We start from the raw sequence: 72089 nt of genomic DNA, 5'->3' as shown, positions 1-72089 counted from the left end.
AGAACTAACATGGCCAGCTAAGATGACCCAATTAAAAAACACCCAAACTTTAAGCCTTAGAAATCTTGGTTAGAAATCTGTATTTATTTAAAAGAAAAATATTTATACATAGTATATTATGTTACAAATAAATTAAACAAAATATACGAAAAAACGAAATCACCAAATTGAGATATTGATTCGAGGTATGTGTTAACACATTTTCCTTAAAACAGTTTTATCGTCTCCGTTTGTGTTTGAGGTTATTGCAGATGACTGTTTTCTAGAATATAGAATATAACGAATCAAATAATGATTATGTACCATAATCACTACGCATAATCACTACGCATTGAACTTGACAATTTATCCTAAAATATTATTGGGTTAAAAAGAAGGTGAAGAGAGAAAAATCTCTTAGAATTCTTAGACAGAGAATGGTATAAATGATATGCTTAGGAGAGATGAATAAAAAATAAGTATATATTATTGAAAATTAAACCTTCAAATAAAATCAATTAGCAATAAATATTGTTCATTAATTTGTTAATTAGTCCATAACTAAAAGCATCTCCAACGCATGACCTGTGCCCGCATCGGACAGCGTGGAAAAGGGCAGGTCATTGGTTTTTTTCATTTTTTGCATTGCAGATAAAAGGAAAAAGAGGGCAGTGCCCTCTATGCCGGTCATGCCCTCTTCTGACTTTTTCATGATTAGATAATATAATATATTATATAATATAGGAATATTTTTTTTCTACTATTTTTAAGTAACATTATAATAACATTAAATAAATATATATTTTAAAGTTTACTATAAAATAGGAATATTAATTATATATTAAATTATAATAATATTAATTATATATTAAATTATAATAATATTATAATATATTTTAAATTATAAAAATATTTTTATTTTATTATAATATAAAAATATTAGTTATATATTCTCAAATTTTTCTATAATATAGTAATATTAGTTATATTTTATTTATGTATGTCATTTTCAGTTTTTATGTAGGTCATTTTTAGTTTTTAATATTATAATATATTTTAAATTATAAAAATATTTTAAATTAAATTACTTATATATTTAATTAATAAATATATATTTTAAATAAATTAATATTTTTTTTATTAATTATATTAACACGTTTTAAAGTTTAAATTCTTAAATTTTCCTATAATATAGGAATATTAGTTATAATAGTATAAATTAGTTATTTATTTAAAACACCTTTAAATTATTTAGATAAGAGGGCGGGCAGAAGCATTGGAGTGTTTTGCCCAAGTTTAATATATGCCCGCTTTATGCTGAGGTGGAACATTAATTTGACAAAATAAGAGGGTAGAGGTCATTTGCGCTGCTGATGCTCAAATAAGAGGGTAGAGGTCATTTGCGCTGCTGAGGTGGAACATCGTTGCATTAATTTGATGAATGCTATGTTAGACATTCAATTCAATGCTAGTTAATTGAAAAGTATATACGTTAGTCAATTAATAGCTCAATTAAAGTTGAATATTTATCCAAACATTATATTTTAATTTTCTAATTAGACATTAAATATTAATTAAAAATTTAATATTTAATTATAACTTAGATTAAATTCACCATTAACTCACATTTGAATTCAAATTTTATTTGATTTTATTTACTCACAATCTTATTTCCATTCATTAATGGATTAACTTAATTCTAACAATCCCTATATTAACGAAAATTAACAAATTAAATTCTACATAGGATAAGTATGTGTAACCCTTTGAACCTCCCTTATGAAAGTATATAATTTTACTATTTGATTAGTAGATTTGATGTACCTGAACTATTCTGCTTTTTGTGTAAATGATTACACACTTTCATAAAATAAATTTCTGATAAATGTCAAGCTCTCAATGTTGTGTCCATTTTGGCATGAAACACGCACTTGGTTATGTGAGAGGGTATAGAATTGAGGCATGCAATTCCTTCAAAGCGGCCCCACTTCTCCCTCATATAGGTGATCTCTTTGCTCACAAAGAATCATTCTAAGTGAAATGTTTATCCTTGTTAAATATATATATATATATATTATTTATTAAATGATTAATCCTCAACAATAATTTTCCAAGTTAGTACAATTAGGTTGTCCCGTTGAACCCTTAAGGTTTTAAAATAAAAATAAATTCGCAATATGGTGTACCTGAAATCTGAAAGGAATTCTTCAATTGGAACCGCGTCCATCGGATGAGCATTGGATGGTCATCCAACGCTCCACACGCGTCTGTGTAGTCTATTGCAACAGAGAGAACACGCACTTGTTCCGCACTCAACCAACTAATTGAACGTTATCGTCGTCCATCAAAACACAATAACGCTTGATAGAACGCTGATAGAATGCCCAAACGAGCCTGCAACGACGTCGTTCCATGCGCCACCTTCGTCTTTCTCGCGATCGCCGGAGGGATAAATATAAAAAATCTTCTTTAATTTTGCAAAGATAAACTTTCTCCAAAAAGAAGGATATTGTTATTTTATTTTTTTAATATAAAAAATTAGTATTACATCACATCTGTCCGGATCTCCTTACATATATTATTATTATTATTATTATTATTATTATGTTTTCCAACAAACTCATTATTCAATTTTCAAAAATCATTTATAAGAGACTAAAGGATGTGCGATAATTTTAGAGATAATGAATTTTAGTTAGTGGAACGCAACAAACATAATTTGAGTTCTTTTCTAAATTTTATGAACCAAACTAGTTTTTATTAAATACCCTTAATTTAACAAAGCAAAGTTTGTTGTTATCCAAGATTTCAGATCAATTCTTGGTTCAATTGGTTGATGCCTCGTGTACATAGTTAATGAAATGTTATAATCGATGGTCTTCAATGGATTAAAACTTAAAGTCATCGATGTTCTATCTCCTATTCTTTAATATTCAAAATTCTCATTCTTACTTATATAACTAGCAACTGACTAAAAATATTAATGTTGAATTTTCCTATAATTTGAATTGAATTTATAATGTTTCAAATTTAATTGACAATCCTATTTAACTTAATTCTTAAAATAGTGCAATAAAAGATGAGTGAGACAAAATATATTCAAGATGTATATTATTATAATAACATTTGTGTTTTCATTCACAGAAGTTTACTAATTGAGAAAATAATATTGAGAAAATAATGTTAGCAATATCTTCAAAGTTCTTGTTAGCTTGTTCAAGCTTAGGAGGAATGACCGGTGGACCGTCGTATACATCGTCACATGACTCAGCTCCATCTATAACAGATGTTATATCACTAATAATTTCTCTATTACCAGACTTTAGAGCTGCATTCGCCTTATTGAGATTGTTCATTGCACTCTTGTAAGATATAACACACAAATGCAGTTGATCTTTAGTCTCGGTGTTGTTTGCGTTTTTGTAAAGAGACGCGATCACAGTTAATGCAAAATTCCCCTTAGCATATGTCTTATCGATGAGTATTTGGACAAGGCCTTTCAGATCGGCGTGTGCACTTCGAGGATCAGAATTCAATATATCATTACAAAGGTTAAGGTTATGAGTTTTAGAGCATACATTTTGGATCAAAGTTGTTGATGACTTGACTCTTGGATCTCCTATTGGGGAAGAAGTGGCGATGAGAACGTAATAGGCTGCGAAGAGAAAGACTAGCAATTGGCTACAAGAGGACATATTTTATATATATATTTATGTTCTTTGATCTATTAGGTGATTATGGAGAGAAAACTATCTTACATTTATATATCATGAATTTGCAGTGAATTTGCAGTTGGCATGTTAATTCTTTCTTTTTAATATTTAAAGATGTTACTTTTTTTAATATGCTAGATTATGGTGTAAACGAGTAAAGTTGCTTGTGAGTAGCTCAATTATAAAATTTTATATTTGTTGTTCGAGTAGTTCGTTATATATATAATATATATATATATTATTTATTTATTTTGAAATTAAAGAAGAACTAGCATGACACCCCACCATCATGGCTCCTCGTTTAAACTCAAAACGCTTTCGGATTAAATTGAACCCGTGACATTTTGGTCATTATATTATATTATATTATATTATATTATATTATATATTATATTTTATTATATTTTTTACATTTTATATATTTTATATTTTATATATATTATATTATATTATATTTTATATATTTTATATATTTTATATATTTTATATTTTATATTTTATATATATTACATTATATTATATTATATTATATTATATATTATATATATATATTATTATATATAATATATATTATATTATATTATATAAATATATATATATATATATATTATAATAAAAAATCCACTACTTACATTCTCAAAATCCTCAATTTCTTCCTCTTTCACTCACAAAGCCAAACTCATCTCTATCTTTTCCTTTCATTCCCGTTTCTCCTTCTTTCACTCACAAACAGTCAAACTCATCTTTTTTTCTCTTCTCCTTCCATTTTCAAATGGTCAAACTTCTCTCTCTTCTCCTTCCATTTTCAAACAATCAATCCCTCTCTTGAACTATCTATTTTTTAGATTATACTATTAACGAAGTAACTTGTTCATTTTTTTCATTATTTCGTATTTTGAATCTTATAAAATTTATAAATCATTATATGATCAGTGATTCATATTGTCAAACTTGTAATATTTGTGATGAATATATTTTAAATATTTAATTACGCTTGTAATTTCTAAATAATATTTATCTGATGATATTTATATTTCTTATTCTTAAATAATATTTTGATTATTATGTTTATGATATTATTTAGTATTAAAATATAATTTTAATTAATAAATTTAATTTTCGAGTTGTCAAGCTCGAGTAGCTTGAATTGTAATCGAGCCGAGTTCGAGTATTTATAATGCAATTTGAGTTAAGTTCGAGTAGCATGGCAGTCGACTCGACGTTTACACCCGATATAAGCTAATGACTAGTTAATTATTGTGATTGAATTATGAAAAATGAACCCATTTAATGTAAAGAAATCTCTTGCATTGATATATAAAGTTTAGATTTTTTTATTTATTTTTTTAATAAAGGAGAACTTGTTGGGAAAATTCTGACAGAAACACAAAAGAAGAAAACAACCGAAATAACACACTAACAGAATTTGATAACGGAGTTCGGCCAAAATGTTGTCTACGTCTTCGAGCACTAAGGGTATCAATTAATAAGGAAGAAGATATACAAATATTGGGTGCAATAAACTTAAGAGGGGAGAGTTTCTTTTATACAATAAGAAACTTCCTCAACTCCCATCATCTTCCGATGTGAGATTTATTCTAATTATGAATATAGTTTCTTTTATATATTAAGAAACTTCTTTCACTCCCATCATCATCCGATGTGAGATTTTAATTGTGAAAAAAACAACAAATCTCCACTTTGGCACAATATCCAAATACTAATCTTCAATATTAAAAATAGCTCTTCAGTGCTTCCAATTGACGCTCTTCAGCACCGACTCAAACGCGGAATATATTTACCAAATCTAAACAAGGTTCAGATTTGGTTTTTCCAATGTCTTTTATCTCCAACTCCTTACCCAATTGAGCCTTCAATTTGTCAATTTCATATTGGCTCTTTCATGCTATCAACATATCATTAACGTACAAGAGTAAATAGATATAAGACTCATCTTGCAGTTTGTGCAAATACACACATGAACTGAATCTGTTTCTTGTGTACTTGTGCTCAATCATAAATTTGTCAAGTCGTTTGTATCATTGTCTAGACGATTGCTTCAACTTGTACAATGATCTGTTCAACTTGTAAACTCAATTTTCTTTATCAGCAACTTTGAATCCATCTGGTTGATAAATGTAGATTTCCTTGTTCAAACGACCGTGTATGTCTGCGGTCTTCACATCTAGTTGAGCTAGCTCCAAATTCATTTGCGCTACCAAGGCCAACAAAATTCTAATGGAAGAGTGTTTAACAACAGGAGAAAGTGCCTCATTATAATCAACTTTTTCCTTCTGAGCGTAATCTTTAGATACCAATTTTGCCTTGTAGCGAACATCAAATTTTTCAGGAAATCTTTCTTTCTTAGCTATGATCCATTTACAACCAATAGCCTTCTTCCCTTTTCGTAGATGTGTCAACTTAATTGCATGTCTCATTCTTCTGAATAGATTGCATCTCATTTTCTATAACACCTCTCATTTTTCCATTTTCAGTATTTCGACTGACATCTGAAAAAGTGGATGTAACATCATCTACGACTAGAAGTGCATAGGTCGCCATGTCAATAAATCGACCTGGTTTTTGAATAATTCGTCTTGGTCTGTTCAAATCAATTGATTCACGTTGTTCTGAAGTCACTTATAGTTGGGTTTATCTTTATCTGCTCAAACTCTGCCTGTTGCGGAGTACAATTAATCTTGTCTGGTGTTACCTTATTCAACATTGAATAATTATCAAAAGTAACATTTCTATTGATAATGGTTTTCTTTACATCCAAACACCAGAGGCGATATTCTTTAACGCCAGTAGTAAATCCCATAAAAAGAGCATTCTTTCATCGTGGATCCAAATTTGCCCATAAAAAGAGCATTCTTTCATCGTGGATCCAAATTTGATTCAACTTCATGATAATATATTATAGAACCAAAAATATGCAAAGAATCATAATCAGTTACAGGTTTTTCAGACCATACCTCTAATAGAGTCTTTCCACCAAGTGCATATGATGGTAGGCGATTTACTAAATATTGAGCGTATGACACAGCTTCATCCCAAAATTTCATGTCTAACCCAGCATTAGACAACATACATTGAACTCAGGGCCGGCCCTGAAAAGCCTGAGATTTTGAGGGCCCTATGCAAATTTAAATTTTGGGGCCCCTAAAATAGTAAAAAAAATAATAATTTTAATTAATAAAATAAAATATAAATAATTAATGTATTATAATACAAGACTAAAAAGAAGATAAAAAAGTTATTTTTATAATATATATTTAATATTAAAGGAGAAAAAAGAGGAAAAAATAATATTAATAATATAATATTATTAAATATAAAAAAAATGGAGGCCTTATAAAAATGGGGGGCCCTATGCAAGTGCATTGGTTGCCTTACCCCAGGGCCGGTCCTGATTGAACTTTCTCCACCAATGTCATGTTCATACGTTCCGATACTCCATTCTGTTGTGGTGTTTTTCTGACTGTGAAGTGTCGAACTATGCCACACTCTTGGCATAACTTCTGGAATTGATCAATCTTGTATTCTCCACTATTATCAGTCCGGAGAACTTTGGTTTTTCTTCCTGTCTCATCTTCAACTTGAGTTTTCCATTTAAGAAAAATCTCAAACACTTCACTTTTTATTCTTCATAGTAAACACTCATACTCTTCTGGAAAAATCATCAATAAAAGTAACAAAATAATGTCTACCTCCAAGAGAAGGAGTCTTGGCTGGTCCCTAGATATCTGAGTGCACATAGTCCAAAACACCCTTGGTGTTATGGATAACAGTGCCAAGTTTTACTCATCTTTGTTTTCCCAAAATACAATGTTCACAAAAATCTAACTTACAAACTTTTGTACCTTTCAACAATCCTTTCTTGACAAGAGTTTGCATAGATTTCTCACCAGAATGCCCAATCGCATATGCCATAGCTTTGTTGCCTCTAATTCGTTAATGCTCTCGGAAGTTGATACAACTGTTGTCCCATTAACTGTACTACCTTGATAGTAATACAAATTATTATTTTTCCTTATAGCTTTCAACGTCACTAGCGCTCTAGATATTACCTTAAGAATTCCATTTTCCAATTTCACATGTAGACTTTTGACTCCAAGGCCCCCAAAGAAATGAGATTTTTTTCATATTCGATATTACCGAACATCTCTGATAATTATGATAGATTCGTCATCATTTCTCAGCTTGATTGAACCTATCCATTTTATTTTACATGTACTAGCATCTCCCATGTAAACAACTCTATCATCTAGCTCCTTAAAGTCAAAGAACCACTTTCAAACTGATGTCATATGATAAGTGCAGGCTGAGTCCAATATCCACGCATCAAAATGAAATGTTGTGTGACATCGATAAAGAGTATTCTGAATCTGCATCACATTTGTTTTCTGCAATATTTGCATCTTCAGAATCTTTCTCTTTCTTCTTCAACTTTGGGCAGTTAATCTTCTAATGTCCTTTCTCACGACAGAAAGCACATTCATCTTTGACAACTCTACTTTCATATCTTCTTCCTTTCCCTTTTGATTTGCTTTGTTGATGGCCCCTGACCATCAATGCTTCAACTGATGTACCTATTTTGTTTTTCCTTTTTTCATGATTTCTCAATTCATGACTATATAAAGCAGAACTTCCAGCATCCAAAGAAACATTTCCCTTCTCATGAAGTAACATTGTTTCTAAGTGTTCAAATTCATCAGGAATGGACGATAGCAACATCAAAGCAAGATCTTCATCCTCAAACTTAACATCAAGGTTTAACAGATATGCTACTAATTCATTAAACTTATTAATATGTTCATTCATAGTAGTACATGATTGGTAATCAAATCGGAACAACTGCTTCTTCATAAGAAGCTTATTCTGACCACTCTTCTTCAGAAATTTGTCCTCCAATGTTTGACATAGTTTCTGTGCAGAAGTTTCGTTCTTCACAGCATACTTTTGCTCTCTAGACAGGCATGATTAAATTGTTCTACACGCCAACCGATTCATGATACTCCACTCTTTTTCTTCTATACCATCTGGTTTTCCGACCTCAATAGCAACGTCTAGACCCTGCTAAAAAAGACAATTTAGAACATCACTTTGCCACATGTCAAAATGTCCAGTTCCATCAAAAATTTCCACCGCAAAAACTTCAAATTCGACATCGGTGTCCTCGTCTAGGATGACGAAGGATTTGACGCCCCTTTTGAAGACTCCACCATGCCAAGGACGAACCTTCGGCTCTGATACCACTTGCTGGGAAAAACCCTGACATAAACACACACACAAAAAAAGAAAACAACCGAAAGAACACACTAACAGAATTTGATAACGGAGTTCGACCAAAATGCTGCCTACGTCTCCGAGCACTAAGGGTATCAATTAATAAGGAAGAAGAGATACAAATATATGGTGCAATAAACCTAAGAGGGGAGAGTTTTTTTTATACACTAAGAAAATTCTCCAACTCCCATCATCTTCCGATGTGGGATTTATTCTAATTGTGAATATAGTTTCTTTTATATACTAAGAAACTTCTTTCACTCCCATCATCTTCCGATTTGGGATTCTAATTGTGCCAAAAACAACAGAACTAATATAATATCCCATCGTCGTGACCCCCCATTTCAACTCAAAACGTTTCTAGTTGAATCGAATCTGTGATCTTTTGGTATCTTAAATTGACTCTTATCACTAAGCTACTTTGGTAGGTTATAAACTCTTGACTAATTATTAAAACTAATTAAGAGTAACTAGTAATTATAAAAATCTTCATTTTCAATTGGGTTTTTTTATTTAAAAAGTTAATACGATACTTAAACGTTCTTAGAACTCAAGTGACAAATTACGTGTTAACTTCTTAACCAAAATTAATATTTTTCAATGGAATGCAGAACATTACCATTAATATTTGTTTGGAGAAGAATATTTGGAACTATTAATTGTATAATAGTCTATAGATGATGAAATTATAAAGAATTAACTTAAAAAGGATAGTCATTTTGGAGGCAAGGACTCACTCAAATCTTGGCCTTAAGGCCCTTAACAAAACCAATATTCATTCATATGCTCTATAAAAAAAATAAAAAATTCAAGCATCCGCTTTGATTGATAGATTTGCTTACACTAGCGCAATATATAATATGTAAATGATAACTTGCTTTTAACAATTTTTACAATTATCAGCATGTTTCTCATTGTTTAGACAATTATAAATTGTTTGTTTTTATTGTATTTTACATCGATCTTGTTTTGAATATTTTTTTATTTGTCTTCTTTATTTTTCAAACTAAACAATTAATTTGTGTGTATTTGTCATTTGAAATTTACCAAATACAAAGTTACATTGTCATATTTTTTTTTTTTTGTTAATTATTATTATTCTATTCTGCTAGCCAAATAACTCTTTTTTTTTTCTTGCCAATTACTACTTTTAAAAAAATATATATAATATAATCAACTTGTAAAGGGATGATTTTTTTAGACAAAAATATGTTGATTGCAATGAAAGTAGCAAGTATTGTTCCTTGACTTGTCCCGGTATTAAGTATTGTTAGGGATATTGAGGAGAATATGGTAGAGTGCAAAAACTCGTGTTTTCAAGTTTATGTGTTCGAGACTTCACAATCTAGTCCATTTAAAAAAAAAAAAAAATTATTATTATATACATTATCAAGGAGATTATGCAATTTTTTTAAAAAATAATAATTTTTAAATTATTATAGAATTGATTGTTTTTTTATAAGTTTAATTCTATAAGTGAAAAGATTTAAACTTTAAAAGAAATGTTTGTTTTTTAATTGATTTAGAATGGCCATGGGTCAATGCATAAGTTTGCATTATTCTAGGACCGAACATATATCAAGGTATATGTTACATTATCTTATGACCAACCATAATTGTTCATACTGAATTCATGAATTAATTTTTAAAAATTAAAACACAACAAATTTAAGATTACATTTTTTTTTTGAAATTTTTTATTAATTAAAAAAGTTAACACTATCCTCCCCTTCAAATTGATGTTCTAATTGAGAATTAAACTCATATCTAATTTATCAAAACAAAACTTCTTGTTATCTGAGATTTCAAAACAATTATTAGCTCAATTAGTTGATACCTTTTGTGCAATTGATTGAAACTTAAAATAATGGATGGTCTATCTTCTTCTTCTTTAATATTTGAATTTCTCATTCTTGCTATTATAATTACGATTGACTACAAATCTTATTGTTGGATGTGTCCTATAATTTGAGTTGAATCAATAATGTTTCAAATGTAATTGAGTTAAACTTAGTAAGATGGATGCAATAAATATGTGAATCGAAATTTATTAGGATGTATAGTATTATTATAACATTTGTGTCTATGCATTTTACAAAAGTTTACTAATTGTGAAAATAAGGAAAGAAATGTCATCAAAGTTCTTGTTAGCTTCTTCAAGCTTAGGAGGAATGACTGGTGGACCATCGTATACATCGTCACATGACTCGCTCCATCTATAACAAATATTAAATCACTGTATATTTCCATATTACGCGACTTTAGAGCTGTATTTGCCTTATTGAGATGGTTCATTGCACTCTTATAAGACATTACACATGAATGTAGTTGATATTTGGCCTCGTTGTTGTTTGCGTTTTTGTAAAGAGACGCAATCACAGCTAATGCACGATTCCCCTAGCATATGTCTTATCAAATAGTATTTGGACTGGCCCTTTAGATCGGCGTGTACACTTCGAGAATCAGAATTCAAATTTGATTGCAAAAAGGGTAGGGTTATGAGTTTTGGAGCAAACATTTTGGATCAAAGTTGTTCTTGGCTTGACATTTGGACTTCTTATTGCGGAAGATGTGGCGATGAGAATGTAACAAACTGCGAAGATAATGATTGACAACTTGGAGCTACAAGAGAAGACCATAGTCATAGTTGATATATATTATTGTTCTTCGATCTATTGAGGGAATTTGAAGATAAAGTTATCTTAGATTTATATATCATTATTCGACGGTTAGAACACTATAATATAATATATATATATTAATTCTAGAAGAAGTTACATTTTTTAATAGGCTAGTTAATGATTAATTAACTATGGTAGTTGAATTATGAGAAAATAACTCATTCAATGTAAAGAAAAATCTTGCATTGTATAAATTTTTCATTAATTGTTAAAAATAATTAAGAGTAATAAATAAATTTTTTTACGAGCTAGATAACTTATTTAGTATCGATTTTTATTATTATTTTTTCTTTTTATGTCATGCTTTGTCGTTGTGGTTAAACTTTTTTTTATTTTTAATGTAGATATATAGATTAGTTAGTTAAAAACACGTTCATCAAATTTGGTGTTAAATTTAAAATATAAAGTCTTATTAGGCTAGTTGATTAAAGGGTTGTATTTGTTTTGTTAGGTTGTAAGTTCGAAACATATATATATATAGCATTTTTAATTGTTTTAGGTTTATGGGCAGGTCAACCCACAATCCGACTCAAATATCCATTTATTCTCACATATATATTCAAATTAACCACAACTCTCGACCCCGACAATTCAAACACTTTGAAATTAAGTAATTCATTTAGACGTGTGTACTTTTACAACTAGTTCAGTTAAACGTATAAACTAATAATAGTTCATTTAAACGTATTATTAAAAATTGGCTCATTTAGCCTCCCTTAGTAACTATGATTAATTGTTTTTTAAAAACTTTATATTTATTAATTAAATATTATTTTTTTCTCTCTTTTATATTTTTTATTAATTAATTTATTTATTTATTTACTATTTCTTATTTTCTTTTGTTTATTTTTTTTTAATAATTAATTCATTCATTTATCTCTTTTTATTATTTTTGTTTTTGTTATTTGATTATTTTTTTATATTTTTCTTTTTATATCAACCTAGATTATTTTAAAAATAGTTGGTTTATTTTAGGGACTAGTACTTAAATATTGTAATGTATAAAGTAGTTTAATGTTTTAATATTCTAATATTTTTATATTTTGCTCAAGTATTTTTATTAAATAATTACTTGTATAATCTTCTTTCAAGAAATTTTATTTTTTTTTGAAAACTGTTCATCCACAAGTTAAACACAGATTATGTACTCGTTGTATTTATGCTGAATATATTATTCTATAAACTAGTTAACTAAATATTATAGTAAATATTGAACTATTTTATACGATACAATATTCAAGTATTAGTCCAAGACCAAATAATTTTAAAATAATCTATGTTGATATAGTAAGAAAAAATAGTAAAAAACAATAAAAATAAAAATAAAAAAATCAAATAACAAAAGAAAAAATAGTAAAAGGAGATAAATAAATTAATTAATAAAATAAATAGACAAAAGAAAAAATAGTAAAAGAAGATAAATTAATTAATAAAAAAGAAAATAAATAAATATTAAATTAATAAACTTTAAATATTTTTAAAAAAATAATCATTTTTGTTAACAGAGGCTAGATGAACTCATTTTTAATAGAATTTACGTTTAAATGGACTTTTCTAACTGAATTAATTGTACAAATACTTTTAGATATCTTTTTTTCCTTTTATATATATATTATAGTTAGTTAAAAAGTTGAACTTATATTTTCGTGTTGAATTTAAAATATAAAGTCTTACCTGGTTGATTAAAAGGTTTATACTTGTTTTTGTTACGTTACAAGTTCAAAACATACTTATAACATTTTTTTTTAACCGTTTTAAGTTTATGAGCGAGTCAACTCACAACTCTACCAAAATATTCATTTACTCTCATATATATATATCCAAATTAATCACACAACTTTCATCCCAACATTTCGGATACTTTAAAATTAAATATTATTATTATGGATAAAATAATTCGCATTCATATGATATTAGTTTAAATATTTTGATGAATCTTTTTATAATTTAATTTGTATTGATTTTCTTACTTCAAAATTATTATTATTTTTTTTTAATAAGTAAGATATTGTAAAAGAAACTCAATTTTCAAAAAATAATAATAATAATAATAATAATTCAACTAGGGTTCAAGTTAAACAACACAAAATAAAATAAATTATAGGTGTATGATTTTGAGCATAACTCGTACATAACATTTTATTTAAGGGCATAAATATATATAATAAAGCAGAGCTATATGGCCGTTTCATTCTCAATCGTAGCCCTTGGATATGTAGTCGATGTGAATAGTAGCCGTCGATCTGAATCATGTCGACAATAAATACGGAAGAACGCGATCTCTCTCTCTCTTTCCTTACGTTACTTTCATTCCCACCGATCGCAAAAGGTTAGGGCAAAGAATCCGGCGATTGCTGCGATCAGTCTTCATGTAAGCAAATTAACAATTATCTCTCGTTTCTGAATCGGATTATGATCTTCAATCTATTCTCTTATTAATTTGGTAAAACGTTGATGATATACTTTCTCCATGTTGTTACTCTTCTTTGATTCGCACAAATTTTCAATAAATGAGAATTGAACTGTTTATATGTGCATGTGATGGTGCTTTGAAGATGCGTATGATAATTTATGTTTCAGATCTCCGTCCTCGTTACTTCTTCTTCTCGATTTAGAATCCGTTATTCTGAAATTTAACATCTACTGGTAGATGGAGATACAGTTTTTATGTTTTTCGGTTTAATTGAGAAATCTGAGTGTTTCTGAGCTGTAAGTTTGAAGAATTGGTGTTGATCATTACTTTGAAGATATACTTTCTTGATGTCGTTAATCTTCTTTGATTCACATAAATTTGCAATAGATTAGAAGCGAAACGGTTTATCTGTGCATGTGATGGTGCTTTGACGATGCGTGTGATAATGCCTGTTTCAGATCTGCGTCCTCGTTACTTCATCTTCTCGATATAGAATCCGTTATTATGAAAATTAACATCTACTGGTAGATGGAGATACAGTTTTTGTGTTTTCCGGTTTAATTGAGAAATATGAGTGTTTCTGAGCTGTAAGTTTGAAGAATTGGTGTTGATCATTACTTTGAAGATATACTTTCTTGATGTCGTTAATCTTCTTTGATTCGCATAAATTTGCAATAGATGAGAATTGAAACGGTTTATCTGTGCATGTGATGGTGCTTTGACGATGCGTATGATAATTTATGTTTCAGATCTGCGTCCTCGTTATTTCTTCTTCTCGATTTAGAATCCGTTATTATGAAAATTAACATCTACTGGTAGATGGAGATACAGTTTTTGTGTTTTCCGATTTAGTTAAGAAATCTGAGTGTTTCTTGGCTGTAAGTTTGAAGAATTGGGGTTGAACGACCTTGTTGTTGTTAATGTGATATTTGTCATAAAATCAAATCCGATTCCAATCTTATGATATTAATGTTCTGCAATTTAGTCTATTGCAGTTTAAAATGCCTCGTCACGACGATAGATACAGCAATACTCGCCTCTATGTTGGCCGCTTGTCATCAAGAACACGTTCCCGTGATCTGGAGGGAGTTTTCAGCAGATACGGAAGGTAAGCAGATGTAACAATCTATTTTTAGAATGTAGAGTTAGATGAGAAGAGAATATCATTGATATTAATTAGCTTTTTGTTCATTTTAGTGTGAATGAAATATTTACCTGATCCTTGATTGAGCTATTTATTGTTGAACATGTGACATGAACTTAACTTGATCCTTAGTTGGCTTCGAGAAATAGATGTCGAACTACACGAGGATGATTATGGGGGGTATTTTGGTGTATAAGAGAGATTTTGTGGTCTGCTAAGAAAGCAGCAGGCTATTTTGTTTTAACTTGAATAATGTTGTTGAAGGTTATTATTGGGCCTTGGCCTAACCTGGAGATGTCATTGATGAGGGGAGGGTGGTGATGGTGGCCTTGGTGGAATATCATCATGCCCAGTGTGTAGGAAGGGCGATTCTTTCTGTAATGTTATTGCATGTGTTTGTCCAAATTGCCAACAATCACAAACTGGTGTTTAAGTTCGTCTTGACGGGCGAAGTATCGTTCAAACTTCACACAAAAGTGTTACTTAAAAGTAATGATGGCCTTACCTGTTTGTGGCAACCATTTCCGCAGAGTACGAGATGTGGATATGAAGTACGACTATGCCTTTGTTGTATGTATTTCTCACTCAACTTTAGTAAATCCTTTTTTTTTCTTTCAGTTTTGTATGTTTTGGCATATTAACTGTTGTCTACAGGAATTTAGCGACGCCAGGGATGCTGATGACGCTCAGTATAGCTTGAATGGTAGAGATGTTGATGGAAGTCGTATTATTGTTGAATTTGCAAAGGGGGTAAGTATATATTGACTCATTTCATGGCTTCATTTTAAAACATTATTGTTCTTTATCTGAATAGTGATCTAGATGAGATTATGTTTAGAAACTGAACTTAGTTGAACCGAGATAAATTTATTGGCAGTTTCTCGTTCGTGTATTTGATATCTAGCTTGTTTAGAAGTTGCTTTTATATGAACTTTTAGTGGTAATACAAAGCCATTATTTGTTAACACAACTTATCACTTTGTCCAAGGATTTGAATGTATAAAATTTGGCCAAAATGTCATAATTTTTGGTAATCTAGTAAGAGGGGCCAACATACAACTTTATTTTCAACTTTTTTATGAAATAAATGATTGCTTTTTCAGGTACCACGTTCAAGTGGTGGTAGTAGTTCACGAGAATATCTGGGAAGAGGGCCTCCGCCTGGAACGGGGAGGTGCTTCAATTGTGGCATTGATGGTCACTGGGCCCGAGATTGCAAGGCAGGAGATTGGAAGAACAAATGTTATCGGTGTGGCGATCGTGGTCATATCGAAAGGAATTGCCAAAACAGCCCAAAGAAGCTCAAGTATGCATAACATTTAAATAATATGTTCTTGAATTCATCAATCTATTCGTCTAGACATGTCAGCTTATTTATATATTATTCGTTATTGAATGTAGGAAAGAGAAGAATTACTCTCGTTCTCCTCGTCGTGGTAGAAGCCGAAGCCCCAGCCATGAACGTGGTCGTAGCTACAGGTTAGTTATATAGCTTGATTGTTTTGAATATGAGAATTGAATTATCTAGGTTAAATGTCTAAAGTATTCTTTTGACACCACCTCTATACGACACAGCCGGTCTAGGTCTCCTCCGAAGAGGGAGCGTGTAGTGGAGAAGCGGTCAAGGAGGAGCTACAGCCGAAGCCCCACACCGAAAGAAGACTTATCTCCACTTCCTCCTTCCAAATCTAGGAAGGTGGTGCATAGCCCAACTCCCGATGAAAGCCCTAGATATGAAATCAGCCCTTCTCATAATGGAGAAGAGAGCCCTAGAGTAAAGAGCCCGGAAAGGGATGATGATGTAAGCCCTAGTCCTAAGGACAATAAGAGGAGCCGGAGCCCTATCGATGACGATGACGATGATGATGCCAATCTCGGTTCTCCCAAGGGAAGCGAGTCGACTTAGGGGGTCTTGAGGAACCCTAGTTTCTAAAACTTTTACTGATTGTGGTTGTTATTGTAGTAATTTTATTGGTTAGACTTGGAATTGTGTTTGTTTCTGAATTATTGTGACTTCTGATTTTAGTGTTTCAATAAATTGGTTTTGTGTAGTGTTGGAAAATTATATAAAGTAAAGTTTCAAAATTAAGTAATGTATGGTAATTAAATAATATTTATAAATAATAAGTGTTATAATTTTTATAGAATTAGATTAACATATAAATTTATTTATATTTTCTGAAAAAATTTCAGTATCTTTAAAAATATATTTATTCTTTCTCTTTAATAGATTTTATTTTATCTTTAAAACAGATTTGATGTTAGTTTAATTATAAAATTCTAGTTTTTTAAAATTAAAATAAATAAAATTTTAATATATAATAATGGGACCCTTAATAATGATACTGTAACAATTATTTATTTTTTTATAAAGAATATATATATGGAACAAACAATAAAATAATAAAAATATATATATTTAAAAGGTTAAATATTAATTAAAAGCATAAATAAACAAATGTATGCTACAATAATACTTGAAGTTATATATCTTAGAAAAAAAAAAATCCTTAATCCCACAATATTCAACCCTTCCTCTTGTGAAGATAGGGTCGAGACGTGAAATGACGCAAAATTGTTTGATTCGGGTCGTGTTTTCGTGTTTCCTATTATACCTACCTAATAGGTCAGTTTTCGCACACATTTAATTCAAGTGAAACCTTCAAGAGGTCCAAGACCTAATTCTTTATCAAACTCATCATCCTCTTCAAAAAGTCTCATAAATCTAGCTTTCTCTTGTTCCCTTTTTCTCTTCTGCCAATACTTCATTCCTGCTACCAATCCAACAATGAAAACAACAATCGAAACCGAAACAAATATCCCTATCACCATAACTAATTGCGTTCCCTTCAATCCTCCATCACCTCTTTTCCCATGATCCATAGGACCTACAAAAACACCCCCAAACAAAATCTAAACCAAAAAACATGCTCAATTAGACATATTTGAATTCATCAACAAAATGTTTACCAATTTCAGTAGATGGCATACATTCTGCACACAAGAAAGTAGCATTAAGCTGTTTCTCCTTAAAATGAACATATTTTGCATTTGGTTCATTAAAATCTGAAGGACAAAATTCCCATTCATCCAATACATCATCTGATACTAAACCCGATTCATAAAACCCACATCTTTTGCACTTAGTATCTGTAAATTCCACCAAAGGCTGGAAAACATCAACATCAACATCATTATCATCAAACTCTTACTTTTATCAAAAATCAAAAGCAGCAAGAAATGTTTCATTGTTTCATTAGCAAACCTGCCATGATTCTTCACCATTGAATGTGTAAGACACATTGAACTTTTCTACATCTGGGAAGATGGTTTTGTTTCCTCCACTACACTGAAAGTAAACTTTAGGTTTTGATGACAGCCATTTGTGGGTTTTCAGAATTTCAATTGAATCAAGTGTAGCAGATGCTGAAGTAACAGATGCTGCATAAACAACAAAGAATGAATTCATCATCATATCATACCAACTTGGTGATTTTGATCAGATTCAATGAAGAAACGAAGAAAATTCCATCAATTGCTAAAAACCCAGGTTGCTAAATCAATTAACATGTAGATTTAAGATGTTCTATCTACGTTTTAGAACAAACACAAACCTGGAAATAAGAAGAGAAGAAATGAAGATGAGAAGATATAGGCAATACAAAATCTAGAATTGAACGACATTGATGATTTCACGATTATATGGAAACAAAATGCTGATCTTTTAGGAAATTGATTATAGATTATGAACAAGGATCGGAGGAAATGCGCGAAATGAACCGACGGTTTCAATGGATGGCGTCCTTCTTCGGCCGATCAGTCCGTCGACGGGTTGTCGGAGATCCATTTCATACGGGCAAGAATGCGGTGTCGTTCTGGTTTAAGGTAAACCTATATTTAGTAAATTCAATTTCTTACTATTCTTTTTTTCGATTCAATTATGGTTTATTTATTTGAATTATTAAAATTTTGTTTAAATACACCAATAAAGGAAAAAACAGTACTAAATAAATTATCGAGTGTAAATATTTGAGAATAACGATTAACTATCGGATAGATTCTATCGATTTTGTTAAACTAATTTCATAAAGCATCATAATAATAGTATTATAAATGATATGCATCGAACGACTACGATTATTAAAAGTTCGATAATTTATTTCAATTCAGATAATTAAAAAAAATTGATGGTAACTCTATTATATAATAAATTATACGTAATTATTTAATTATATGTAATAAAATATATAATTAAAATAAATAATAAAAAATATATTCGATTTTCGATTTGATTTTCGAGTTAAAACTCCAAACTCGAAATCTAACACGAAAATATAGGTGAAAACGGTATATAAATTCGAATGGATTTAAAATTAGATTTGAAAACCAAAAATTAATATATCCGTTCATAGCATAACAAGTATTGATATATAGCCATACTAGTTAGTTTATTGTTTTATTTCTTTATTGAAGATATTATTCAAACTTATCTACTTATATAATAAATTAATAAAAATATAATACTATAATCAAATCTAGTTATTATTTTAAACATAATATATTAATACATTATTATTATATCTAACCAATCCATTAAATACAACATAATTTAACTTAAATAATCTCACTTAGTCCCTTTAGCTTATCCATCTCATGGTCTCATAATGATCTTTTCAAAAGTAAATGAATTATACAATTTTAGAGCATTACAAACACATGAGATTAAAAAGTCATAAAATTTTTTTTATCAGTTTTCAACTACCAAAAATTATAATTTGATTAGGAAATGAGACAAAGATGGTTCATTGGAGAAAAAAATCTAATTGGGAAAATTTAATCGCAAAACATCAATTCACTATTTGGTTGATGTTTTATAATAGTTATTTAGAAATAACAAATATGAAAATTCATGAACCTATATAATGAGACACTGAAAATACTAGAATACTTATTTTGTATTCTTATAATATTTAAAAAAGTGGTTATAGTTGAATATATACAAATATGTTTTGATATAATGATCAACCAAATTTGTAAGAAAATATATTAAGTAAGAAACATCTAATAATTATGTTTCATTTAATATATATATATATATATATATATATATATATATATATCTTAATAAACTACTTTGTTCCATAATAAAATAATTGAAATTGGGTAGGTTTTACATGTTTTTGAGAATTATATAAATAAATAATGAATTAAATTCAATATATTTTAAAAAATTAAGAATTATTTCATATTTTTAACCGTAATTTTGTTTTTAATTTTAATTTTTCTATATTGTTACTTGATCTTCCTTAATGTATTTGTTTTTTTTTAGAAAATTCTCTATTATTATATTAATATCATTTGAATTAATGAATCATGATCAAAATATTTTACTTTTAAAAAATATAAATTTTAAATATAAAATAATATTTTAATCATTTATCTAAAAGCACAAAATTAAATGATATATATTATTTTTAAAAAAAAAATCAGTATTGATTGCACCAATGTAACTATGTGAAAAAAGAAGTGAAATCACTTTTTCAATGCATACGTTATAAATAAATAAATAAATAAATAATGAATTAAATTCAATATATTTTAGAAAATTAAGAATTATTTCACAATTTAAGCGTAATTTAATTTTTAATTTAAATTTGTCTATATTGTTACTTGATCTTCCTTAATGTATTTGTTTTTTTTAGAAAACTCTCTATTATTATATTAATATCATTTGAATCAACAAATCATTAATTTATTTTAAAAGCACAAAATTAAATGATATATATTATTAAAAAAAAAATAGTATTGATTGCACAAATGTAACTGTGTGAAAGAAAAAGTGACGTCACTTTTTCAATGCATACGATTATAAATAAATAAATAAATTACAAACACATTAAGATTAAAAATTAGTAATTGATGATCAATTTTTAACTTACAAAATTTATAATTTGATTGGAAAAAAGTCCACAATTAATTGGAGCAAAAATATTTAATTCATAAAAAATAGTGGAAAATATCTATTCATCATTTGGTTGACATTTATAATATTTGTTTTTAAATAACAACTAAAATTCATGAAAATATATATAATGTAGAAGAAGCATTGAAAACACTAAAACACTGCATATTAATAATATATTTTTTTTTAAAAATTACAGTGAAAAGCAACCCTCTAATTACTTTAATTACTTTAATCGCTCACTTTTTAGCCTTTAAATTATTTTTTAAAACAGATAGCGTTTTCAAATTTTAAAAATGATATATATTATTTATTTTTATTTATATATATATTTATAAAAAAAATAAAAATAATTTATATATATTAATTTTAATTATTAATTTATATATAAAAAATTATATAAATTTATATAATATATTTTAAAAAATAATTTAAAGACTAAAAAGTAAAGATTACATTACTTAATTACTTTTAACCCTTAAATTTTTTTTATAAAAATAAATAATATATATATTTTATCTATATATTATATAAAAGATTTAATAATTATATAAATATAAAAATTAATAATAAAATATATATATATATATATAATCGATTTAATAAATATATATATATATATATAATAATGACTAAATATAATATATAAAAAAATAATATTTTAAGCCTAAACCGTTATCTTTAACCGAGAAGTTGACGGAAAGGTCATTGGTGACATTTTTAAAAGTTGAAGGGACAATTTGTTTTGAAAAATAATTTGAGGGCTAAAAGTGAGCTATCAGAGTAATTAAAAGGCCACCCAAATAATTTACTCTATATTTTTTTAAGGGAAGAATGCCAATTTTAAACACCAAGTTGTAAGAAGGTGTCAAATTTACTCATTAAGTATCAAAATTCTATTTATATATACTAACTTGTCAAAAAATGTCAAATTTATTTAAAATAACAAAAAAGTTAAACGGAGTTAAAAGTTTTGCCACATTTAATATCCACCTATTTTTTATTTATTTTTAATTTATATTAATTACTTTAATATTTTTTTCATTCAAACAAAACATCTAAATTTTTCCTTATCCATTTTTTTTCTCTGTCTATATCCCCAACTCTTCATTTCTTTTAATTGTTCATCTTCTATCCCCACCATTAATCATATCTGATGAAGAACCGCCGAAATATTTGGAATAAACTCCGTTTGAAATCCTAGATCAGGATTTCATTTTCCTATTTTTCCGATAGTCGTCGCCGATCGATACACTACGGAGGACCCCACCTTTTGTCCAGTACCTTTTACATATCTTGCAGAAATACCTCGGCTACGCGAGACTGTAGTTGTTGTAGTAACATAATTTCGTGTTTAGAGAATTGCATCTCGAACACTTCATCGGCTGTTCCGCCACCTTCACCGTCGTCACAGTTTTTTGGCCACCTGATTATTCTTCCATCACAATATTATTATTTGACATCGACATAGTTAGTTCATTAATAGAGATTTCAGAAAAAATAGATTACTTATATTAGAGATGAAGAGGAACAGTGAGAAGAAAATGAAGAATTGGGTTAAGAGAGAGAAAAAATGGATATGGAAAAATTTAAATGTTTTGTTTAAATGAAAAAAGAATTAAAGTAATGTAAATTAAAAACAAATAAAAAATATGTGTATATTACATGTGGCAAAAATTTTAACTCCGTTAAATTTTTCTGTTAGTTTAAATAAATTTGACACTTTTTGACAAGTTAGTATATATAAATAGAATTTTGATACTTAATAAGTAAATTTGACACCTTCTTACCACTTAATGTGTAAAATTGACATTCTTCCCATTTTTTTAAATAATCAACCAAATTTACAAAATTAAAAATATTATGTAAAACATCTGATAACGATGTTTATACAAAATATGTATTTAGATTGGATTAATTAGTTTTATCTTGGTTTTATTTTTTATTTTTGGTTTTTTAATTAGAACAAATTATCAAACCTTGTGTAACTGAATCTAATAAGTGACATTTATTCTCTTAAAAAACAATATTGTCATAATTACGATTCCAAGAATTAAAATTGTTATAAATTATAATTTTATTTGAAAAAATTATAAATAAGACTAATAGAACAACATAGGTTTTTGCCTATATTACATTTAAAAAAAATATATATATATTAATAATTTTTTAAAACTAGATTTTAGCTCACTTTTTTAGCTTTTTAATATTATATTAATACCTTTAATTAAAATATAACAATACTCTTATTTATTATTATTAAATTTAAATTTTAAATATAAAATAATATTTTAATCACTCATCTTTAAAAGCACAAAATTAAATATATTATTTTAAATTACCTTAATGTATTTGTTTTTTTTTTAAACTCTCTATTATATTAATATCATTTGAATTATTAAATCATCAATTAAAATATTTTATTTTTATTAAATATAAATTTTAAATATAAAATAATATTTTAATCATTTATCTTAAAAGAAAAAAATTAAATGATATATATTATTTTAAATTATTTTTTTTTTCAGTATTGATTGCAATGTAACTGTGTGAAAGAAAAAGTGACATCACTTTTTCAATGCATACGTTATAAATAAATAAATTACAAACACATAAATTAAAAAAATAGTAATTGGTGATCAATTTTTAACATAAAAAATTTATAATTTGATTGGAAAACAAGTCCACAATTAATTAAAGCAAAAATATCTAATTCACAAAAATAGTGGAAGACATTTATTCATCGTTTGGTTGACATTTTATAATACTTGTTTGTAAATAACAACTATGAAAATTCATGAAAATATATAATATGTAGAAGAAGACATTAAAAATACTAAAACACTACATATTAATAATATATTTAAAAAAAAAGATTATAATTGAAAATGTACAAATATATTTTTTGAGATAATGATCAACCAAATTTATAATATTGAAGATATTATATAAAACATTTAATAATGATGTTTGTACAAAAATATGCATTTAGATTGGATTGAATTAGTTTTATCTTGGTTTTATTTTTTATTTTTGGTTTTTTAATTAGAACAAGTTATCAGATCATTAAAAACGAATTGAATAAGTGACATTTGTTCTCTTAAAAATCACTATTGTCATAATTATAATTTTTAAAATTGTGATGAATTTAGAATTTTGTTTGAAAAAATTATGAATAAAACAGTTATAACACTGTCACATTTAAAAAAAATATTAATAAAATTTTAAATTAGATTTTAGCCCACTTTTTTAGCTTTTTAATATAATATTAGTAACTTTAATTAAAATATAAAAATGCTCTTATTTATTATTATTAAATTTAAATTTTAAATATAAAATAATATTTTAATCACTTATCTTTAATAGCACAAAATTAAATATATTATTTTAAATTAACTTTGTTTTTTTCAATATTGGTTGCACCAATGTTTGTGTGTAATGTGTGTGAAAGAAAAAGTGACATCACTATTTCAATATGCATATGCACCTACACATAAATAAATTAAATTAATAAATAATTACTAAATAACAACTACTTCCAAATCGTCACTGAAATCGAAAAAAAGATAGAGAGAGAAAATGTCAGAATTTATATTTAATTATTTGAAAATAATAATAATAATTTCTTTTAAAATTAAACAAATAAATATTCCAGTCTTGCCCTTTCTTCTTTTCTCTCTCTATCGTCCTTTCTCTCTCTTGTATCATCTGTGTTTAGAGGTCTGTAATCAAGATCACCGTCGTCATCTTCAGATCTCGTCGTCATCCGACGGCAAGCAATCGGAGATCTCTCCTGCCTCAATAAACGCCAAAACCCTTTTTTTAATTTCCTTATCCCTTTACCATCTTAGCTTGTTTTCGATTCCCCTTTCTGATCTAAGAACAAACTCTGTCAAAAATCAGAGCTTTATTGCTTCAACAGCTAATCTTGTTGCTTCTAACCCTAACAAAGATGGAAGGACCAAACATATTAACCAGGTTCAAGGTACCCCTTCTCCATATTCTCTGAATTCCTTATTTTTATTATTATTATTTGTTTATAGACTAGATGAGAACAACAGCAACAACAACAACAACCCTCTTTCTTTTTTGCTAATTTGCCCATTCCTTCTGGTCTCCTTTTGTAGTATTCATCGTATTAATGGTGTTCGACCCTTGTTTTGCTGGTGGGTGTCTTTTTTCCAGTAATCAAACCCTAAAACTGGACCACGACTTGAGATTTGGAATTGGAATGAAGATGGATATATTATCTCCTGGTTCATTCGGATAATGATAATAAAGTATGTAAAAAACCCATCAAAACTAAACAAGCAAAAACTAAATTAGGAAACAACAATTTGTTAGCCTTCTCCTCCTGTTCTTGTTCCTCCTACTCCTGTTCCTTCTTCTTCTTCAGTTCTTCACAGGATGAAAATGATCAAACCGTGTTGGAGACCTTTTGTTGAAGAAGATGGTGATGATTCGAATGGTCAAGCTGATGGGTTGTTATGGTATAAGAATTTAGGACCATGTTTGAGTGGTGAGTTTTCTATGGCGGTTGTACAAGCTAATGCCTTGTTGGAAGATCAAAGCCAAGTTGAATCTGGTTTATTGAGTTTAAACCCAAATGGTCCATGTGGGACTTTTGTTGGTGTTTATGATGGCCATGGAGGACCTGAGACATCTCGATTTGTCAACAACAATCTCTTCCTCAATCTTAAGAGTATGTGTTTTCTCAATTTATCTGTCTTTGTACTTCTTCATTCATCATTTGTTTTGGATTAACACTTCATGCATTTTGGAACAAGTGTGCTACTTTGATCTGGTCTCTACTTTGAACCTACATGTATATACATACTAACCTTGTTTTTTGACTGATATAAGTTGAATTGATGAATGTATTGGAAAACAGAGTATACAAGTGATCAAAAGGAAATATCTTCAGACGTTATAAGAAAGGCATTTCTAGCAACAGAAGAGGATTTCCTCTCGATAGTGAAGCGACAATGGCTCGATAAACCTCTTATTGCGTCTGTGGGTACGTGTTGCTTAGTTGGTGTGATATCAAACGGGCTTCTATACATTGCAAATGCAGGCGATTCTCGTGCTGTTCTAGGAAAAGGTGATAAGAACATTGGAGGGGTTATGGCTATTCAGTTATCGACTGAACACAACGTGAGTATTGAGTCAGTTAGAGATGAGCTCCGTTTATTGAATCCCGATGATCCTCAGATCGTTGTTCAAAAACACAAGGTTTGGCGTGTTAAGGGTATAATACAGGTATGTGACAAACAAATTTGAGCTATTTGGAAACACCTGAAGTTAGGTTTGGATGAGAAAACATCGATAACTTTATTTGAAAACACTTTTTTGCAATTTAGATGAGATATAATGTTATAACTTTATTTGAAAACACTTTTTTGCAATTTAGATGAGATATAATGTTAGGGTGTTCATATATTTGTTCAAACTTTGTTCGAGCTTCAGGTGTTTCATATATAATTGTCTTTCCTTGAAAGAAATGAAGTGTTGTTTAATAATGTAATGTTGGATTTTGGCAGATATCTAGATCAATTGGGGATGCTTATTTGAAGAAGGCCGAATTCAATAGAGAACCTTTGTTGGCTAAGTTTAGGGTTCCGAAATCCTTCTCGAAACCGATTCTAAGTGCAGATCCTTCGATATTGGTTCACAAACTGAACACTTCGGACCAGTTTGTCATATTTGCTTCTGATGGGTTGTGGGAACATCTTAGCAATCAGGAGGCTGTGGATGTTGTGACGAATTCTCCGCGAAATGTAATAAATAGTTCTTTTAAGGTCTCTCTATTTTTCATCGGTTTGCTTATTGTATTTTTGTTTGAAAACAGGGGATTGCAAAGAGATTGGTGAAGACAGCGATGAGAATAGCAGCAAAGAAGAGAGAAATGAGATATTCGGATTTAAAGAAGATTGAACGAGGTGTGAGGAGGCATTTTCACGATGATATAACAGTTGTGGTGATTTATTTCGATGAGGTGGCGGTTATGAAGACCGCTGCTAGGAGGAGGAGGGGCGGTTGTGAAGATGGTGGCAGTTATTCTGTTCGAGGTTGGGGTGGAGTTTCGTCGGCTAAATAAAATTAAAACCGATTAATGAACTTGACTTGAGCAAATATATATGTATGAACAAGGGAAGAAGATAAAAGTAACTTCCTTTTATGTAGATATTTTTTTGTTTGTTTTGAGTTATTTCTTTTTATTATGATTCCCACTTTTTTTTTTACTTCAATGATGAAGGAATTTGCACTTTATATGATTTACCAAATGCTTATATCTTCTTAAATTTTGTCCTCATCATTGAGATTCTTGATTGTATATTTAATCATTTGTTAAGAAATCATGTATACATTCATATTGCATAGAGGAAGGAATTACAAACATTTGTTTTGCAGATGATATATTCTTAGCGGCTCATGTTGATGTGGACTCGAGAATTTAGTCTCAGGCTACACTTCGAAGAGACTCACTTATGCAGGTCGAATTGAGCTCGCAAAAATCATTATCATGGGTATATAATGTTATTGGTGTCAACACTTCATTCTCTCGCGATCAAGGCATTAAAGACCTAGACACGATTACAAATCTTTGTTTGGAGGGATTGTCATATAGGCTGCAATGTGTAAGCCAAAGAAATAAGGAGTATTGGAATTAGAAGTCTTCAAGAATGGACAAAAGCACTTATCATCAAGCAAGTTTGGGCCATTTCAAAGAAATAAACACTCATTACAGATTTATGAGAGGCGAATTCAGGATTTGGACAAGTTTAATTAAAGACGAGATGTGATGGTCTCAAAAGATGATTGAGTTCAAGGTCTACATGGAAGGGACACTCGATACTTGGTTCGAGAACAAGCCAATCATCTCTAGACCAGAGTTTTAGAACACAAGAACTAGTTATAGATACAAACAATGCGCGGCAAATGCATTCGAGCAAGGGGATTCTTGAGAAAGTTAATGCATTGATCATCAATCAAACATAGAAGACAAATGGAGTTGGAAAGTTGTTTGGTCCACAAGTAACTCTTACTTTAATATTCTAAATTGCTAATTTGTATGGAATTTGGAAATAATGGAGCAATTCACTATTCTAGAATGAGAAGAAATTAAGAAAAATCTCAGTTGACATCAAAATATGATAATTGCACTAATTCACTATTGGAGAATAGTCTCCAATTTCAACAATTGAATTTTTCTTTTGTTAATAATAAAAGTCACAAAAATTAACTTAGTCCTGAGGCGAGATAGTCTTTTAGAATAGTTTATTCATTTAGTTTTCTAGTGATAAGAAATTGTGTGTAGTTAATAATTTGAGTTGTCACCTTTTTTTCATTATCGTAAAATATTTAGTTTGTTTTGTTTTTTTACCGTTTCTTTACCCTTGTTTGTAATTTATTTATAAGCAAGTCACTTCTTTTTTTAAAAGATAAATAATTTAATAAAATTAGTCAAACAATGTATATATATATTTGTTTAAAATAACAAATTTTAAGTAGTTTTCAATTTTGGTTCCTTTGATTACTTACACTTTTTTTAATATCTTTTTTAATTATTTCATGTTTTCTAGTTTGGTAATATATATATATATATATATATTCAAATTTAGTAAATACAAGGTTCAAATGAACATTTCTAAAAAAAAATTAAACAATTGTTAAACAAAACCAGTTTATTTCACTAATAAGTCTCAAATTGTGGAAAGAATAAGACGTTTTAAATTATGATCGAACTAAAACATACATTTAGATAATATTAAACTTAATACACAAAATTAGTCCAATGAAAATTGTATAGTTAAGAAAAATTGTTTCCCTTTGTAATCCTAATTATCCATTATGTAATAATGTTTTTTTTAACAGCAAATCAATCATTAAAAACACTATCTTTTAAAATTTAACAAAATTATGTGTTTAATGTCTACTAAATTATAGTACCAAATTAGTTATATAAAAATAAAGATTATATAACAAATTTGAATTCAAAATACTTACATAATTGTTTAATTAAAATATAAAGTTAATGTGGTGATAGTACTCAAATGTTAAAATTATATTTTTATCTCATATTATATTATCAAATATTTTTAATAAATAAATAATTCAAAATAATAAACTTTAAATTAAAAATAATCATTAAGTGATAAATATATTATTCAAAAACACACTCAATAAGCACAAATTGCACATTGAAACTATATCATTGACATAAATATAACACAATAATAATAAAAATCCATTTTCCTAATAAAATTTGTTTGACCTAGATCCAAAGAACTTTTCATCTTCAACACAATAGACTTCACATATAATATGTTAACTATTGCCAAAAAAATTAATAAAAATCAACTTAAATTTATTATAATTATAAGAAAAAGAGGCAATAATTATAATAAAAATATATAAAAAGAAGTAGCCCAAGTCACTAAAACATTATAATAAATGCTTAAAAGTATTACATATTGTAGCTAATACTACTACACCCCCAAGAAACATGTGTACAAATCAAACAGCTTTTATAGTCATCAAAATATTACATTTCCCAGACTGTAAAAAACTAAAATAGTTACCCCATCAATTCAAAGAGCAATTCACCCAAAAGAGGCCCAAGTAAATCAACAAATAGCTCCATTATATATATTAATTATATCCCATTTTTATTAAATTAAAGGCCATCATAGATATAATATTCATTGTCCAAATCCCCTCCACTATGCAAAATATTAATTAATACTCATTTGAAAATTTTATCATTTTAAACATGAGTTGCAAAAGAGGATAACACAAGAAAGCAGCCCATCTGATTGATTCACATGATAATACCACCTATCTTAGTTAGCAAGATAAACCCTAATTTAGCATTTAAGATGGCAAACTTACAGTCTCAATGTAATGCATGAAATCTTAGATCTATCGTAAAATGATTGATTATGCAACAAGATCAAGATCAAGACAGACAAGTAAATGTGTAGGGGACAAAAACAGTGAACATTATCATGGCCGTAGTTTCAATTTTTGGTTTGTAGAATGATTTAATGAAAACCATTAGAAGATTTATCACAACTATGGAGCTAATGTTTATCTTAGGCCTCATGGGTGAAAGCCAATACCTGAAACCCTTATCATGATGTAGTAAGCTATCCAAGAATATCTACTGCTTGATATCAAGTACTTAAGTAGCCGGGGGAGGATGCTAAAATATGAAAAAAGCTGCTGGAGGCGACGACGATAAGAACAAAAGCATTAAACTCTTTTTTTTGGTTGGGCTAAAAGAAAAAACGATCAAAACCTGCACAGTATTGAGAGAAAGAATAAGGGCATATAATTATAAACAAGAAAATAAGCAAGAAAAAATAAATAATATGTAAGACCCGTGTACGAAACCTTGAAAAAAGTGAATCCTACTGCAGAAGACATGAAGCATGATGTTTAGGTTCCATTGCCAACATTTCCAGCGATGGCTGTCTTCTGAATTATGAATTCACAATGATGTCAATTACAAGATATTAAACAACATTAGTTATAAATAAAGGATAATAATGAAGTTTAGAAAGACTTACCACCTTATCTCCTTCACCATTTACTTGGGATATGGAAGCAGTAGGTTGAGAGAATCTGGAAAAATGAAAAAGATATGCAAAGATTAAATAAACCCTTGTAAATTTATTGAAGTTACTTTATATGTTCTCCAATTTGGTCTACTTATGATACCTGATTGCTCTAGCTTTTCTTTTCTCATCTTCCACTGTAGTAGTAGTAGTGGTGGTAGTAGTAGTATTTGGAGCAGCAGCAAACCTCTCAAGCCTAGCTTTCTTTTTCGCTTCATCGGCAGCAGTTGCAGTAGCAGGCACAGAAGTCCCAAACCTAAGAGTACAAACTATTATCATCAAATCTCAACAAGAAAATGTAATGCAAAAAAGGGATAACAAAAACAAACGCTGTAAAACCTTTCTGCTCTCGTCTTCCTCTTCTGATCCTCCGAGTTCTTCACTGATTCTGATGTGGTTGAAGCAGTACCAAACCTGAAATAAGACACACCCATAGTTGACAAATCGAAAAATGATTAGTTTGAAAGGACCACCAAAGTAACCAGAAACTAAACAGATAATGATATTAACTGGTTTTATATGATCAAATAGATGGTTTAATATGAATTTTCAGTCAAGAGTACCAATATGCATTATACATTGAATAAGATCTATTTTGCATTACAGAATGAACATGATTATTCAAGGATTTTTTTCTGCTAAATAGTTTGTTCTAGGGTTTATTCTTCTATTTGGTATCTATGAGTGAGCATTCTATATAAACAAGACATTCTCCAACAAAACCCTAAAAACATTTCAAGTGAAAAGCACATCCTCAACCATATCACAGACACCGTTCATAGGTTGATTCGTCTAAAGAAAAGCAAACAACTACGAAGACATCAACATATATCTACACCATTAACGAAAGTAAAAGACAATAAACAATGAAACCCTACCTTTCAGCCCTAGTATTACGTTTCTCTTGTTCAGAAAGCTGTACAGGCACACCAAACCTCTCTGCGCGACGGATCTTCTTCTCGACATCAGTAGTAGCAGGAATTTCTCCCTTGTCTGACGATACAACCGAATCGGTCTTAACTGTAGCCATCGATTCGGTTCCTTCTGAGACTGTTTCAGCTGCTAGGGTTGGCGGTGAAGAAACAATAGATTCGCCGATTGGAGTATCGCCGGTGATGTTCATAGAGATTTGATCTAAAGTAGAATCGTGCTTCGGCTGCTCAAGAGTAATTTTAGGGTTCTTCGATTCAGCCGCTGTGGTCATTGCAATTTTGCTTACAGAAGAGAGAAGAGTCGGCGAGAAGAGTGAAAACTAAATGTGCCCCCGCTTTATAATAAATGTCATTTTTACAATGAAATAATAAAATAAATTATTATTTTTTATGGCCTACAATAATTTATTTTTTAAAACAAATGTTTACGCCACAAAATTAATATTGTAAGGTTTTAATAATTCATATAAAATAAATTTTTGTTTAATGTCATGGTCTGTTACATGTTTAGGAGAAAAAGAAATATTGAAAAAAATTTATTAAAGATTTTTGTTCCGAACATGGTCTTGTTCAGAAGAGAAAAAAATTCAAAATAATGGGCATGTTCATGTAGGAAAAAAAATCGAAAAAATAGTATGTTTGTGTTTTGTCCAAACATATGACATTTTGTGAGATTTTTTTCCCGAACATTATCATGTGCAGAAAATAGAGAAAAAAATATTTTTTTTTTGGTAGAAATGGCCATGTTCGGGAGATTTTTGTTCTGAACATAGCAATGTTCGATTCTTTATTTATTTATTTCTCTCTTCTGCCAAATTGACAAATCACGTCAGATTCGTGGTCTTACTTTAATTTTCAACTTCGTTATTCTATCACGGCTCTAAAAATATTATTGAATTCGGTAAAACTAAATAGAATATGTGTTTTTTAAAAAAAAAAAATTAAACCATACTCTTTTTCTTTTAAATATGACTTATTTATAATTTTTGAAAAATTAAGAGAAAATCATATAAATTTAATTTCTCTTTTAAATAACAAGGATGCCAAAGTAATAAATGTGGCTAATATTTTATTTATTTTAATTGTATATAAAAATAATAATAAATCCATTTATAAAAAATATTATTAGATAGAGTATGTTTGATACAATTACAGTTTTTTTTTTTTTTTATTTCAAACGAAAAATGAATTTTAACAAGAGAGATAAACTCAAGTAGATAAATATAATAAATAAAATTTAATAGAGATTTTGTAAATATTAAATTTTAAGACTATCCACGACATAGTGTCAAATAAGGTATCAAATGGTTGTTAAAATAATATCAAATGGTGCAGCAGAGTATCAAAATTAAGTGTTAAAATATGGGTATAAAATTTGATACGGGACCAAATTTGATGTGGCTCAATCACAGCGTGCCAAGTGGCGGCGACGGTGGTTACTTTTTTCTTTTTTTTTAAATACACTTTTGCATAATAATTAATCAATATATATATATATATCATTATTTTTATTTTTCGAGATCTATAAATAGAGACTTGGTTTGTGTCATTTGGACACCAAAAATATTCTGAAATTTTCCACCATATTATGGTCCTTGTTTGTATCACCTTTCTTTTGAAATCTTCAAACTCTTTTATGAAACCTTCACAAAACTACAACTTCTTTCCAAATTACTTTTCAAATCAAGCTCAAAACTCAAATATACAACCTTCGAACCAAAAATGATGAATTACCCATGGTTAAAAAAAATGAAATTATGTATAAATGATGTGGAAGTGAGAGAAAGTGAAAAAGTAATTTTGATATCTTGAATAACACTCTGCTGTAGGATATGCTAAAAAATGGGTGTTAAAATAGGTGTTAAGCTGGCGTGACATGATATTAAATGAAAAAATTTGATATCCTGTTGTGGATAGTCTAATAATATACTATTTGAAATAATTGAAACTTTTTTAAGTCTTAATTTTTTTTTTAATTATAACTTAATTATCATAATAATGTTTAATCACTTAATTTATCAATTAAAATATTAAAATAATAATTAACTTTTTATTTATTTTAATTATAAAAATAAAATAAAATAAGAATCAAAACTATTCTTAAATAGATTATGATTTATTTCATGGCATTCTTTTTTCTTTACAAATCAGGTTAAAAATTAAGTTTATGAGAATATATATATTTTTTAAATAAATTAATTTTCATTAATTCAAACAACGAGTTACCTATCGGGTTATCTATCGAAAATTAAATTGCAGAATAATGTGTCTTAAATAATAAGACATATTTATAATAATTAAAATCGAATAATAAAGATCGAACAATCTTGTAAATTTTTTAGAACGACTATAAAAATATGTACCGATGAGTGATAAAGGAAAAGTTGAACAAACTAATCAAACAGTGTTAGAAGAATTTCTACAAAATATTTTTAGCGGCATTGAATTTTGTCATTTACCAAGGTTTCGTAAGCAGCGCTAAAAAGGGTCATGTCAAGTGATAACTGGTCATTTACCTATAGTCAAAAAAGTGATAAATCCATAAAATAATGGGAAGATAACCATAATAGGGTCTCCGATTGAAATATTTTATTCGATTACTCTTTATTGAAAAAGTGAAAAACAACTCTAAATCCGGTAACTTAATCTATTTTGTTGATAAAAAAAACAATTACGGACTAAGAAAGCATCACCAACATAATCGAAAAATATAAATAACAAACCATTCACTTAATATATATTGTGAGATTATTCAGATAAAAAAAAATTATGAACAAAACTCAAATATGAGAGTGAAAACATTAAAAGAAAAAAAAAAAATTTGAAAAGAGAAAAATATAACAATATTTTTTTTTATATTGAATTATATAAATAAGTTATATATATATATATATAACCGACATGAAAACTGCACTGAATATAAAATTCTATATAATTGAGATTTTTTATTTTGTTAGAAAATCCAGAAAGCTCCTTTATTTAAAGTATTTTAAATAATCTATCACATCACATTGGTAATAATCAAATTAATTAATATATTAATTAAAATTATTTTATTTTATTTTTATTAAATTTTGAATATAACCAAATATTTTAATAATTCATCTTAAAAAAAATCTCAAATAAGTTAACATTTTATTAAATAAGTTTTTTTTTTAAACCAACAAAAACCAAGATCAAACAAAGTCAGGGCTATGGCTAACATGGCATAACAAATTAAGGGGTTCTTTTTACTGTTTGGAAGATCTCTTTGCTTGAAGAGCTTTGTACATACTATAAAAATTAAGTTTAAGGATTCATGGATGATTATGTTTTTCTATTATATTAAGTATACCACAAAATTGTATTTTTTTTAGATTTAAAAAAAAATAGGAAGACCTACACAATAATATTCTTCATTTCATCCTAGTATGTTTTAATGAAATTAACCTTTTCCCTTTAAAAAGTATTAATATATCATAAATTTTTGTAAAATGGTAATGTATCTTAAAAACAACGACAAAATATGACATTATAAAATAAAAAATAAAAAGTCACACAACATGAAAAAAGAAGAAAATAATACTAGCCATTATCCAACGTAATCAAATTCGTAATCAAATTCGTAAATTTTTAAGAAAAACGAATATCTTTTAAACCAACTCTTATGATTTTATATATATTATGATTTAATATATGTTAAGCTTATATACTCGCTAAAAGTCTATATATGTTAGGACTATGCTTTTTGTTGTTACTTATTTAGATGTGTAACTAGACATTTTAGAAAGCTGATTTTTTTGTCTTAAGAGCATCGTTTTTAGTCCAATTATGTATCTGTTAGGGTTTCAAGGGACTAAGTATTTTATAAACTCGTGTCAAAACCTTAGACTATCATGATATAATCTTTGTTTTAATCTCTTCAATAATATTATCTTTTATGTTGAATAGATTTGAATATTTGAGATTTCTTAATGGCATGACACAATTATCTATTTATTATGGTTTCTATATTAGGGTTTTAGTGTACCGAGTATTATATAAACTCGTTTTATAACCCTAGTTTGTTATGTCATTATTTTTGTAATAATATTTTCAATAAAAATCTCTCTTCTAGGTGGACGTAATTGTTAGATATCACCGAGCTTAACACATTTTCCTTAAAACAGTTACACCGTCTCTCCTTGTACTGGAGCTTATCACATATGACTGTCTCCCAGGGCACAACAAATCTTCAACACCGGAATCACTATACGCAGCGAACTTGACAAAGTACCTGAATCAATCACCGAGTTTCAACGGAAATACAACGAGTCAAGAACTCAAAAAACACTCAGATGAGTGAAGAACTCGAAAAAAATGAAGAACATTCAAGAAAACAAAGGAAAAACTTTTCGAATTCTAAAGAGATAATGAAATGAGTGAAAAAGAGATATGAAATATTTTTCAGAGTTCCAACATTAAGGGGATATTAATAGCTGGAAATTAAACCATCACAATAAACAACGGCTGATAATTTATCCAACAACTGCCATTTCAAGACTCTTGGTATTCGATCTCATGGATCCACTGACATTAAATTTCACCAAAAATTCACATTTGAATTTGATATGAATTTATATTTATTTGGATTAAATTACATTAAATTTATTTATCCAAATTCACATTTCCATTTAATTAATGAAATTAGTTTAAAATTCTCTCTTCTAGGTAGACGTAATGAAGTTTTATCTTAATGAATCACGTTAAAATTTTTATTTTTCTTTATTTTTTACGTACTCCCGTTATAACATTTTTTATGTAGACGTAGTCATGTTTTATCTTAGTGAATCACGTTAAAATCTGTATCATTTATTTCTTACGTAATCTCGTTATAACATCTTCTATGTGGACGTAATCATTTTTTATCTTGTTGAACAATGTTAAACTTGTGTTCTTTTTATTATTATTTTCGTCATATTCAAAATTTGATCTAAAATATATTAATATTTAATAAAAAAAAATATGCTTTCCACCTGAGAATGTATTTTTATTTTTTGTTATAAATGAGTTTTATACGAACTCGTAAGTGCAACTATACATACAAGTAAGTTCGAATATGAATATATACTAACGAGTTCGACTCGACTTGCTTACAATTCTAGGAAAGATTGAAATATTAAACTATTTAATACAATATTTGCATAGAAAACTTGTCTAGATTGTAAAATTCAGGTAATATATATATATATATATATATATATATATATATATATATATATATATATATATTATAATTTTTTTTAAAGTGTTTGTCAATCTATTTAATGATAATGGGTTTAGGCATAGTGACATTTGGCATGATTTTTTATTAACTATATAAAGTGTTTTCATGGAGTAAAAAGATCGAAGGAAATTAAGAGAGAAAGGGAAAGACTGATAATGATGTATAAAACATTAAACTATTAAATAAAATATTATATATATATATATATATATATATATATTATTAATACTAGCATGTATCTCGTGCATTTGCACGAGTAATAATATAAAAAATCGTGAAAAAATATTACCATAAAATTTTTATGGGCGGGTCAACCCACAATTCGACCCAAGTATCAATTACTCTCACATATATCCAAATTAACCACAGCTCTCGACCCGACAATCCGGACACTTTAAAAATTAAGCATCATTATATATATATAGATTAGTTAGTTAAAAAGTTGAACTTATATTGTTAAAATGTCACGCGTTTATCAAATTTTGGGTTGAATTTAAAATTTAAAATATAAAGTGTTATTAGTTTAGTTGGTTAAAAGGTTGTATTTGTTTTCGTTAGGTTGCAAGTTCGAACCATACTTATAACATTTTTAATTTTATTTGTAACCGTTTTAAGTTTATGGACGGATCAACCCACAATCCGACCCAAATATCCATTTACTCTCACATATATCCAAATTAACCACAACTCTCGACCCGGCAATCCGGACACTTTAAAAATTAAACATCATTATATATATTATTACTGTATTTAATGATAATGAGTTTAGGGTGACACTTGGCATGATTTTTGATTGATTATATAAAGTAGGCAAATAATAATTATTTTTATTTTTATTTGTAATTCTTCTTTTATAACATTTTAAAATAAAAAAAGATTTATCAAAAAAAAAAATTCTTATTAACATATTTTTGTTCTCAGAATTATTGATATTTCTTTTTTTAACTGAATAAAATAGCTACTCTTTTTTATTAATTTTCTAAAAGTTAAATTCTTCTCAATCATCATTATATCTAAAGGATATAGTTATTTGTTTTGGATTTACTAATCTAAACAAGAGACAATATGACTTGATATTTACTATCGTTATTTGGTTCAAATAAAATTCCATCTTAATTGAAAAAGTAAATATCTTTTCAGGAACAAATTTATTTCTGTTTTTATATTTTTTTTATTCTTATATTTTTCGGAGTAAAGGCATGTGAAGGAAATTAAGAGAGAAAGGAAAAGAGGAAAAATGATGAGTATAACTTGAGTTAGAGTTTGACTTTGAGTTAGGGCAAAGAATAGCACAAATGAGACATGAAAATCTCATTATTTTTCTTAATCTTAAATAAGCGATATTATTTGATGTCTCAGAATTTATTAATTCTGAGATAATGATAAGTTGTTAAAGTGAATTAAGAATGCATGAAGTATTAGTAGAAGTGCCTAATGATGATATATGGTTGTAGGAGAAATATTGATGGATAAATGATATATATGGTTAAAAGATATGAAATGTAAAAATGAATGAAATGAATAACGAAATTATGAAGTTTAAAATAGTTTAAAATAAATAGTGAGAATATATGATTTATATGAAATAGGAATGTTTGGAGTATTCGTAGACTTTGTGAATATTTGATTATATGACTTATATGAAATATGAATATTAGAATATTTAAAGATATTGAAGATACTAGGAAGATCCCCGTGCAATACACAACGGTTAAAAATATATTGTTACAACGTTTTGCGTTCATCAAATTTAGTGTTAAATTTAAAATATAAAGTGTTATTAGCCTAGTTGGTTAAAGAGTTGTATTTGTTTTAAAACAAATACAACTGTTTAACCAACTAGGCGAATAACACTTTATACTCTATACAAAATTTTGTTAGATTGCGAGTTCAAAACATACATATAACATTTTTAATTTTATTTTTAACCGTTTTTAAGTTTATGGATGGTTGAACCCAGAATCCGATCCAAGTATCAATTTACTCTCACATATATATCCAAATTAACCACAACTCTCAACCCGACAATCCAGACACTTTCAAAATTAAGCATCATTATATATATAGATTTGATTGTATAACTATATATAAGGAAATCATTCATTATGTTATATATGTGGTTGTGCTGAAATTATTTGAACTCTAAAGTTCTTGCAGTATTATGCTAACATTTACCTCAAGTCTTGATTATGCTAATACGTGAATCTTAAGAGTTTTATGTCATTATGTTAATATTTGAATTATAAGGGCTATGTCATTATGATAACTTCTGAAACGCGTTGTCCATTATGTTAACTTATTAGTCGTTAAGTGTTTTTTACTGCTACCATAACAATTGAATAAATATTAATTTTATGTTGTTAAACCACTCCTAAATATGAGAACAATTATGTTAATTTCGTACCATTACTTTGTATCCAATTTCATTAGTAATTATGTTATGTTTATGGTATGGGGGCGTGACACTTGTCTAGATGATGGTAAAGTTTGACTGAAAATATTTGTTAAGAATTAATTATATGAACTTAGCCGAATACAGGGGTAGGTTCTGAGTTTTCAACATGCAGAACCAAAATCAATCTTGATCAGTTTGATCTTCTTCGTCCTTTTCTTCATTCGAATTTCCTCTTTTCTGCTGTTTACGTAATCGCTGACGATTTCTTCACCAATTGGTCCAATCGTATACACCAACCTCACTTATAAAAGATACCTTACATTCTTCACCAATCACTCAACACTCTCAATACAGCCATGGCTACCGAGTAAGTCTCCAGATCTTCTTCATCTCATGCAAATGATGTAATTCTCTTTTATTTCACATATTTATCTTTACTCAATTTGTTCAGAAACGTGAACGATGTTCTTCCCCCAATTTTGGATTCCTCGTCTGAACCGCCTTCAATATTTGATGGAACTACTAGGTATTCACTCTCTCGATCTATTTTCCGCTCTTATTATCGATTATAATCTTTCAATTTCATTGTTTGTCCTTTTTCAAGGCTTTACCTCAATTACCAGTGTCCATTTGCTCAACGTGTGTGGATCGCGAGGAACTATAAGGTATATATACTCGTAGCTTCTTCTTCTTCTTATGTTTAGAAATGGTTAGACAATGAATCTAAGATCCAACTAGAATATGATGAAAGTTGGTGTGATATTAGGCATATTGTTTTTGTTCAGATTCATCAAGAATTCAAATGCTCGTTTTCAATTGCTTTGAATCTTTGAGAATTCTCATAAACATCTTTTTTCAAATATTTGTGGGTGTGGTTGATTCAGAATTTTATCCATACTCTCTTTTGAACTCATTGATCTTGTAATCTTCGTTAGCTCTGATACCAATTGTTGTGACCCGCGAAGAATGTAACATGTAATCGTAACTATACACAAAGAAGATAGATTAGTGATCGAAATAGATAGATAAATTGCGATTTCTAGTGCTTTAGTTCAAAATATCATTATGCCCATAATGAAACTAGTCTAAGGCTATATAGTCTTCTAATAATGGTAAAATAGTAATGAATCACAACTAAAGGAAATAAGATCTAATGTGCACATCATTGTCAAATTGAAGTTCACTCCATGTGTTGAATCTTTCACTTATTTCAATGTTCAAACTCCTGGATGCAGGGATTGCAAGATAAAATCAAATTAGTTCCTATTGATCTTCAGAATCGTCCAGCTTGGTACAAGGAGAAGGTTTATCCAGAAAACAAGGTGTTATTTTCTACTCATTAGATATAGTTGCTATAATGCTTGTAGAACTATATGATTCATCAATAGTTGAGGGATATATGATAAGATCAGATTGGATTTCAATTTACACAAAAATTAGGCTATTGGAATGAATCCATACAATGATCTAATAAGATGGAAACCTAATCCTAACAGTTATCTTTTCTTCATTGAGAATGTTTACACTTTTCATGTCTTTATTTTTTGACAACAGGTTCCGGCCCTGGAACACAATGGTAAGATTACTGGAGAAAGCCTTGACCTACTTAGGTATTTGGAAAGTAACTTTGAAGGACCAGCTCTTTTACCTGATGTAAGAACTAAAATTTCTTCTGCAGTTTCACTCCAATAATATGTAAAGAAGAAGAAATTACTCACGTTTGATTATATGTTTTGTTTCAGGATCCTGTCAAGCTTGAGTTTGCTGAAGAGCTGTTGACTTATACTGACACAACAAATAGAATTGTGTATACTTCTTTCAAGGGAGGCCCAACAGATGAACTTGGTGAGTATATCAATTATTGAAAATTAAGTTCATTTGATAACTGTTATCTAAACCCACTTAATCATTAAGTTTAATTCGTTAACTCATAAAACAACTTACTATAAGGGGAAAATTGTCTTGTTTTATTGGGATATTCATCGTTTAACTTTTAGTTTTATCAAACATGCGAGATTGTCTTTAATATCTGAATCACAGGAGGTGTTTTCGATCATTTGGAGAAAGCTCTCCATAAATTTGATGATGGTCCCTTCTTTCTTGGCCAATTCAGTCTGGTGAGTTTATCTTATTATTAGTTGATGCCAATTAGATCTTTGTTTTCGAAAAACAATTCCAGTTCATATTCTTATTTGTTTGTCTGCACTCTGTGAAGGTGGATATCGCTTACATTCCATTTATCGAAAGGTTCCAGGTCTACTTACAAGAGGTGTTTAACTATGACATCACTTCAGGCCATCCTAAATTGACAGCATGGATTGAGGTATAAAATTTTCACTCCAATCTAATCCCGAAATACTTATTGTTTTTGTATTTTGATTCATTTCCAGTTTCCAGATATATAAATAAAATTAAAATTTCGAGATGAAACAAAAATGATAAGTGTTTTCACATGATTATGTCTTTATCTTAAGATTTACAAATCATCTCAAACCCCCCTTTTTCTTTTCTATCGCAATTTCTGGAATATTATATGATACGATGATTTTTGAACTTGAAGGAATTGAACAAGCTTGAGGCCTACAAACCAACAAAAGGTGACCCCGAAAAGTATATTTCAGCTTACAAGGCGCGTTTCACGCAGGTTCAAAAGTGAAAGAAAACGAGACATTCACAATCATGACTTCACTTCAACTTATGGGAGGTTCCTTTTTAGTGGGAAATAAAATGGTTCTACTTGTTTACTTATTATACTGAAATAATGCAGTAGAAACAGCAATGTGAGTTCTGGTCAGATTTGTAAAACAAAAAATTGGAGTAATTTGGAGTTGTTTATTCAATAATATGGTGTTTTCATCTGAAATGGTGTTCTTTTGTGGTGAAAAAGATTGATTTTCTGCACTTAATTTGGATTTTCTGTTTAGTTTAACTATGTATGTGCTTGCTTATATTTTGGATTTTATGTTAAAATAAATATACATGAATTGAAGTTATTAAGTTAAATCATGAAATAGTCTTATTGACAATAAATTATAATCTCCTTAATTATGTATAGTTACATTTTCATTGTTTACTCACAAGTCACAAACTCAATTAATTATAAAATAATTTGGATCATTCTGTAAATTCATATATAAGTATTAATTAAAAATTGGGAAAAATACATTTCAATTAATAGTTATTATTAGTGGTGAGATGTAATAGTTTGGGTCAACTATAATTGAAGGTTCTATAAAAAAGTTTTTGTCATAATAACAGTTAGAACTATTATAATATTTTAAAAGATATATAAACTTAGGTAATAACTATTTGTTTGAAATGTAAAGCCTAATATAATCCTTATTTAAATCTCTAGTTCTATAAAATTAGTATAATTATTTAGAAATAAAACTAGTATAATTATATATTATAATTATTTATTATAATCTCTTTGGCTTGTTCTATATTTTGATTATTTGTTTGAGATTTTTTGTTTCATGAAAATAATGATAAATTTTAAGTTTTTAATTTGTTAAATTATAATATAATATTTTTTATTTAAATTTTATAAAGATAAAATAAAAGTATTTTAGTTGATGAAATAAGTTTTTTAATAATAAAAATATTAGTGATATGATAGATAAAAAAATTTAAAAAATTAAAAAATTAAATAAAATCAAAATAAAAAAAAAAATCTAAAAGAAACCCACATCAAAACAAACCAAATATATAACAACAATTTTTTATTTATTATCTTTTAATATTAAACAAGCTTTTTCTCAAACCCTTTAATATATATAATATTTATAAAAAAAATAATTTGGTGGGATCAGCTCAAAGTGCATCTGCCCTGAATTAATATAATAATAATTTTAAACAAAGACATATACAAACAAGGTATGGGTGTATTTAAATGATGTTCAAACATAGTTAACATTAAATAATTAATAATATATTAAATGATTTGAATAGATAATATATTCTATCATAATAAATTGTTTTTTATTATATCAAAATTATTTGGCTAATGTTTCGTTGTAATCGGTATAACAATTATACTATTAAAGTCAATTAATTTGAATGATAGTCCAATTTAATGATATAAAATTAATTAATAGGGATATTTTGTGGGACTTAAAATGTTTTACAATTAATTGAAATACTAATTAATAGAGAAATTTAATAATAGTATATGTTTAGCCATTTAGAAATAGATAAAATACAACAAATGCCTAATAATTCTTTTTTCTTTTGTGTAATCAAATGGGCAGCCAAAACAATTGAGCAAAATAACCTTACTAACAATCTAACAAATAGAGAGCAAGACACCAAGATTTTACATGAAAAACTCAAATTAGGTAAAAATCACGAAACACTTCGGCCACTTAAATCATCCACTATATCAAATGAGTATACAATGTTGTTCAATACAAGTCTAGAGGTAATCTAATAAAAATCATCAATTAACTTCATCTTAACTTGTCATTCACATACATTATCATCATCACTAAAGATGACTAACCAAATGGAGAAAGGATAAAAGAATTAGAAGAAAAATCTTTTGCAGGAATTGTTGCTTCAATGGAAGGAGAGAAAGAGAGAAAACCAACTACTGCTATGTTTTTTTAAAATTAAATATGCCCTAATGGGCTTTATTAATTTGTCAGGCCCAGTTGCCAAATGAGCTGACCCAACAAATCTCCCTCGTCAGCGCAACTTCACGGGCTCCAATAAACCCGCTCTCTCCCGACAATCTTCAAACTTGTCCTTAGGCAAAGAGTTCGTAAACATATCGACACCATTTTCACTTGTATGAATCTTCTCCAAGTTCATCTCTTTTGCCTCAAGCACATCACGTATCCAATGATATCTCACGTCGATTTGTTTGGATCTCGAATGAAAAGCTGAATTTTTTAAGAGATGAATGTCATTTTGACTGTAGCAAAACAAAGTAAACTTCTCTTGCTTTTGGCCCAACTCTTGTAGGAACTGTTTCATCCATAACACCTCTTTACATGCCTCGATAACTGCAATATACTCAGCTTCTGTAGTAGACAAAGCAACACACTTTTGTAACCTTGACTGCCACGAAACAGCACCGCCTGCAAAGGTAACCAAAAAACTCAATACAAATTTTCTTGAATCAACATCATCCGCCATATCAGAATTTGTAAAGCCTTCCAAAATAGGAGTATCACTTCCGAAGCATAAACGTGTTTTCGATGAGCCTCGAAGATATATGAGAATCCACTTAACAGCCAACCAATGTTCTTCTCTAGGGTTGGAGAGATACCGACTAACAACACCAACTACGTGTGCTATGTTCGGTCTTGTACATACCATGTCATACATAAGACTACCAATTGTGGAGGTATAAGGTACATTCTTCATTTCATCTTTCTATTTCTCACTTGTAGAACATTGTTTAGAACTCAACTTGAAATGACCTACAAGTGGAACTGAAACCGATTTTGCATTTTTCATTGCAAACCTCTTAAGTACCTTCTCAATGTACTTCTCATGTGATAGCTAAAGTGTTCTGTTCTTTCTGTCTCTTGTGATTTCCATGCCTAGGATCTGTTTCACTAAACCCAAATCCTTCATCGCAAAAGACTTGTTCAAATCCATTTAGAGCTTCTCAATTTTCACAATATCTTGCCTAACAATCAGGATATCATCAACATAGAGCAGAAGAATAACATAATCATCAATACCATATCTCTTGATGAAAACGCAATGATCAGAAGTAGTCTTACTGTACCCATTTGCTTCCATGAGGTAAAATTTCTTGTACCATTGTCTAGGCGCTTGCTTGAGCCCGTACAGACTTTTCCTCAACCTGCAGACAAAATCTTCTTTACATTTAACTTTGAAACCCTCAGGTTGTTCCATATAGATCTCTTCCTCCAAGTCACCATGGAGAAATGCAGTCTTCACATCCAGTTGTTCAATTTCCAAATATTGACTAGCAGTCAATGCTAACACAACTCTGATGGATGACCTCTTCACAACTGGTGAGAAGATCTCTTCAAAATCAATCCCCTTTTCTCGGTCACGAACACCTGACTTGGAGTCGAGAAACTATGTTCTTTTCTTCTAACCTCTTCATTCAACACGTTCTCTTTCATCATTTTCAAAGTGAGTTTACCTTGTGGAACAGAATTGGTAATTGAAACCACAAGTGTCTCCCAACTATCAGACAGAGAATTAATCAAACACATAACATGAAGTTTATCATCAAATTTCATTCATATCGCAGCCAACTCATTTAGAATACCCTGAAAAGCATTTAGATGCTCGGACATAGAAGACCCATCGTGATATTTCAACGAGCAAAGCTTCCTAAATAGAAATGCTCTGTTTTGAGTGTTGTTTTTCTCATACAGCTCACTCAAAATAGTCTACACTATATGAGCATTGACCTCAGTAGCCACATGCTGATACACACTGTTGTCAACTCATTGCCTGATTTTACCAACCGCCTTTTTATTCAGCTTCTTCCAATATGCATCTGTCATAGCCTCTAATTTGCCTTTATTAACCAAAATAGTGTCTTCATAATCATAATTACACAATAAGTCATCTATCCGTGACTTCCAGATTGTGTAATTGGTAGTTGTGAGTTTGATCATTGTGTCATTACTACTCAACAATTCTTCCATTTGAATTATACAAGAATCACCACCAAACGAACTCAACTCTGATACCACTTGTTGTAGAAATCTAATAATAGCACCTGTTTAGCAATCTAGAAATAGACAAGTTACAACAAAGGCCTAACAATTCTTTTTCCCTTTTGTGTAATCAAATGGGCATCCAAAATAATTGAGCAAAATAACCTTACTAACAATCTAACAAACAAAGAGCAAGACACCAAGATTTTACATGGAAAACCCAAATTAGGTAAAAATCACGGGACACTTCGGCCACTTAAACCATCCACTATATCAAATGGGTATACAATATTGTTCAATACAAGTCTAGAGGTAATCTAATAAAAATTATCAATTAACCTCATTACTTGTCATTCACGTACATTATCATCATTACTAAAGATGACTAACCAAATGGAGAAGGGATAAAGAAAATTAGAAGAAAAATATGTTGTTTTAATGGAGGAAGAGGGAGAGAAAACCAACTACTAATGTGTTTTTTTTTCTTAAATTAAATATGCCCTAATGGGCTTTATTAATTTGTCAGGCCCAACTGCCAAATGAGCTGACCAACACTAACTAGTTATATTGACAAATAAAAATAAAATAAATTTAATAAAAATAATAATAATATGTATTGAATGTTTAAATTTTTTTAATAAATTACGAATAATATATTAAAATAAAAATAGAACACTCTCATTCCATATTTTATTCACTTCGATAAAACAATTTATCTTCTTACATATCTCATCACATATTTTTTCTAAATGAACCTCTCATCTTGTGACCTTAAACTTTCATTTTGGTCAATCAAATATTTAATTCATATATTTTTAACTACTTTCAATTGATATCAGTCTATTATCTCTCGATAAACTACATCCCAATCACACTTGATTAAATGATTGTACTTGTTTTTGTTAGGTTTTAAGTCCAAAACATATATATAGCATTTTTTATTTTATTTTTAACTGTTTTACGTTTATGGGAGAGTCAACCCTCACAATCCAACTCAAGTATCCATTAGGTCATCTCCAACCCAAATACCTATTCTCAAACCCAAAATGCAGTAAACATTTCATCAAACAGTAATTCATCTCCAACTCAAAAACCCAAACTCAAACTCAAAAGAATATTCTCATAATATTCTTTTTTATAATAATTTTTAATTTTTTCAATATTATCTATATATTTATCTAAAATTACAAATTGAACCCATAACTTTATAACAACTTATTAATTACTTTTAAATTCTAATTATAAATCAACTATTTATACAACTGCATAAAACAAATCAAACATTATTAAATAAACACAAATTATATTTCACAAACAAAAAAATACAACAAAACAAACCTTATTAAAACATACTTTCTACACATAAAATTAAAATATAAATATAAACAAATTTAAATATAAATTAATCATATAAACAAATTAAAATTATCATGAATTAAATATATAAATAAATTAAAATATAAATAAATTATATAAATAAATTAAAATATAAATAAATAAAATATGTCAACAAATTAAAATATAAATAAGTTATGCAAATTAATTAAAAACAAACTAAAAGAATTGAAATGAAAGTTTTGAAAATTTTTAAGTATGTGAACAGTGTCCCTGCAAATTTGGGTTTGGAGGAGAGAGAATTTGCAGAAATACTCAAAATGCAATTGAGTTTGCAGGTGGGTTGGAAGGTTAAAACCTATTATGGAGATGAATTTGCAGGTGGGTTGGAGATGATCTTACTCTCACATATACATTCAAACTAACCAAAACTCTCGACCCGACAATCCAGACACTTTAAAATTAAATATCATTATATATATTAGTTAGTTACAAAGTTAAACTTATATTATTAAAATGTCTCACGTCATCAAATTTAGTGTTGAATTTAAAATGTAAGTCTTATTAGCCTAATCGGTTAAAAAGTTGTACTTGTTTTTGTTAGGTTGCAAATTCAAAACATACATATAACATTTTTTATTTTATTTTTAACAATTTTAAGTTTATGAACGGGTCAACTCACAATCCGACTTAAGTATTCATTTACTCTCACGTATATATTCAAATTAACCACGACTCTCGACCCAGTAATCATACACTTTGAAATTAAGCATCATTATATATATATATATATATATTATGTAATAATTTAAATAAATAATAATAAACAATATTTATTTTGTTTTCACTGTAAGATATTAAAAAAAAAGATTAACACAATTCATAGTCATTTTTTTCACTTTAATTTAAAATATTTTTAACATACTATTGAAATATTTAATCTTTAAGACAATATTCTTAGTAATAGAGTTATTTGTGTTTATATAATATTTAAGTAAGAGGATTAAAAAAACCCACACTTTTATGTAACACAATAATAATGGTCAAATTCACATTTTAAGTAAGATTTAATAAAATAAAAGTTCTTAGAATCCAGTCAAATATTATTAGAATCTTGTAATATATATAGATTAGGTTTTGAATGTAATATTTCTTATAAAAATGTTTCTTTGAGTTTTTTTTTTTGATATTTTTATATAGTTTAATTTAAAATTTATGAAAATATTACTTTTTCATTCTTTTCATTTATAAAAATATTTCATATAAATTTAATTATACATTTTTGTACCAATAAAAACATAATTAATTTCACTTTTATTCAAACCGATTTTAAAAGTAATTTTAACACAAATTTTAAAATGGTAATATGTATAATACTTCATATACGTTTAATTAAATTTGAAATACATCTTTATATATTATCTTATTTTAAATTGCTTCTTATACATTTATTTTTATTTGAATTAGTTTATTATACATTTATTTTGTTTGAAATTTCTCCTTTATATATTTATTTTTGTATGAAATAATTAAACTCTTTTAAGGAAATAATTAAACTCTTTTAAGGAGTGCAAAATGAAAAACATAACTCCAAATATTAACAATTATCATTCTATAATCGGAATTTGAACACTTTTGATACTAATTTAAATTCATCGGTAGCTAGAGCATATTACTAATTTAACTGTAGAAGTTGCGTTGCTAGAGCATATTTTAATTAATAAACTTATTTTGTTTTCAAATCAAATTACATTTATTCTCAGTAAGAAATAATTATTATTTTGGTGTAAGGTTTGTCTAGCCGACAAATTTAAATATATTGCGGGTTTTATACTACAATATTATATTTTTATATTTTGTAATCTCTATCATATTATTTACATTTTAATTATATGTTTATTTTCTTTCTTTAACATGAATATTCTTTATGTTTTAGAGATGAATTTGAAGGCACAATACAAACACATAATATCTAAATATGAAAGAGACGAATGAGTAAAAAACTTGTCGTCGTCTTAGTTTGCAACATCGTTGTCTAAAAATGAAACAAAGCACATGCGTCGTCGTTTAAAAATGTAGTTGAAGAAATAATTTCAAGACGAATGTAAAACTTTTGTCCGCGTTAAGACATAGAAAAATAAAAAATGGATATAACATGTATATGGAAAATTTGTGCATATTTTTAACACAAATTAACGATTCTATAACATTTTAAAATTATTTTAGATATTTAGGTATAAATTTAAACAAAAATAAATGTATAAAAGAGCCGTTTTAAACAAAATAAATGTACAAGTGGCTATTTCAAACAGAAAATAAATATACAATAAACAATTTAAAACAAGATCATGTACATAATGTATTTCAAATATAATTAAATGTATAAGGACTATTATATTTATTACGCTTTCAGATGGAATCGAACCCATGACCTTTTGGTCTTTTAAAAACCGACTCTTATATAGTTTTATAGTTAGTGTGAAATTGAAGTTTCTTATTGAACCAACTCAAATTTTATAATTGGGGACTTCTTAATGATAAAATTATACAAATTTTTTTTTTATCTTAATTATGTCAAACAAAATTTGGCATTTATAAATAAATAAAAGATCAATATCACTAATTTATCTATGACTACCAATTCTCTAAAATTCCGTAGTCAAAACTCTTACTTCCTTGAAATCCGGTAATTAAATTAGTGAAAATGATCTTTTATTTATTTATAAATATTACGTATATAATAAGTTAACGGCGTTTGAAATCGTTAAAATAAAATCTCGTTTTATATAACTTTCAAAATAAGAAATAACGAATGATGAGGTTTAAAAGAAGAGTTCCGAAATTTCAATTATCCAATAAAGAGATCCAATTTGACAATTTAGCCATAGTTTTATAGATTATATATATACATAATAATAATAATAATGCTTAATTTTGAAAGTGTCCGGATTGTCGGGTCGAGAGTTGTGGTTAATTTAGATATATATGTGAGAGTAAATTGATACTTTGGTCGAATTGTGGGTTGACCTGCCCATAAACTTAAAATAGTTAAAAATAAAATTAAAAATGATATTTGTATGCTTTGAACTAGCAACTTAACAAAACAAGTACAACTTTTTAACCAATATGTTAATAACACTTTATTTTTTAAATTCAACACCAAATATGATGAACGCGAGATATTTTAACAATATAAGTTCAACTTTTTAACTAACTAATCTATATATCTATATATATAATAATGCTTAATTTTTAAAATGTCTGGATTGCTAGATCGAGAGTTGTGGTTAATTTGGATATATATTTGAGAGTAAATTGATATTTGGGTTGAGTTGAGTCGTGGGTTGACCTGCCCACCCATAAACTTAAAAATTAAATAAAAATGATATATACACAAGTTTTGAACTTGCAACCTCATAAGTTTAACATTTTAACTAACTAAGTTAATATCATTTTATATTTTAAAATCAAGTTCAAAATTGATAAACGTACGACATTTATAATAATATAACTTCAACATTTTAAATAATTAAACTAATAATATTTTAAATCCGTTTATATAATTATATATTGATACATAAATTTTTAAAAAGAAATCAACAATCTTTAACGGTGTAATGGTTAAGTGTTTATTCTACATAATAAAGATTGATGGTTAGAATTTTACCCGGTGCAAATTTATAATAATTATAAAGATGGATTAAAAAATATGTTGGTTAGTTGACGGAAGTGAGTTGGTAAGTGAGTGAAAATAATATTGTTGTTTATCATAAAACTCCGTAAAGATGAGATGGATAGTTGAATAATATATAATATGTTGGCTAACGAAAATGAGTTTGTAAATGGGTGAAAATCAGATTGTTTGTTGACCGAAGTGAGTTGATAAAGCTTGGTAAAAAAGAAATAATTGGCTAATAAGTAATATGTTACTTGATTGACGAAAATGGGTCGATAAATCGATAAGTAGGTAGGGATAAAATTGTTATTTTATTTTTAACCGTTTATTTTATCTCACTAAATTTTTAATGATATACAAAAAAAAATAAAAAAAATATATATATATATATATATTTTGAATTATGATCACATTAATATGATTTTCCAATAATAAGTCAGATTAAAAAAAACAACATTTAGAAAAACTATTTCCTACTAATTTTGTGAATAAAAAATGACCTACCAAACAAACAGCCCATGAAAGAAGCCTCTATAGACATATATATAAGACTATAGATAGTATAGTGAAAAAGTGTGCGTGTTTATATGTGTGTGTGAGAGAAAGAAGAGAGAAGGAGAGGAGAAAGCGAAGAGCTGACGAAGAAGAAGGAGAATCAGTTGAAGATATGGTGGATTAGAGCCATTGGATCATCCGAACTAATCGTAAAGACAAGTCAAATCAAACCCTTCGACCTAAGATGACGATCAAACCCTCCAATTTTCTCCCCTTATTCGAGCCCAAGAGGTAATGCTAACCAACCTAATCTCTATTATATACTTTTAAATGCTTTCATGCCGCATATAGTAAATTCTCATGCATCTCTACTCGTATAATCACGTTTTTGAGTGATTTTTCGACTATTTTGATGCTTACAGATGTCCTTGTTTCCGAATTTCTTGCTCTCTTCTTCTTTGAGCTAAATCTTTAAGGAAATTGTCAATACTTTTCCGGGTTTTCGTTATCTCATGGATTGAGAAACTTTCAACCCATTTCTCACTTTTCTTTCATCGTGTCAATAGATTTAGTCTTTTGTCATGTCAATGGTGTTTGATCTTGTAACGATTTACCGATTTGATGGGAATTATATTTGATTGACGCTTTCCTGTTCAATAATTTACACCATTATTGATGGGTCATATTTTTTTTATGAATTAAATTTGGGGAAAAAGAAGAGTGTTAGATCTAGAACTAGGATTTTTGGGTAATGTGTGATGTTAGCGATCAATCTTCTGTCCATTTGTTTGTTGATTTGGGATTGGTATTGTGTTTACAAGCTTGATACAAGGGAAAAAGCAATATGGGACTAAGAAAAGAATTATTCTTTGCAAATTATGTTGTTATCTTTGTTGAGTAAGCGTACGTTGGATGTCGATTCCAGGTTAGATTTGGTGTTTGAAGTATTTCATTACATGCTAAAATGAAAATCGCAATTGTTTTATAAGGAGAATTTTGATAAGTTGTTTCCTTATTAGTTTATTACCTTCTTTAGCTTGAAAGTGATGGATTTATTTGGTTATAGGGATGCATATGGATTTACTGTGAGGCCTCAACATCTCCAAAGGTTTAGAGAATACGGAAGTATCTACAAGGTATATTCACTCTTCCGTTTACGATCTTAGCCCGCATTCTATATAGTTCTCTCTACTTCTTTGCAACAGTCATTACCATCATGTTTTCTTCTATATCTGATAAGATTGGATAAGATATCAACTGAGAGTAGTGTAAATCTGAGGACAATTTATGACGAAACAAATTAACTATGTTTTGCCAAAATTACATTTTCCATTGGTTAGGAAGAGGAAGATGAGAGAACAGAAAAGTGGAAGAGGTTTATCGAACAACTAGTGGAACCTGATCAACTTGGCTCATCTGATGTTGAAATCATCGACAAATCAGAAGCTGGAGAAATAGAACAGAAGTCAAAGGTTGACTCGTTAGTGAGTGTAGAAGGAGATCATTCAAGTAATGGGAAGCCTTCTGGTGACATTCCTACGGAAAGTTATGACGAAGGAGGAGCTCATGTGACAGTGCAACAAGCTAAAAGTCGGAAAGTACAAACTTGGACTCCCATTAGGCCTTCACTTCATCCCATTGTGAAGCTGATGAGTGCTCGTGTTAAAAAAAATGTGACAGAGGAGAAGATACCTGTTCCTCAGGATCAACTTGAATCAATTGAAGAAGATAAGTCGTTGAAGGGAGAGGAAAATGAGGACCATGGAGAAGAATTTTTTGAAAATGAGGCGATAGATGATACTCTGAGTGCGTCTGAGAAAGAAGCTGACAATAAACTTGAAGTTGAACCTGAAACTTTCTTCCCATGGAAAGAAGAACTGGAGTTTCTTGTTCGTGGGGGTGTGCCAAGAGATCTAAGAGGAGAGGTGAAGCTCCTTCAGTCATTTACTAGTACTTCCTCATTAATTGACATGGCACATGTTCATTTTAATCTCCTTGTAGATTTGGCAAGCGTTTGCTGGTGTAAGTACACGTAGGGTGAAGGAATATTACCAGAGTTTGCTTGGTCCAGAAAGTGATTATATTGGCAGCACGGAACATTGTGAAATGGGGTCGAATGAGGAGAACGCTGCAATTCCTGAGAAATGGAGAAAGCAGATTGAGAAGGTCATTACTGCATGGCCTTGGATTTTATGATTTATTATATTCTGATTTGTAGGTGCTGATTTTAATTTTACTATGCTTTGTGTCTAGGTTTCTCCCTAAGATAACTTCCTCTGGAATCCTGCAGGATCTTCCCAGAACTTTTCCTGGTCATCCTGCACTAGATGAGGTTGGTCGGAATTCCTTGAGACGGCTACTTATAGCATATGCACGGCATAACCCCTCTGTTGGGTATTGTCAGGTAATTGGCTTTTGAAGAACCTCTTTTTACAGGTCTCTCTTAAACTTAATTTATGGCTTTCTTATGTCTAAGCAAGATATTTAGGCTCTATTGGAAATGCTGGCACATCTCAAAGATACATGTATATCTTGCGGAAAATAAACTCTGTATTGGACTTCTGCCCATTGGTATTAGAACATGTGATGTTTGGCTTCAAAGTTTGATCCTAATAAATTAGCGTCAAACTTCTTCAGAGATATATGTAGATGGAGCTTATTGCTTTTAACAATGTGGCCTTGATAAATGGGTCAATTGACCCATTCTATCTAGCTTTCCTTTTTTAGAGTGTGGATCATTTATTGGAATCTAGAAAGGTTATCTGTTTAGGTATTTCATTATTATAGATAAAGTTAGTTATGTACTTAAAAAGCATAGCAGAAAAATGATTTAAAAATATGAATTTAAGATTACTCACTTTGAAGATGTTATCATACAATTTTCACATAGGTTGAATGTGCTTCAGTTATCCTATGCTTGCATTCCTTCACAATGTTGTTGCATTTACATTCTTAAGAAACATAAGTGGCATTGCAGTTGCATAGAGTTTCTGATTTTGATTATTAGTATCCGCCTTTAATTATCTTTTTTTCTGCACCTAGCTATTCATTCATTCATTCAATAAAAGAGCTTTTTAGACTGTTTGGTTGATCAAATTTGGTCTGATGTGAATTATGATGTAGGCCATGAACTTCTTTGCTGGCCTATTACTCTTGATGATGCCCGAGGAAAATGCCTTTTGGTAAGCTTTTGTGTCATCATTTTTGTTCAGAAAGAGAATTGTCAAAATTTGAGGAAGCGTGATATTTGTCCGTTATGTTTTACCATCTTTTTAAATATTAATCAGCTTATATGTATGCTATAAATCAAAGTTATCATTATGTTCTTATTAAAAAATACTTGACCTATCAAGTGGAAGAGTGCTGAACTAAGAGATAGAGGTCTGAGGTTCGTTTCCCACCTTGATTGAAGTTGAGGGTCATGGTGGTGGTATTTTATGCTAGCCCTCCTCCAAAATAAACCTGGTCTATAAAAGAACAAAAAACTAATGCAACTGTTTTTGTACATTGTGTTGCCAATTAGGGTAAGATTTATGCTATTGTTGCTAGTTTAGTAGGCCCAGTGAATTGTTCTTTTTTCTTTGAAGTTGGTTTTCTTTTACTGGTGCATTTGGTTACTCTGCAACAATGATTAGGTTGTTTCTGGTGGCCCATGTTTTCATCCAGGATTTTTGCACTCGTCCATTTTGATCACTTCGGATTAAAACATGTATTGCTGATGCTTGTCTATTAAGTTATGTAGTAAGTGAAGGATGAGGAATTTATGTTGAAATAAAGAGAATATTTAGCATATCCATCCACCTTTGAAATATTTCAAGTGCAATATTTGTCCGTGAACCTTTTACATTGGAGGAGAACGAACATGAGCCATTGTTTATCTTTGACAGAAGCATCAACCAATGTTCTCTTAAAAGCTAATTTGATACCAATTGAAGAAGTTTGTGATTACTTGTCCTTTAAATAGTTAAAAAGATAATTAACTGTATTTCTAAAAGTTCAGGGGCAAGGATGCTCTTTATTCCTTAAAAAGACAATTCACGGTATTAAATGGAGCATATATTGTTTTCATTTGCTGAATTGTTTTTTGGATGCTTCAGGACCTTGGTGGGCATTATTGATGACTACTTCTGTGGCTACTACTCTGAGGAAATGATAGAATCCCAGGCATGTGCATACTATAACTAGTGCAGCTTATATCAATTGTTCCAACCTAGTAAATGCTTATATACTGATTGTTTCCCTTATAGGTGGATCAACTTGTTTTTGAGGAATTAGTGCGTGAAAGGTTCCCCAAACTGGGTCGGTCCATGTTTCCTTAATCTCATTCCCTTCATTATTTTCCATAGTTTGATCAGAAGCATCTTGTTAATATAATGTTCCAATTGCAGTCAATCATCTGGATTACCTGGGAGTGCAGGTTACATGGCTTTCTGGACCTTGGTTCCTTTCCATTTTTGTAAATATTCTTCCCTGGGAAAGTGGTAAATATCAAAATTCTGTACCTGTAATAGATTCAGCACTACTTTTTCCTTTGCATATTCACAAGTTTCCTAATGTTGTAGCTCTCTTTCACTTGCAGTTTTACGAATTTGGGATGTACTGCTATTTGAAGGGAATCGTGTAATGCTCTTTTGTACTTCACTTGCTTTGATGGAGTTGTACGGTATTTGACATTTCCTATACGTTGCACAGCTTTCCTTATGGAGCTTTTTTTTTTATCTTGGATTCTTCTGGTAAAATGGCCAAAATGTCCTTATTATTTAAGTTGATGATTTGAGAAAATAAGTGATTGGTGATAGGATATTGATCAAACAAGTCCTTATTCTTTCTGTTTCTAGAAACATAATTCAATGATTCATTCTTACATGTAATTTGCAAACAAAACAAGGGACTTTTTTTTTTTGTCATTTCTCTGCAATTTTGGTGCCAACAGACTTAAAAATGACATTGCAATTTGACTTTGTTCAGGTCCTGCATTAGTAACAACCAAGGATGCTGGTGATGCCATAACTCTATTACAGTCCTTAGCTGGTTCTACGTTTGATAGCAGTCAACTTGTGTTAACTGCTTGCATGGGTTTCTTGGCTATTACTGAAGAGAGATTGGAAGAGCTGAGAGAAAAGCATCGGCCTACTGTAATAGAAGCAGCTGAAGAAAGGTCAAGAGGGAGAGTCTCAAAGGATTCCAAGAGTCTCGCATCTAAGCTATATAGTTTTAAGCATGATGGTACAACCTCTACAGGAGAGGGTGCAAATGCTGAACTAGTTGATAATCAGATGGATGGGGGTTTAAAGGCCAATTCTGCTGACGCAGATTCTATTCTTAATAGCATAAATCTTGATTCTGAGGCCGATTCTGTCCCAGATCTTCAAGAACAGGTATATTCTTCATTTCTTTCGTCTTCTATTTCCTGTTTGTATGTTGTAAAAAATTGATCGGAGGCTTATCCAATGAAGAATATGCAATTGCGAGCTATTTTTGAATACCGTGAATGCTTACTATTTAACATCTGTACAGGTAGTTTGGTTGAAGGTCCAGTTATGCACCATGTTGGAGGAAAGGAGGTCTGCTACCCTCAGGTTTGGCATATCCAACATTCACATATTTTTGTAGCATTTTAGTCACTATATTTGGATGGATGAAATTGGAACAGAAGTTAGAATATTTTTTTTAATTACAATTCCACAAACTTGGTAGAAAGGCCCATTCTGCGAGCTTTTGTCATTTCATTTGCAAGTGTGGTTATTTTTTTATGTGACATTTCATTTTTGTTTTTTAGAAAATCCAACAATAATTAAAAAAAATCATAAATATTTTTTCAAATCCAAGTAAAGGTTGGATTTTATACAAATAGAATTTTTAAATTGTTAAGAGGGAGTGTGTAAATGAGTTTTCTGCTAGGTTAGATGAGCCAAGTTTGAGAGTGATTTGAGCTTTTTTTGTAGTCTCTTAACTGGTGGCGTGCACATGATCAAAGAGTTATTTTTATTTCTGTTGAGATTGTTATTCTTGATATGTTCCTCAACAATTGAGATTAAGGTGCCTTTTTTATTTCTTTATTTTTTCCAGAGCGGAAGAATTAGAAACAGCACTCATGGAGATGGTGAAGCTGGATAATCGGCGGCAATTGAGTGCCAGGGTATTCTTAAAAAAACCTTTTAGAATTCCCTTTTGTTATAGTATTTCTGTTTTGTTGGTCCCACCTCCTGTCACTGTTTTAATGAAAACAACCTCTAAACTTGTTTCTCATACTTGCAGGTGGAGCAGTTGGAGCAAGAGGTGTCCGAGCTGAGGCAAACCCTAACTGACAAGAAGGAACAGGAGCAGGCAATGCTTCAGGTTAAGACACTCCATCTGATTCTTTACTTTGTACATGTAAAGGGTGATAGCAGCAGCCAATTTATACTTATTTGAGCCTATTTGGAAACTGGTACTTTGTCACAATCTCTAGCATAATCACGATCTAGTTAGAGAATCACCAAAGTTAAAACTGAAATTTCTTTCTTTCTTCTGTTTGGTATAAGATTGTTGTTTAGATCATGACCGGATTACTTTCTAAATCAGTATCCAAATTATAGTGTGATTTTTGGCTTCATTTGAGCCTGGTTATTTAGGTAACCAGGTGGGGTATTTTCAAATAATGCTCGTTTTTGGATTATTGAAAAGTGGGTTTATTTGGTGGAAAGTAACCCAAAATCTTGAATTTTAAAGATGGTGAGGAGATATAAAGATGGAATGTTAGAGTTAGTTGAGATTAATCCCAAATAACCCAAAACGAACAAGGCCTTGGTTTAAAAGGTTATCTATTGGATTATTATTCACATTATAGTATTTTTTTTGCTTCATTTGGTATTTGAAACTATTTTTTGGATCATTGTGAATTTTTTGATAAATGTAGAATTTTTCAGATCACGATGATCATAAAATGTGATAACAAATAGATGAATTTTGTTTTTGCAGGTCCTGATGCGTGTTGAGCAGGACCAGAAGGTAACTGAAGATGCTCGCATCTTTGCTGAGCAAGATGCAGCTGCGCAGAAATATGCTGTTCACATGCTCCAAGTGTGTTATAACTCTATACTCTCGTCCTACAATATCATCAAAATTTCAATTTGAATATATTTTTTTAATTCATATGTGATATACTAAACCTGGTTCCATATTGTAGGAAAAACATGAAAAGTCATTGGGTATGCTTGCTCAAATGGAGAAGAGAGTTCAAATGGCAGAATCAATGTTAGAAGCCACTTTACAATACGAAAAGGGACAAAATAAAGCAGTATCATCCCCAAGGTCAGTAACTTCTTTTAAATAATAAAAAAAAGGAAATTTGATCTAATTTTATTATAACTTTATTATAGGTCCTTATCTCTGGAATCTCCAAGGGATGCTCCCGTCAAAAGAGGTCTACTATCGTTTGGACTCGGTTGGCGCGATAGAAACAAGGTGAAGTTCATAACACAACTCAAGATTTATCCTTTTTTCTTTTTCTTAAAAACTGGTGGGAAACATTTATAACAGGGAAAACAAAGCAACACTGAGGAATCAAGTGAAAATCGATCGGAGCAAGGAGGAGGCAGTGGACAGCAAGAGCAGCAGGACAAGTAAGTCCCGAGATAATTTATTCGATAGATCCTCCTTTAAAGAAAGGACTTATGTGCTTTAAATTATTAGCAAATCTTGTTTATTTTCAATGGAGATTTATCAGTTTTGTTGTATCTATCTACATGGTTTTTGGCTTTGTTGAGAAAAAGAAGAAGAAAGCTAAGGGGGGATAAATCTTTTTTTCTTCCCTCTCTTTCAAAACTATTTAAAATTTGGTTCATTTCTTTGTATTAAGTATGTACAAAAAAATGTAATCTTATTATTAGTCTTCCAACTTGAAATGAATATTATTCAGTATTTATCTTGTGGTTTGTTTTGAAACAAGTATTTGTTTTAAAATTTTAGCACGATCGATCCCATAGTTTTATGCCGTCGGGCAAAACTGTATGTTTTTGTTGTCGAAGTTAGGTTTTAAGCATTTGTTTTTCAATGTTAGTTTTGAATGCAAATCAAAAGCACCCTCATTTTTATGAATGAATATAGTATAATGCCAAACTTTTCAATTGTTATAATGACCCAATTCGAACTAAAGAATATTAACAATCAAATATAGGAAATATATGAATATAGAGATTTTTTTTATTGTGTTAGTTATGTATTATGTTTGTTATCCCATTCAATTGTTTTTATTCAACTAATTTCTTTATAGTTATTATTTATTTAGAATATTTTATTTTATTATTTATAGATTTGTTTTTTTCATGTTTTTGTTTAACATGAAAATTTTATTATGTTGGTATTTTTAAACTTAATTTTGTTTAATTAATTAGTTTATAAAGAGTACATGATAAAATAAATTTCTCTACCCTAATATATTTTAATTTTTCTAAATCTTAAAATTTAAATCTTAAACAACAAATTCTAAAGAATAAATTCTAAATTTTAATCTCTAAATTTTAAAATTATAAACCTAGGGTTTAGAGTTTTAGGTTTAAGTTTAAAATTTATAATGTTAGGATTTAGAAAAAATATAAAATATTAATAAATATAAAAAAGAAGGAATAAGTATGGGAGAAAGAAGAAAGATAAATTTACTTCAACTACACAAGTTTAGAGTTATTTATCATTACTTTTTTATAAATATGTCAAAAGTAAATTATTTTATACATTTTAGCATGTATTTTAGGTCTAATTATTCAACAATCAATAATTATTTATTCATCAAATTTTTTTATTTTACATGACAAGTTATGTTTAGAATAAGAATTTCCTTATTTCACTAGTAGTGTATTGGGTTCCACATTATCATCCCCTTCAACACTTAAAATAAAATTTTGTTATTGATATTAACATTACAATTTATGTACATTTATTTTGTTAGAATAATAAATTAGTTTTTACTTCTTTACAATAATAAGTATATTTATTCATATTATAAATAAAATGATATTTGTAAAAGTTATAGTTCCCAGGATGACAATTTGAAATCGTCCCGCGGTAATATTCGAACTGAATTGTCCTGCTTGGTGGCGATTTCCCCCCGGTTTGACCGGTATTTAACTGGGGATGATTTTTGTATCCCGCCACAAACTGCTCTGATTTCATCCCGCTAATGCTCTGAATACTACCAACACAATTAAGTATATAAAATCACTAATATATTTATTTTTTCATTATGTTTTATAGGAGTTTTAAGTTTATTTTTAATAATAATATAATTTTTTAATATATTATAATATATATTATATTAAAAAAATTAATTATATAAAAAATTATTTATTTTTGAGAATATGATATAAACAATGTCCCGCAGGGAATTCCCAAAATCGAATGGAGCGAGAATAGTAGTAAAAAAATCCCCGAAATAAAAAATAGCCCCATTGCCATCTCTAGTTCCCAATGTCAAACAAGAATTCTTAAAGAAACAATCCAATTTTAGTTCAAATATATACCTTTTTACCAAAAGAAAAATAAAAAATCTCAAAATAGTCATAAACTCTCTTTAGCTTTACAACAATGCAACGCACTAAGGTAACTTAATAAGTGATAAGTATTTTGTCTAGTTAAAAACACTTTAAATGAAAGGATGAGACCATTATTATGACTAGAGTACTTGACTCTCTAATATTATTACAAATACATGTTCAACTAGCTAGCTAGAACTTTGCCTTCGAAGTAGGCACATCGTGGTTGTGTTTGCCCTCGTAAGTAGTGATCAATGCGTTTGAATCATTGGCCGACCTTTCAAGATACTTGCGAGCAGTGCATTTTAGATTCGTGCATCTATAGTAACTCCTGTCAAACATGAAAACAAGTAATTATTAATAATTTTATCCTATTGCTAAAGCAAGAACTACACTTTTCCTTCGTTTTCGAATTTAGTGTGACATACCTAGGATATGGATTACCCTTGACCGCCTTTTGGCCATATTTTCTCCACCGAAACACATCACCAGTAGCCTCAGATTCGACATTCATGATACTTGGCTTCGTAACTCGTTCATTTCCAACCACTTCACCGGATATTCCAACATCGCTCAACTGAGTCAACTCACTTTTTCTGAATAAAGAAGTTATTATCAAACAACAAGTTTTGCGCAATCAAACTTGTTTAAACAAACAAGCAAATTATACATACCTTATCTTAAATTTCGGTTCATCTTCATCACCTCCTTCTAAAGCTTTTCTTATGCCTTGATAACACAATTTTGATTCGAACCCGACTTGGCTAGTTTCGCCTTCAAATTCTCGACTTATTTGATCAAATCCTCCTAAACCAAGGTTGCGCTTGGCAGGCCCGGGTTTTGGGTGGTTGTGTTCGCCTTTGTACACAATTTCTTCTATTTTTCCACTCAATGACCTTTCTACCATCTTTTTGACAGGGCAATTTGGATGTGTACACTTATAGTAACTTCTCGGGTATTCGCTTCCTTTAACTTGTTTTTGCCCATATTTTCTCCATGCATACCCATCGTACCAAGGTGGAAAAGATTTGTTTTGATCAACAATTTTCGATGCCTCGATTCTCTTCATATTTCCCTTGTTCGTTTCGTACAATGAATTATCGCTAAACATTAATGTGTCTGATGGTTTCTCCATTAGCACTATAGCTTGTTTATGATCAAGATCATCATCCATATTTGGTTGAACCTAATCCAAATTCAATATTCCAAAGAAATTATTCACAAACAATACAGATAATGAATTTTTACTTAATGAAAATATTGTATTTTGAAGATTTTACACATAAAATGAAAGCACAAGAAACTAGAAACATGACATTGTACAATTTTGATTAATTTAAATGTTAAGACCAAATCCAAATTTATTAAAAAAATAGATCGAATCTGATTGATCTACATTATCAGAATTTGAGGCTTATTTTATTGTCTCCAAAATTTCATGTGAGATTTGGTTGGTTGACCTAGTTTTGTTTAATACAATGCAGATTTAATAATTATTAATTTTTGTCCTAGACATAACTCCATTTTCATTCAAAATGACATTTTCAATGAGAACTATAAGAGATGCCTTCCGTTTTCATTCAAAAGCGCGTTTTCAATGGGAATCGATCTTGTGAACTATTGTCGACTATGCCCTTCGTTTTCATTCAGAAGAGCGTTTTCAATGAGAATCGATCCCGTGAACTATCATATACTATGCCATCCGTTTTCATTCAAAATGCGTTTTTAATGAAAATTCAACTATTTCAAAAATAAAAATCAATTAAAATAAAAATCAATTACCATAGTATTATCGTTAAGGGTATGACTGGTTTTCGCTCCTACTAATCTAGCCAAGGGTTTATAAATCACCTCCGGCGTTACCGCTGGCGCCGGCGCCGCCGCTTCTGATAACTCAACCTGAAGAATCTAATCATAATCAGATAAAAAATAATGGGTTTTATTTATTTATAAATAAAAACTGAAAAAAAAGATAGATTATTATACCTTGGAAGAATTGTTCATGAAAAAGGATGCCTTCAACCGGATAGTCTTCGGCCGAATGGCGGCAGTTACAAACAACTTTTGAGAAGTTTCCGGCGCCGGCGCAGGCGCCGCTTCGTCTGTACTATCGCCGGCGCCGGCGAGAAGGGCAGAGAATGAGTGAAATTTGATTGGAGAAGGTTTCCATGCCACCGGCTTTGTTACGGTGATTCTTTCGATCTCATCTTTCAATTCCATTCTCTTTCTTTCTTTCTTTTTTGATATATGAAAAGAGAATATATATATATATATATATATATATAATTATTATTATAATTATAATTATTATTAGTCAATCTTTCCAACTCACTTTCTCTTTGGAAGAAAAATAAAATTAGCTCACACCTAACTTTCGAACACCTGTTCATGAATCATGCTATATCAATATTTTATTAGTAAATTAATCTCGATTGTGAAAAAAAATAGTATTAAAAGAATTAAGATGAGATCTGCCCAATTAAGAATTATCTTGGTTTTGGGTTTTCATCTCACACCCATTACTCAACTACGTTTGTGATCATTTTGATTTTTAAAGTTTTTTTTTTAAAAAAAGAAAGAAAAGAAGAAGGGTTTTGATCTTTGAATATTTTTTTAAAGGAAAATAAGAGAAGGGTTATTTGGTTTTTTAAATATAATATGATGCTTAGAATAATTATGATGGTTCGATGATTACTTAAAACGTCTTAAATTAAATAAAATTAATGAACGTGGAATTATGCTAACTTTTTAACTATAAAATATATTAGTCATAATAGGAGTAACAAAATTGAAAAAGAAAACAATGTTAGTCATTTGAGTAGGAGAGAAAAAAAAATCATACTAAAAAATGGTTTTATGAGTTCTCATGGCCATTTTATTTATTATTTTTTTTTAAATAAGATTTATTTATTTTTTATTCATCTCTTCCGCACATATGGCAGATTACGATCGAATTTGTAGTTTTACTTTCTAAGTCCCGACTTTGAAGCCGTCAAATTTTAAGTGCTAGTTAAATTAGTTAGAAAATTTCCGGGGTTATGTGTTTAACCCATTCTAGAAGAATAAATGATTTTTATGGTGTTTTTTTAATTTTTTTATTATTTTGTTGTATGCTTTTAGTGATAATGTTTGTATTTTTTATTTTATAATGTTTTTATTGTTGAATTTAAGTTCTCTCTCGTTTATATCATATTATATAATTTTAAAAAATAAACTTATCTAACATATTTTTTGTTTAGATTTTGAGATATTGTATTTAAATTATGATCTTTTAATTTCTTTCTTCTTTTATCCTATCATTTTTGCACTATCATATATAAAAAGAAAAATATTATTTGTTAAAACAAAAAATGAAATGATAAAATCACCCAACTCCCAAGGTAATTAATTACTTTCACAAATGAACATGCGATCCACCGTCCACCACGCATTTTCAATCCAAGAATAAATGTTTTTATTTTAAACTATTTTTCTTATCATTTGTTGGTGGTAAAAATATTAATAGTTTATCACATTTCTAAATACAAATTATTTAAAAATGTTAAAAGTGATAATAATAATAATAATTACATTTAATTTTTATTTAATGTAGAAGTTTTATATATTAAATCAACACCTTCAAATTGAACCACCTATATAGTGTATAATAATTTTCAAGTTTTATGCAAATTTTGTTACTTTTAAAAAATATATAATATTTTAACGTTAAAATTAATAAAAATAATTTAATTTAATTTGTTAGTTTTTTTAATTTTTTTAATAATATATATAAAAGATTTTAAATTTAAGATAAATATTTTTTTTAATTGTTTTTACATGACATAGAAGCGTGACCCTTAATTAATGCTGATGACAGACCTGATTTTTATCTGCCAAAAACCTACAAAATTGCTGTAAGTGATTGACCTATAAATATATCATATTATATTATATATATATTATATAATATAAATATTGTTTGTATTATTAATATATATTGCAAATTCTAACATTATATCTAAGTTGACATTAATAAATAAATATATATATCAACAATGATTTAGTGATAATTTTATTAAATTAAAGCAATAGATCATTACTATATATATAGACATGATTTATTTTATAAATAGAAAAGCAATTATATGCTCTATTTTTGTGGTCAATAATCTCGTAGATATAACATTTTATTTTACACAACCAAATAAGAAAATAAAATGAATATATATATCAAATATCCCTAATTACAATCATGGTCGAATTAATTTTGTTGTTTGAAATAAGTTAGTATTAACTTTGAGGATTAGGTTGTGTTTAGACAGTCTGTCATTTTAAAATAAAAATCTCAAACCATAAAAAAATCACATATTTAAAGAAAGATTTAAGTTATGTTTATTTTGTTCAATTATACATATTGTTTAACCTTATCAATTTTTTAACCCATTTTTTTTATAATTCGAATAATATTCTTAATGGTTGGTGGTTCGTTTACTGCTTATACCATCCTATTGTCATGGTGTTCATTTCTCGAGTCCGTGTCCGTCCCATTCTTAAAACCAAGGAGAAAAATCACCAGATATTTTTTATGTTTCCGGTCACTGAAATAAATCTTTGGTCAGAGACGACTTTCTTACATGTATTATCCAATTATTTTTATGAGTTTCACATTTTTTTTATCATATATGTAGATGAGATGGCTTTCTTACATGTATTCTCCCATTATTTATATGAGTTTCTCATTTTTTATCATATATATGTAGATGCTCAATTATAACATTTTTCGGCGTTATTTACTAACACTCTGTCAAGATAAAATTCAATACCGCTCAAAATATTTAATAGAGATTCTCCCGATACCCTTTGATTGATTTATTCGACTTACTCTACTCTATCACGTATCGTTACATATATTTAGAGTCACCCTACAAAATTAGAGTTTTATTTATATGATTAGATTATATTGATATTACTTTATAATTTAATTTTTGAGGAGGTAGTCATTAAGCACCTGGTTGGGCTTAATTAGTCCTATACACAAACCTCCTGTGGAGTGATGGAGTATTTAAGTTGATAGATTTTAATTTATTGAAATAATTGGTCAACTTCATAATTGATAATTAATAATTTTTTTAAATACATTATCAAATATGTAATATCTCATATAATTAATAACAAGCAATAATTAAATTTCATACAAAATTAATGTACAGAATAAATTAAAAGGTTTAGGCTAACTATAATAGAATAATCGACATATCGCCTTGTTCTCCTTGGGTTATTTAAAAAACTCAAACCAAATCAATTTTTCAATTAATCATTTCTCAACAATCACATCACTTATTTCATTAACCAAAATCCTAAAATACCCTCTAATTTAAATTATTATTTTATATTTTATTTATATATATCAATACCCTTTAAATATTTTTACTAAAAATAATCATTATTTCCTCAAAATCATCACCCATCAATCAATTTTTCTCTCTCTTAGTTTTTAAAATAACCCATAACCGAACAAGGCCTAAATTAACTTTGGAGATAGGATTAATCAACATATTACTTAATTATTTAAATACTTAATTTTAGTATTAAATTAACATAATATTTTGATTTTTAAATTTAGGCATCATACTTTGTAAAAAATAATATATACAAATTATTATAATTTAATTATTTGAAATTTATGTATTGAAACCAATAATAAAATAATAATAAAAAATGTTAATAATATATTGTTTAATCAAAAATCATATCCAACATGTTTATATGTTATAAATTAATATAACTTATAATTGGGTTCAAATAATAAAACAATATTTTTAAATAAAATAATAATATATGCCCCTAATTGTCATTCAATGTTTAAATAAAATAAGAATAATTATTTTAAAGAAAAATAGAAAATACGTTGTAAATTACTGGTATTCAATTTAAATATGTTTTCACACTAATTAAATATTAATTCAAAATGCTAATTTACCATCTTTTTTTTATATATTTTTTAAGAATTCCCTATTATATCAATTTTATAATATCCAAATTTACAATAAAATTCAACCAATTTTAACTATTACACAATTTACGCGAATTATTCATATATTTAATATACAAAGTATTTTTCATACCAACTTTATTGAGTTTATAATAATGACCTTAAACTTAAATTTAATATATATATATATATTTATATATATATATATATTAAAAAATTGTAATATTTAATTTATTAGATAAGGCTTTGATCATTTGATTCATTACATTATCCACTTTAATATTACTATCTTAGCAAAAATAAACTTTTTTTTATTTATAAAAGTAATATTTTTATATATCAATTCATGATAATATGAAAGTCAGTACCTAATCAAAATTGAGTCCAGTTTTAATTTCCATCGGAAAGCTTATTTGAAAAGTTGACTTTCGATTTGTAAAATTAAATTTTATTAAACCAAAATATAAACGTAAATGTTTCATGTATCACGAAAAAATCCGTAAAAAAATTATTTATTTATAAATTATAAGTTAAAACTATAATTATTAATAGTAAAACAAATTAGATTAAACAATCATCACAAACATTTGAATTATATATAGTTTACCTGAAATGCAACTATATAAATATTAATATTTTTTAAAAATTGCGATATATTAAGATATAGTAGATAAAAATAAATTTTAATTAGGCGATTCTTTTTTTTTACGGGAAAACTTTTGATTTTATCGGCATTAATCTCATTTTTTAATACTATATTATTAAATTATTATCTATGTTCATATAATCATATTTACTATTTTTAGTTATTGATTTAATACTAGCAATTCTTATCCTTATTACCATCTTTTAGCAAAAATAATGATAATATTAAAATTCTTTTATATATATCATTTTTAAAATACAATCAATTCATTACTTGTAGTAACATAAATAAAATATTAAGGTTTCTTGATAAGAAAATAATGGGAAATTTGACGAAATGACCCTTAAAATAAAGTGGTCACCAGAACAATAAAAATAAAAATTATAGGGTGACCACGGATGCAAATAAGTCAATTATTAGGGTCATTTCGTCAAATTTCCCAAAATAATTATTATATTTAATATAAAAATTAAATTAGAATATTCTAAGATAATAAGAGTGTTTACATGGGACGGACCCAGGATTCGATAGTGGGATAATCTTAAAAAAAAATAACGAGTAAATTTTGAATAAAATAAATAAATAAAAGTAAGTTTTATTATTTTTTTAATAATTAAATAAATAAAATAATGAATTATATTAATTTTTTCTTAAAAAAATGACACATTTAACGGTAAAATAAAAATAAAAATTCGGAGTTATTTCAGCCTACCGAAGTCTTAATTAAATAGTGTTTAATATGTGTATAAGACAATAGTATATAAATAATTATAGATGTCAAATAAGATTCATATATAGCTTATTTCCAAAAATTTCAATGGGTGCTAGAATTAAGAATTAGTTAACAATTTTTTTTTTTTTTTTTTTATAAGCTAGAGTTTATTATAGGAAGAAATTTGTAAGAACTAATATTTCAACCAAATACGCTGGTAGTTGGTAGGTGAATCGAATCTAACCATACTCTTTTTATCTATCTAAATCTAATGGTTCGACAATTTTATTGAACATAAATATATATATTAATGGAATATAATCAAAACATTAGACAAAAACAAAAATAATAATAAAAGAAAGTTGGTTGAGGATGTGTAGCTTTCTCATCCTAGAAGAAGAATAAATCACATGATTTTTGTGGACATTTTTTTTTTTTAATTTTTTTATTTTATATGTAGGCTTTTTTTTTTATTTATTTATTAAAACTGGAGGATACGTGGGGGTAACTATTTACTTTTTTTCACACAAGAAAATGTTGACTTTCGAGCTTGAATAATTGAAGAATGTATTCACTTTTATAAGAAAAAACACTATAATTGAGATAATGGCATAAATTTTGAATTTTGTGTTGATGGTATAAAATTACAATCAAATAAATACTTAAAGTTATATCAAAGGAAGGAAAAAAATATTATACATATCTACTCAAACAACAATAAGATTTATAAACTAATAAAAGATCATTTAAATATACATATTATCAAAAAATAGACTCATTTAGTATCGATTAATAAACATAGTTAAATCTCTTCCTTTAGCCTAGCGACAAAAAAAAATTGGATATTAACCCTAAGTTTCTGGGTTCAAACCCGTCAGACAACAAGTTCTGCGCCTGATGAAATGTCAGGCAGATCGGCACGGACGACATGATTTTGTCATGCGCCGTAAGTCATCAAATTGGTCCCAAAATCACTATTAATCATAGGAAGCACGATTGGCACAGGCGACACGATAGGTACTAGCGGCACAGTACGATCGACACGGACGACCCAATATTGTCTTGCGTCGTTCATTAAGTGTTGCTAGTCTAGGATTTCTTGTGTATTTGTAAGCGCCGCTAAAATTTTCCATCGATTGTGGTTTATCTGTGATCATCTCTTAGAGTTTCTACAATTACTCTGTTTTATTACTATATTTCTACCATTACAAGGAAGAGAAAGAACAAAAGTAATAAATCTAAAAAAGTCATGGAGTTTATGTTAGAAGTAATTAAGGAAGCAACAGTAAAATAATTGAAAATTTTACTGAAGAAGTTAGCAAAAAACAGCATGATAACAACACAAGTAAGCAACTATTCTAATTGCTGCTGAAAAAATTCATATAAAAAACAATACAGGAAAACAGGGGGATAATAAAAGAGTTTAGAAGATACACTATAATGAAAGAGCTAATCTGTTTGGGCTTAAGAATCAGATTTCAAAGCTCCTTATGCATGCCAAAAGAGGAGAAATTGTCATTAATAAGGACAAAGCACATCAGATTACAATTCAACTCAACATTCACTATCTTCAAGACAGTAATCTGTTAAAAAAAGAAGAATATGAATAAATTGTTCAATGGTCAGTTGTTACAATGAAGAAATTGATGAAGACTCCCAAATCTAAGTCCTTTAATATTAGGAGCAACTCGGCATGGAAAACTAATGAAGTCTGGAAGAAGAAAAATGCAAAAAAGTCGGAAGATCATGCATATAAAGGAAAATTTTATTTAGGAAATACACAGACAAAAATGGAGGTACTGAATTCTTCATTTGAATTTAAATTTCCTATTGAAGTAGAATAAAATTGTATAAATGAATGTGAAAATGTAGTTGTGAGAAACTATATAGGGAAAACAAAGTATCATTCCCAATTACTAAAGATGTAGTATTTAAGCAATGAGAAGGAAAAGGGCCGAAGAAGATTTCAGCAAATGTTCATGATCTATATTTCCTTAAATCTAAGAAAGGATCTAATCGGGAGGAAATTCTAGGAAATGGGCATACATATATAAGATCCAATTGTATGAAGTTGGAAAAATAGTCTGAAGACTTGAACCTGTTGAGTAAACTAAAAGAAACTGCACAAATATGGCTCAAACTATGTAATATACATGCATATATGTATAATTCTTAAGCTCTTAGTCATTTTGTAGATTTATTGGGTAGACCATTATATTTGACCCAATTACTGAAGGAGGAGAGCACCTATAATTTGTTAGAATTAGCATTAAGGTGCATCATAGAAACACACTGCCAAAAAGTATGACAGTAATAGACAGAAAAGGAAAACCTATTGTCATGGAAATCACTTATGAGTGGAGGCCAAACATATGCTCTATCTGCTATATCTTTCAACATGCAAGCCTAAAATGTGATTTGACTAAGGAAGAAGATAAAAAAAATTCACAAAAGTCAGGAAGTGAAGATGCAGGAAAATGAAACATAGGTGCATATAATCAAAGAGAAAAATGTGGTTAAAGAACATTAAACAAAAGATAAAGAAAATTATGTACAAGAAGAAAATAGTACAAAGAAGGAGGTAGAACCTCAACCTAATCATGTTGAAGAGATAGTTAATGAATCGCAATCAAATCAAGTTGAAGTGGTTGTTGATGAAAATAGAGAGTAACTCAGACTAATCAAGAGAAAAAAGAGAATTCTAAGGTTGATATAGAGAAATCCAAAGTTGCTGAGGATTCCAAAGCTGAAGTTGAAGGAAATGAAGACAATAATCTAAAAATTCAAGTTGAGAACAATAAGGTGAAGAGCTTGGTAATCTTGAAAAATAATTATTTCTATCAAATTAGAACGGATTCATATAAAAAAAATTAAAATGAAAATAGGCAGTATTCATCAACCTCTTTAGTTCATCCCTGTTTAATTACAAGAGAAAGGGGAAGGAAAAGAGGCTGGACAAAGTGAAGAGGAAGACAATCTGTTAAAACACCAGGTTAAGATAATTAAGATTTGTTATAGTTTGTAATCTCTATTTCTCAATCAGGTATAATGTCGTTTGATTGTAATCTTTTATTTATAACTTATGTTTGTCTAACTTTGATTCTTGAGTCTCCCACTTTTGAGATTTAATAAAATATTTTTAACCGTTTTGTAAAATAAATATAATTAATTTTTATTTTTTAATTTATATATTTATTAATTAAATATTAATAAATTTTTTCTCTACTTCTTATTTATTAATTAATCAACGATCTTTTATACTTTTATATTTTTATATTTTTTTTTATAAATTTCTTTTTATTATTATATGAGTATTTATTATTAATTATTTTAATTTTATTTTTTTTTTATTTTATTTTTTTGTCTTTTTATATTTCTGGTCTTACTATATATTTAAATATTTATCGTTAATTATTTTAATTTTCTATTTCTATTTCTTTTTAAGTTTTATTCGAATATAATCATTTTGATAATTTTAAAATTATTTGATTTTGATGATTGAATATAACAATGATTAATCTTTTCAACAACAAAAACTAATAATCAAGAATTGAATAATAATAACAACTTATTTATCAAACAACAAAAGAGTAATAATCAAAGATTAGACAAAAATAATATTTTATACTACTATTATAAGTCATGAATACAAAATTAAATAAAAAAATTATTAGTTTCATTTTGTTCATATTAAATTAAATAAAAAAGAAACACTTCAA

General features: G+C 28.4%; 8 protein-coding genes across 14 annotated transcripts; 4 read left to right on the top strand and 4 right to left on the bottom strand.

Moving 5' to 3' along the window:
• Positions 1-3113: 3113 nt before the first annotated feature.
• Positions 3114-3674, bottom strand: LOC124943097 (pectinesterase inhibitor-like). The gene has a single exon (XM_047483656.1). The coding sequence runs from the start codon at positions 3672-3674 to the stop codon at positions 3114-3116; it is 561 nt and encodes a 186-aa protein (XP_047339612.1).
• A 10268-nt stretch (positions 3675-13942) lies between these two features.
• On the top strand, positions 13943-17270 carry LOC124942847 (serine/arginine-rich splicing factor RS2Z32-like). 4 transcript variants are annotated; one of them, XM_047483414.1, is made up of 7 exons: positions 13943-14033; positions 15061-15183; positions 15750-15789; positions 15874-15969; positions 16323-16525; positions 16621-16698; positions 16795-17270. In XM_047483414.1, exons 2-7 carry the CDS (start codon positions 15077-15079, stop codon positions 17123-17125), a joined length of 855 nt encoding a protein of 284 aa, XP_047339370.1. In that variant the 5' UTR covers positions 13943-14033; positions 15061-15076; the 3' UTR covers positions 17126-17270. The 4 variants fall into 4 exon arrangements, with proteins under 4 accessions (XP_047339370.1, XP_047339371.1, XP_047339373.1 ...); XM_047483415.1 differs by having other exon boundaries at positions 13957-14033; positions 15071-15183; XM_047483417.1 differs by lacking the exon at positions 13943-14033 and adding an exon at positions 15484-15671.
• A 387-nt stretch (positions 17271-17657) lies between these two features.
• LOC124943096 lies at positions 17658-19103 on the bottom strand. The gene is made up of 4 exons (XM_047483655.1): positions 18834-19103; positions 18485-18660; positions 18164-18388; positions 17658-18132 (listed from the first exon to the last, which is right to left on the bottom strand). Exons 1-4 carry the CDS (start codon positions 18901-18903, stop codon positions 17869-17871), a joined length of 735 nt encoding a protein of 244 aa, XP_047339611.1. The 5' UTR covers positions 18904-19103; the 3' UTR covers positions 17658-17868.
• Positions 19104-24855: 5752 nt separating this feature from the next.
• LOC124941892 (probable protein phosphatase 2C 38) lies at positions 24856-27456 on the top strand. 2 transcript variants are annotated; one of them, XM_047482262.1, is made up of 5 exons: positions 24856-25166; positions 25367-25883; positions 26073-26440; positions 26722-26958; positions 27030-27456. In XM_047482262.1, exons 2-5 carry the CDS (start codon positions 25589-25591, stop codon positions 27276-27278), a joined length of 1149 nt encoding a protein of 382 aa, XP_047338218.1. In that variant the 5' UTR covers positions 24856-25166; positions 25367-25588; the 3' UTR covers positions 27279-27456. The 2 variants fall into 2 exon arrangements, with proteins under 2 accessions (XP_047338218.1, XP_047338217.1); XM_047482261.1 differs by having other exon boundaries at positions 25309-25883.
• Positions 27457-29613: 2157 nt separating this feature from the next.
• LOC124941186 (protein MODIFIER OF SNC1 11-like) lies at positions 29614-32041 on the bottom strand. 2 transcript variants are annotated; one of them, XM_047481474.1, is made up of 6 exons: positions 31680-32041; positions 31141-31215; positions 30905-31057; positions 30754-30808; positions 30578-30661; positions 29614-30482 (listed from the first exon to the last, which is right to left on the bottom strand). In XM_047481474.1, exons 1-5 carry the CDS (start codon positions 32003-32005, stop codon positions 30623-30625), a joined length of 648 nt encoding a protein of 215 aa, XP_047337430.1. In that variant the 5' UTR covers positions 32006-32041; the 3' UTR covers positions 29614-30482; positions 30578-30622. The 2 variants fall into 2 exon arrangements, with proteins under 2 accessions (XP_047337430.1, XP_047337431.1); XM_047481475.1 differs by having other exon boundaries at positions 30757-30808.
• Positions 32042-39524: 7483 nt separating this feature from the next.
• On the top strand, positions 39525-42274 carry LOC124941800 (glutathione S-transferase L3-like). The gene is made up of 9 exons (XM_047482152.1): positions 39525-39740; positions 39825-39899; positions 39978-40038; positions 40609-40695; positions 40928-41026; positions 41116-41218; positions 41414-41490; positions 41589-41696; positions 41934-42274. Exons 1-9 carry the CDS (start codon positions 39730-39732, stop codon positions 42027-42029), a joined length of 717 nt encoding a protein of 238 aa, XP_047338108.1. The 5' UTR covers positions 39525-39729; the 3' UTR covers positions 42030-42274.
• Positions 42275-51614: 9340 nt separating this feature from the next.
• On the top strand, positions 51615-59442 carry LOC124941303 (rab GTPase-activating protein 1-like). The gene is made up of 18 exons (XM_047481603.1): positions 51615-51823; positions 52599-52668; positions 52873-53457; positions 53534-53698; positions 53823-53936; positions 54656-54714; positions 55630-55696; positions 55780-55831; positions 55921-56013; positions 56112-56195; positions 56501-56910; positions 57050-57111; positions 57602-57671; positions 57791-57871; positions 58493-58594; positions 58701-58825; positions 58894-58978; positions 59054-59442. The coding sequence occupies exons 1-18, from the start codon at positions 51777-51779 to the stop codon at positions 59138-59140; spliced, it is 2358 nt and encodes a 785-aa protein (XP_047337559.1). The 5' UTR covers positions 51615-51776; the 3' UTR covers positions 59141-59442.
• Positions 59443-61073: 1631 nt separating this feature from the next.
• Positions 61074-63267, bottom strand: LOC124942710 (probable WRKY transcription factor 3). 2 transcript variants are annotated; one of them, XM_047483258.1, is made up of 5 exons: positions 63028-63267; positions 62824-62949; positions 61716-62227; positions 61470-61637; positions 61074-61372 (listed from the first exon to the last, which is right to left on the bottom strand). In XM_047483258.1, the coding sequence occupies exons 1-5, from the start codon at positions 63259-63261 to the stop codon at positions 61234-61236; spliced, it is 1179 nt and encodes a 392-aa protein (XP_047339214.1). In that variant the 5' UTR covers positions 63262-63267; the 3' UTR covers positions 61074-61233. The 2 variants fall into 2 exon arrangements, with proteins under 2 accessions (XP_047339214.1, XP_047339215.1); XM_047483259.1 differs by having other exon boundaries at positions 61075-61372; positions 62824-62940.
• Between the last annotated feature and the right edge of the window lie 8822 nt (positions 63268-72089).

The sequence above is a fragment of the Impatiens glandulifera genome, chromosome 6, assembly GCF_907164915.1.
Source record: "Impatiens glandulifera chromosome 6, dImpGla2.1, whole genome shotgun sequence".
In the NCBI taxonomy this organism is placed as follows: domain Eukaryota; kingdom Viridiplantae; phylum Streptophyta; class Magnoliopsida; order Ericales; family Balsaminaceae; genus Impatiens; species Impatiens glandulifera.
The sequence above is the reverse complement of the archived record's forward strand: the minus strand, read 5'-3'. Positions and strand labels throughout refer to the sequence as shown.

Coding starts and splice junctions, on each gene's coding strand:
- LOC124943097 (XM_047483656.1), bottom strand. CDS start 3,674: ATGTCCTCTTGTAGCCAATTGCTAGTCTTTCTCTTCGCAGCCTATTAC.
- LOC124942847 (XM_047483414.1), top strand. CDS start 15,077: ATGCCTCGTCACGACGATAGATACAGCAATACTCGCCTCTATGTTGGC. Junction 15,184..15,749: donor GTTTTCAGCAGATACGGAAG/GTAAGCAGATGT, acceptor CCATTTCCGCAG/AGTACGAGATGTGGATATGA. Junction 16,699..16,794: donor GAACGTGGTCGTAGCTACAG/GTTAGTTATATA, acceptor TATACGACACAG/CCGGTCTAGGTCTCCTCCGA.
- LOC124943096 (XM_047483655.1), bottom strand. CDS start 18,903: ATGTCGTTCAATTCTAGATTTTGTATTGCCTATATCTTCTCATCTTCA. Junction 18,389..18,484: donor ATGGTGAAGAATCATGGCAG/GTTTGCTAATGA, acceptor GATGTTTTCCAG/CCTTTGGTGGAATTTACAGA. Junction 18,133..18,163: donor ATTTTGTTGATGAATTCAAA/TATGTCTAATTG, acceptor TTTTTGGTTTAG/ATTTTGTTTGGGGGTGTTTT.
- LOC124941892 (XM_047482262.1), top strand. CDS start 25,589: ATGAAAATGATCAAACCGTGTTGGAGACCTTTTGTTGAAGAAGATGGT. Junction 25,884..26,072: donor TCTCTTCCTCAATCTTAAGA/GTATGTGTTTTC, acceptor ATTGGAAAACAG/AGTATACAAGTGATCAAAAG. Junction 26,441..26,721: donor GTGTTAAGGGTATAATACAG/GTATGTGACAAA, acceptor GGATTTTGGCAG/ATATCTAGATCAATTGGGGA.
- LOC124941186 (XM_047481474.1), bottom strand. CDS start 32,005: ATGACCACAGCGGCTGAATCGAAGAACCCTAAAATTACTCTTGAGCAG. Junction 31,058..31,140: donor AGGAAGACGAGAGCAGAAAG/GTTTTACAGCGT, acceptor TTGTACTCTTAG/GTTTGGGACTTCTGTGCCTG. Junction 30,662..30,753: donor ATGGTGAAGGAGATAAGGTG/GTAAGTCTTTCT, acceptor TTCATAATTCAG/AAGACAGCCATCGCTGGAAA.
- LOC124941800 (XM_047482152.1), top strand. Junction 39,900..39,977: donor ATATTTGATGGAACTACTAG/GTATTCACTCTC, acceptor TCCTTTTTCAAG/GCTTTACCTCAATTACCAGT. Junction 41,027..41,115: donor GACCAGCTCTTTTACCTGAT/GTAAGAACTAAA, acceptor GTTTTGTTTCAG/GATCCTGTCAAGCTTGAGTT.
- LOC124941303 (XM_047481603.1), top strand. CDS start 51,777: ATGACGATCAAACCCTCCAATTTTCTCCCCTTATTCGAGCCCAAGAG. Junction 51,824..52,598: donor CCCTTATTCGAGCCCAAGAG/GTAATGCTAACC, acceptor ATTTGGTTATAG/GGATGCATATGGATTTACTG. Junction 56,014..56,111: donor TATTCTTCCCTGGGAAAGTG/GTAAATATCAAA, acceptor TTTCACTTGCAG/TTTTACGAATTTGGGATGTA.
- LOC124942710 (XM_047483258.1), bottom strand. CDS start 63,261: ATGGAATTGAAAGATGAGATCGAAAGAATCACCGTAACAAAGCCGGTG. Junction 62,950..63,027: donor TCATGAACAATTCTTCCAAG/GTATAATAATCT, acceptor GATTATGATTAG/ATTCTTCAGGTTGAGTTATC. Junction 61,638..61,715: donor GAACCGAAATTTAAGATAAG/GTATGTATAATT, acceptor TTCTTTATTCAG/AAAAAGTGAGTTGACTCAGT.